Source organism: Sprattus sprattus (assembly GCF_963457725.1).
Source record: "Sprattus sprattus genome assembly, chromosome: 7".
NCBI classification, from domain to species: domain Eukaryota; kingdom Metazoa; phylum Chordata; class Actinopteri; order Clupeiformes; family Clupeidae; genus Sprattus; species Sprattus sprattus.
This window is the reverse complement of record NC_137926.1, coordinates 19200228-19272316: the sequence shown is the minus strand read 5'-3', so window position 1 is coordinate 19272316 and position 72089 is coordinate 19200228. Positions and strand designations below refer to the sequence as shown.

General features: G+C 42.8%; 3 protein-coding genes across 3 annotated transcripts in view; all 3 read left to right on the top strand.

The window, feature by feature from the left end:
• The window catches only part of roraa (RAR-related orphan receptor A, paralog a), a 69181-nt gene extending 62776 nt beyond the window's left edge, over nucleotides 1-6405 (top strand). Inside the window, exon 10 of the mRNA XM_080842467.1 lies at nucleotides 1-6405. This exon is cut by the window's left edge and continues 1092 nt beyond it. The gene's annotated coding sequence lies outside the window, so the exon portion shown is untranslated.
• Nucleotides 6406-11989: 5584 nt separating this feature from the next.
• ice2 (interactor of little elongator complex ELL subunit 2) lies at nucleotides 11990-31947 on the top strand (the record flags this gene model as incomplete). Its single annotated transcript, XM_080841740.1, has 15 exons — nucleotides 11990-12003; nucleotides 12650-12751; nucleotides 12932-13253; nucleotides 13394-13513; nucleotides 13726-13860; nucleotides 13958-14074; nucleotides 14556-14712; nucleotides 15222-15397; nucleotides 15855-16788; nucleotides 19020-19189; nucleotides 20553-20682; nucleotides 23749-23833; nucleotides 24379-24429; nucleotides 25583-25838; nucleotides 31825-31947. The coding sequence occupies 15 exons, from the start codon at nucleotides 11990-11992 to the stop codon at nucleotides 31945-31947; spliced, it is 2892 nt and encodes a 963-aa protein (XP_080697866.1).
• A 2363-nt stretch (nucleotides 31948-34310) lies between these two features.
• On the top strand, nucleotides 34311-40149 carry LOC308367719 (annexin A2-like). The gene is made up of 13 exons (XM_080841710.1): nucleotides 34311-34335; nucleotides 35462-35521; nucleotides 35641-35734; nucleotides 36555-36649; nucleotides 36838-36951; nucleotides 37317-37407; nucleotides 37571-37650; nucleotides 37743-37802; nucleotides 38080-38173; nucleotides 38386-38481; nucleotides 38743-38801; nucleotides 39051-39173; nucleotides 39601-40149. The coding sequence occupies exons 2-13, from the start codon at nucleotides 35474-35476 to the stop codon at nucleotides 39658-39660; spliced, it is 1014 nt and encodes a 337-aa protein (XP_080697836.1). The 5' UTR covers nucleotides 34311-34335; nucleotides 35462-35473; the 3' UTR covers nucleotides 39661-40149.
• Nucleotides 40150-72089: the final 31940 nt, after the last annotated feature.

Genomic DNA, 72089 nt, shown 5'->3' with positions numbered 1-72089 from the left:
GGCACCTTTTTATGGACAATCGTCAAAATCAAGAAAAAAAAAGTAGAATTCTGGTAATTCTAGTTTTAAAAGAAAAAAAATGCAATGACTTTAGCTGTCAACATGACTCCATTCACCATGGTTGCATAGATGATATCATGTAAGGCCATCTGCTATTAAACCTTCTCTGGACAGGAGCCTCACCAGTGATACTGAGGGCGCCATCAATGACAAGGGTCCATTCCACCAGTTTTCTAACGTGCTACAGGGTATACGCTCATAAGTACTTAATAAACAGAAAAAAGTAATGTTTATAGATTCTATTTTAAATATCATGTATGATATTCGTAGGTTAGACTATTCTGAACTGTTGAATTGATAAGGCACTTTTCTTTGCACCTTTCTTTAATTTAAGACTTGTATATTACCTAGTGATGTGTTGCATGTGCAAAAAGAATCACAAAACGTTGAAAAGCCACAGTGGCAGAGAGGCTGGATATGGGATTATAGCTGCGGGCTGCTGCTGTTCGGGATTGTTGTTTTGCTGTTGTTTTGCTGTGGCTGGGTGCTGTCTTGTTGGTGATGATGGCTGCTGGGTGTGTGTTTGTGTGTGTGTATGTGTGTGTGTGTGTGTGTGTGTGTGTGTGTGTGTGTGTGTGTGTGTGTGTGTGTGTGTGTGTGTGTGTGTTTGTGTGTGCGTCTGTGTGTGTGTGCGTGTGTGTGCGTGTGCCTGTGTTTATTTTTGTGTGTCCCTTCATTCAACCCCCATTGCTCTGCCACATGCGTTTTGGCTTCTTGAAGCTTTGGTTAAAGAGATTGACATCCCCCTCCAGAACCTGGGCCCAACAGTGCTGTGAGGTGTGAAGGAGCTTCATGCCACTGTTGTGGCTGGGCAGAAAGAGAGAGGTTTCTCTCTCTAACTCGCATTTTTTGGATTTGGGCTGATGAAGGCGTACACAGACTCCTCCCTTGGCAGCCCCCAAACAAAAACCATCAGACGACACACACACACACACACACACACACACACATACACTCAGAATCTAACGTGAGCCAAAGCACTCTGCCATACACCCACACACACTTTGAGTTGGCCTCTTCTGAGAGATCCATCAGCCCACAGTGTCCAATCAAAACAAAGACCAAAAAGAAAACATCCTCTTTCTCTCGTCTGCTGACAATGTCTTGTCTGTCAGCATGTGGTTGATTGGATGACTGAACTGAGGAGGGGGCGCTGTGTGCACTGAAGGAGGGCTCTAGCGCTACCGTAGCAACCCCTGTCCTCGCCCAACCAGACTGACACTCTACCTGCACCATCGCCCATACAATAGTTCCATCTAGTGGCTGCTGGAACAATAACTGCAGGCTTCAAGTCGAATTAAAACAGCATTTTATGGTTGGTAACAGTCATGTGTATGTATTTCTGTGTGTGTGTGTGTGTGTGTCTGTGTGTGTGTGTGCCTCAGTGCACTTCACCGATCCATCCATCATCTTTGTCGTTTCATTGCTGATGTTGTACCCTCATTCTAGGGGCTGTCAGTGTCTGTCTGTAAAGATGTCTGAGTGTGTGTGTGTGCGCGCGTGCCTGTGTGTGTGTGTGTGTGTGTGTGTGTGTGTGTGTGTGTGTGTGTGTGTGTGTGTGTGTGTGCATGCGTGTGTTTGTGGGCCTACCTGCCTCTCAGTGAAGGCCTCAGCTCAGCTGGTTATGACAGTTTGTTATGGGACAGCAAAGGAAAGAAGGGCAGTCAGATATTCAAAGCCTTGTCTGGTAGCAAAACTTCTATTTTTGTAACATGTACAGTACATAAGCTCATAAAAAACAGAGAGTGGGAGAGAGACAAAGAGAGAGAGGTGACACAAAAGCACTTATTTCTGCAATAATTACAATTGAAGTTTCTATCCTTTCAAGAAGAAAAAAGCTATTATTGGACAAAAGTGCTATTTTTGGAGTCTTTTGCTAATTGTTTTGTTCTAGCATGATCAAGCTTTTGGGAATCCAACACCTCCTTGATTGTGCCATATTTGCTGTCGCTTGTGTAGTCTGTGTCCACAACAGATTGTTTAGACATTCCAAGAAAAAAAAACGACAAAAAGCATGCAGAGTATTCTAGAAAATCCCAGCCAACTCCAGACATTTCTTGCAAATACCCTACCTGAAACAGATTTTAAAAAACACTCTTCTTATTCATGTTTACTGTGAGGGCAGTCATTCCTCCATTTCTCTGCATGTTTCTGCTTTATACCCCTAATGGGGAGGGGGAAGAGATGTCTAAAACGTTGATGGAGGAGCCACCATACCGAGATGCCAGCATCTGCACATCTCACCTAAAGAATCTTCTCTGTAACGTGTCATGTCCCATTCTCCTCAGCTGGTTCATCAGATGTAACATACTGCACACCAGTTGTCATTCACAGGCCCTGGATGAATGTTAATATCCCGTAGTCATCATTAGTAATAGTCCTGCAACTTTACCAGACAGAGACTTGCCTTTAACTCCAGACTTTAAAGAAAATTATTTCAGACTGTGAATGACAATCTAGGAGAATGCCCCTAAACACACACACACCACCCCCAACTGACCCCCACTTGCCCTCACCTGCCCTCATCTTCAAGACAGAGCAGAGAGCTGAATTTGATCATTCAGTTAAATCACTCAGGGAGATTTTTGTTACTCTAAGCTCTAAGTAGGAGGTGTTTATTAAAGGCAGGTGTGCGTCACACCTCACAAACGTCAGGTGGACCATGCATGTGTGTCTCTTTCCGGAATGTTCCCAAAGGCCTCTACACACAGAGAGCCAGACACAGAACTGAGGGCCAAATCCAGAGTCAACTAACATCTTGGCTTTGCAGCCTTATAGTAGCCAAATGCATATCCTCAATCCTAGCAACAACACAGCAATATTCATTTAACATTAGAGTTCATGTCTTGAAGAGGCAGACAGTCATGAACACATCTCTACCTAAACACAAAACACAAAGTAAAATATACTTGAATACAGTTTGTTTATATACAGATTTCTTAAATACATTATTTCATATTTTGTCTGTACATTCTACACAGAATGAATGCATGAGCCCCTGCAAATGCCTAAAATACTGTTTCAGGCTTTTTGAAACCTATTTCGGGGGCCTCTTTCCATTGGGATTGGCTACTATCACCCTCTCCTCCTAACCTCTGCCCATCTCCTGTAGCAGCATGCTGTGCTGTGGATATGATGTATGTCTGGAAGGCTGGGATTCTTCTAGAATAGTCACTCTGTTGTGATTCCACGTGCCAAATACCTCTCTGTGTTCTCTCACTAGCTGACTCCAGGCAGATAGTATTTTCAGACTTTACTGATACGGGTGTCCAAGGGGCTGCCTGTGTGGTCCTTGAGACGTTCTGATGTGCAGCAATGCCTAACCTTCAGTCTGATTCCCTGTCCCAGAAACCTCTGTCTCCCCACCAGTCAACCCCCAAAGCTATAGGAAGGAATACTATCACTCCTTGTGTGGTGTCTTGTATTAAAGTCCTGTCGATGTTGCATAGGCAAAAAAACTAAGCAATATAGTAGACTGAGGGGGGGAAAGAGACTTATTTGGCTTCTTTTTTTTTGGTGGTCAGAGGTACTTAGACATCTTTGGACCTGTGTAGTTTGAGGACGTGCCACTTAGGGAGACGCTTTGCTGCGGATATTAGAATTTGTACTTTGACTGGGTTCTGTGGTATTTGTTTGTCGTGTCTTTGAATCGGTCAGTGGTTTCTATCCAGTGTATCAACACATGTAAAAGCAATATTAGTATGTTTGTAGGTGTAAGTGTGTGTTTTTGAGAGGCAGTCTGTGTGTGAACACATAAGCACACATATTTGTGTGTGTTTGCTTTTCTGTGTCCATGTAAGTTACTCCAGTCGAATCCCAGACAAGGCTTTAATCGATGCGGAACAGCAGGGTAAGATGATCAGCTGTGTGTGTGTATGCGTGCAGTGTTACTTTCCCAGTTTAAGGTGATTTCTTTTGTTGTTGTTGTTGTTTTTTTCGGGTAGCAAAGAGCTCAAGCTCTCTCTCTCTCTTGCGAGGCTGCACAAGCATGCCGTAATGCACCTCATCTCTCCTGCCTATTCATCGCCTCCTTATGCAAACCAATCAGCGACCTTGTCACGACCTTGTCACGACCTGCGCAGGCACTGGCATTTTGTAACCCTCCCTTTGTGCTAGAATGCGTGGCGCCCATCTTGTGTTTGGACTGCCTGCTGAATTGTGACATCGTGCTCTTTTAGATATATAGTAATAAGACATGAAGTGTAACGTCACACTCGTGACAGTGTCCATATTCAGAAGGTGTGGAGGTATGACCCAGATCCCAGATCAGCCATTCTCCTTGCAGTTTTTATATATATAAAAAGTTACTGAAAGTCTGTTTTATCTTCTCCCAAAAGCACATCTGACACAGTAATTGAAAGTGAAATATGTTTCAGAATATAGAAATAAAAAAGATCATTAAAAAATAAATAAAAAATGAAAAATCTTTTAGCCATAATCGAATGTCAAGCAATAATATATATGGTGTATTATTATAATTATTAATTTTGTGCATAGGCTTTGAACATCTGCATGTAAATACACCTCTTATTTATCTTGGGTTATGTTTTAACTTTGTGTTTCTTTGTTTGTTTATTTTACCTTCTTTTTTGATTTTGTTTGTTTGTTTGTTTTTTGTCTGTATATTTGACTGGTTCTGTTCCCGGGTGGAGAACTAAGAACTTCATATGGCCTGTATGCTGTAAAGCTTCATTTCTCACTTTCTCTCTCCCTCACTCTCTGCTTTTTAATTCACAATATTTAATGTTATTATTGATCACATGTATAAAGTTAACTTTGTAACTTCTGTCTGTATAGGTAAGAAGAAAATACTGCTATTAAGGCCTACTCAGTGCAAATATTTATCTGTTTATTGAGTACACCATGCTGTAAGATATCTCTGTTTTTAGTATACTTCTCTCTTTTAGACTTAGTTTGATAGAGGTAGGGTGTGCACATTTAATTTGTGTTATTCAGACGTGTGGTGCTAGGTAAGTTACTTTTGTGAACAAAACAAATCTTGATTCATAGACTAGGCCACCCTTTTAGTCCACTCATTTCTCTGAGTATTGATGCATTATTGATATTAGGACTCAATAAATGATAATGATAATGATAACAATGGTAAAGAAACTGATAGTGGTTTTAAAATGACTTTAATACCCAGCGAGTACCTGTATCAGTGTGCTAGTCTTGGGATATGGCTATTTCCTTCACACTTTAAGATTTTTAGCAAAGAAAAAAAAACAGTATTGATTAATTCAAAAGGCTATTAAACTTGCATTTCTCATTTTTTATTTTTTATTGAAAACATGGAATGGGTTTGCTCATGCTTGTAAACTACAGTATTGTGTTTCTCCTAGTTCTGATTGTGAAAACCACTGGTTGGATATGTTGCTGGTTTGTTTTGCAAATACAAATACCTACAGCTGCGGGTTTTCAGTATCTACAGCTGGAAAGGACTTGAGTTCTTTAAACTGATACTGGAAATAACTGTACGGGTGATGCTTGATATAAGGCACATTTTTGCTCCCTTATTTAAAATTCAACCAGCTTCTTTTGATGGCAGTTTCCCGGTGACAACCGTCACAGATTCCTGTTTTACAAGCAACTTGTGTTCCTGCTCACCCTTACAAGAATTCATAACTCAAATGTACAAGAAAAAAAAACAGCTAAACAAAATCATTTGTTTATTTTGTTCCTCTCTGTAGCAGTCAGATAATACTCGCAATAATAAGCATTGAACTACACTGAGCGATCCTTAGTGTTACAGGATGCAGACATTATATTCAGCTGTTGCTATTGTTTTGTTTCTTTTGATTTTCAAACATGTACTCGAATGACAATGTATTTGCACATTTAGGTGACTTTTATCTATCTTGTGTGTCCAACTTTTTCATACGCTGTCTTTATAAGTAATTGGTGTTTTTCATGTTTGTTTAAGACCATAGAAACAGTTAGGTCCATCTATTGCAATGTGCTGTATATTTCAGTTGACAACCCATTTTTTGCAGTGCTCAGTATATCCACTCTTATCCATTTTCATTTTCTGTCAGCAACTCAGCTAAGACTGTTGAACCATTATAATGTAAGAGAGCATAATGGCCTGTGTGGTCTAACAGACATTGGGTAAAAAGACAACTGTGGCAGAATCAGGTTTAGATTTCTGTAGAAGAATGGACAGTTAGACAATCCACTTTTTTGTTCCACCCTCAGTTTTACAATGTTAAAACTTCAGTTTATTGTTGCAAACAAAAAAAATGACTAAAGCATTGTATTTTAAGTATTCACATGTGTATGTAAAAATATGCATACTACACATCTGGATCTGTTAACTGTTGTTTGTTTCATGTGAGCTTAAAGGGTTGGGAGACTGGGGGTGAGGCAGGGGTGAGGGTAGGGTGGGGGGGTTGGTTCGCTCCACGTTAAAGCAGCATAAAAAATGTGGGGGGAAAGCCGAGAACGGTTTGTGGTTTGTCACAAATTTTTATGTCACACGTTTGCTACTGATCTTAAAATGGGGGACAGATGATCATGTACCTTTTTACCCAGCTCTTTTAAACTCTATTTAGGAGGTAGTGTCTTCACAAGTAGTTTTGCTCCTTCTTGTCTGATTCCTAAATATGGAAAATAAGTATTTTGATTCATTTTGTAAATACAGCTGTAAAGAAAAATAAGAAATTTAATGTTGTCTTTTAAATACTTTTCATTCTAATATGAATGTTGTTATATTGTACTTAGAAAACTGTACCTTTAATATTACCTTTATTAAAAGTGCATTGGACACATCGATTTTAGATGTGCTTTATGTGCTGTTATCCCATAATAAAATTTACCGCTTGTAATGGGCTCTTATTTATTGTCTGTGTTATTTTTGTTTGGTAGATATAAGAATCACAAAAATGTTACCTGCTCTCTGTGTTAGGGGGCATGTCTTAAGCAGCTACTTTGAAATCCTTGACATCTGAGATCAATTAAAAATTAAGTTTTGACCATTAAGCAATAGCCTTTTAGAGATAAGTTAATTTGAGAACATTTTCATTCTTAATGCATCATTAGCCTTAGAAGAAGCACATAAGGCACGAATCCATCTTATTTTGTTACAGCCTAGCCCACAGATGCATACGCTCTATGATATAGAACTAGATAGTGCTGTCATTGTGTCTAGAAATATGCATTTATGCAAAATATAATTGATGCCAAACTAGACATTGTAGACAGGCCAAATTATAGCCTATCTATTTAAGTTATAATATGTGTGCTGGAACTTACTTAAATATAGGCTACTTACATCAGTTACATCAGTTAAAGTGTTTCTTTAAGTCTCTTCGGATAAAAGCGTCTGCTGAATACCTGACCTTGACCTGCCCGTGACCTTGACCTTGACCTTGACCTTTGGTTAGTCAAGAAATGGGCATATTCTCATAGGGCATTTAGGCTATAGCCTTAAGTTAGTTTACTAACAGATAACACAAATAATGCCTAGATAAGTAGGCTAAATAAAGCATACATCAAATATGCTTTAGAACTGTATCAATAGGCCTAAGTAATAACACTTTATGCCACTCACAGAAAACATCCTGACCTGAGAAGCTGTTCTCTATGCACTGCTTATTATGAACGGCTTCAATTGACAACTGCTTGTTCAACACAGGGAGGTATTACATAAATCTGGAAAGAGTGAGTGAGGAAATATCATCACCATTCATTTCAATGGCGATGCGATGCTTGCTACTTCAGTCTACGAAACACCAAATTGAATTTGATCGCAGACATCTCTAAAAATGTCGTCCTATGGGTGCTCAATGCCATGGCACGCGACAACGGGAACTAAAAAACTGTATGTCGTCTATGTGGATTGTTGAATGTTCCCCGCTTGATAACCACTATGACATGGACAAGTTAAAAGTAGGGTACAAGCCTCATCATGCATACAGTAGGTCTACATGTTGACAACATTTCTTTATTTCAGCATAGCAATAACGGGGACTGGCCTCTGAGATCTGTGTCAAGGCGAATGCCTTTTGGCCCACACTATTATATTAGCCTTATACAGACGTATGATAATTTCCATTATTTGTATTTATAAATTGTTGGGCATTTGGTTCAGCAACTTTTTGTCATATAAATAATACTTCATGGACAAAGTAATATTTCAGCAGTGAAATAAGGTTTTTTGGATAAACAGAAAATATGCCATATGCATCATAACAAAATAAGAGAGGTGCGTAAATTTGGCCAACCCAACAGAAAAATCAATCAATTTTTACGACAGCCTCCTTTTGTAAAAAAAAAAAAAAAAACTCTAGACGATTCCTATTGCCTCTGATGATTGTCTGGATTCTTGATGAAGGTATTTTGGACCATTCCTCCCTAAAAAAAATCTCCAGTTCAGTTAGGTTTGATGGCTGCCTAGCGTGGACAGCCTGCTTCAAGTCATCCCATAGATTTTCAATAATATTCAAGTCTGGGGACTAGGATGGCCATTCCAGGAGATTATACTTGTTCCTCTGCATAAATGCCTTGGTAAATTTGGAGAAATGTTTCAGGTCGTTGTCTTGCTGGAACACCCGACTCCTGTGTAACTTCAACTCTGTGACAGATTCTTGAACATTATTTTCAAGAATTAGCTGATATTGAGCTGAATCCATGCGACCCTCAACTTTAACAAGATTCCCAGTAACTGCACAAGCCTCACAGCCCCACAGCATGATGGACCCCCCACCACATTTTACTGTGGGCAGCAAGTATTTTCTTGGATCACTGTGTTCTTTTGCTGCCATGCATAACGCCTCTTGTTGTGACCAAATAGCTCAATCTTTGTCTCATCAGTCCACAGCACTTTGTTTCAAAATGAATCTGTCTCGTTCAAATGTGCTTTTGCATAGCTCAAGCGGGCTTGTTTGTGGCGTGTGTGCAGAAAAGGCTCACAGTGGAAACTGACAACTGAAACCTCTGGGATAACTTTTTGTAGCCTTCCCCTAAACCACAATGCTGAACAATCTTTGCTTTCAGAGGAGAATCAAAGAGAAGCACAACTTGCAATTGGCTACCTACTTAAATACTTTTTCTAATGATTGGATGCACCTTTCTATGGAATTGAAGGCTAAACTAGCTAATCATACTAATTATGTGTTGCAATTAATCAGTATTGAGTAGTTACAGGTATTCAAATCAACAAAATGATTAGGGTGCCCAAATATTTGCACAGCCTATTTTTTTTACCTTTGATTTAAATTAATTTATTTTTTGATTCAAACAACTACACTTCAACTGCTACACTAAATACATTTGTCTGGAAAACATCCAAGTAGTCTGTGTTAACTAGAAAATTAATAATATACCACTGTGATCTTTTTTTGGTGAATACAGAGTAAATTATTGTGCAGCCTCAGAGGGGTGCCTAAACTTTTTCATACAACTGTATATGGGCTATATGGGAAACAGTATAAAAAAAGACATAATTAAGGCCTTATATATTGGTAGGTTATGATTATGAATATGAATGAAGAGAGTATAAGTTTAACAGCACCTAGACTATTAATATAATTATTATGTTTAATATAATTGTTGTGTTCTGTACAATATAAATAAGTCTTGTTTTTTTTCTAGGCCTGGTTACTGCATTAAATACCTGCTTATAGTGGGCAAGATAGAATAGTCAGCAGTTTTATGTGCTTTATCTCTCCCTGAAATGACCGGCGAATTCTAAACAGTCTCTTGGACTGCCTTGAGGAAAAGTGTTGGATGGCACAACATTTCCTACAATCAAATGAAAATAACACTGAAGTTATATTATTCGGCCCCATTGACTCCATCAAACTGACCACCAGCGGCCTAGGCAATCTGTCTACTCTGGTCAAGCCCCAGGTCAAAAACCTTGGTGTGATATTCGATTCGGCCTTTAAATTTGACAAACAGGTCGATGCAGTAGTTATGCAGTGATGCAATTCCTTGTATACACGTCCCTGTCCCGCCTACAACTAGTCCAAAATGTCGCTGCCAGGCTCCTGACCGGTACCCTGAAAAGAGACCAAATTAGCCCTATCCTGGACAGTGCGGTTCAGGGTTGATTTTAAGGTGCTCCTGTTTGTTTTTAAAGCCCTGAATGGGCAGGCCCCTTTCTTTAGACCTCTTAACCCCTTATTCCACCACCAGGCCCCATCAGGTCGTATAACTTAGGGCTCCTGGCAGTTCCCCAATCAAAGCTTAAATCCAGGGGTGACCGCGTTTTTGCTGTTGAAGCCCCTAGACTGAGGAACAGCATCCCCCTATTGACTCCTTCAAGTCCAGGCTCAAAACCCACTTTTATTCTCAAGCATTTGGATCCTCCTGATCTAAGTTGATAATTTGTATATTTGCTTTCTTTGTATATAAATGCTCAGTGCATGGCCGCGTTTGGGCAATGGGCAGAAGGGGCTGCTGTCCCGGGCCCCGGCCACTAGGGGGCCCCGGCGCGGGGGATAAAAAAAAAAAAGATGATCATATTTTTATATTTTTGATGCATTTCCCCAGCCGTAGTGAAGTCCACGTTCTCTTAGCGTAACTTGTCGTTGCCGGTATCAAAGCATGTAAGACAACAATGGCTTCGCATGAAACGATAAGAAAAAACGAAAGTGGAGCTAAAAAACGAAAAATTAATCAGCTCTATTTCTTGCTCCGGTTTTCCCGACTGGACGCATCCGTCCGTGTGGAAGAGCATGAGAAAAGCCAGTCGCATAGAAACGCTGTCCTGGTCTGGCAGGAACTCAGGCCCGGGGAATTTACTGTGAATTAATCCACCAGTGAAAAGATGAGGAGAGCTATTTGTGACAGGTTCTTAAGCGAGTGGTTGAGGTGGTTTCTGTCAGAGCGCGGTCTTTCATTCCGTGGAAGTGAAGAGACTTTCGGATCACCACGTAATAGCAATTACCTTGGGATACTAGAGCTTCTCAGCAAGTTTGACCCTTTCTTAGCAGAACACACATTAAGAAATATGGGAACAAGCTGGGGAAGGGGACACCTCCTATCTCTCTAATACAATTAGTGAGTAGTTCATAGCGTTTGTAGGCTACTTGTTGTTGGTATGTTGGTACAATTGCTATGTATGTTTTAGGCTACAGTTCCACAAAATAAATGCAAATTTCTTTTTAAAAATATGTCTGTCATAATTTAATTACCAATCCCTCTCTCTCTCTCTCTAATATATATCAGTAAAAATAATAGCAGTAATAATACAATATTTTATATAATTAATATATATAGGCCTATTTTTAATCAAAAAAAAATGTGTGTGGGGGGGGGGGGGGGGGCTCGGGGAGGCTTCTGCCCCGGGCCCCAGATGACCTTAACCTGGCCCTGGCTCAGTGAAGTGTTTTGCTTCTGTTTTTCTATTTGATTTGATATTTTATTGTGATTTAATTGTACAGCACTTTGGTCAACATGAGTTGTATTTAAATGTGCTTTATAAATACATTTGCATTTGGCTTTGATAATTGACTATGCGAGATTGCGTTTATTCCAATGTTTTTGGAGTAGGCTAGATATTCTGTCCTATACCAGTTGAATTGCCGTCGTGCTTCGCTGTTAATTACACCAGTAACTCACTTGTGGTGTGCACTTCTTTCGGTAAATAGTTTTCTTTGAGTTGGCTTGATTTATAATTAGCTAGCCATTAGACGAATGACACGCAGCAAATGCGATACACTAACTGGGCGTAAAACACGTAAATACTTTAATTACTTATTGTTCTGTCCTGTAAAATGTATATGATATATACACATTTGTTGGTCTAATCCAGAAGATAGGGACACGGGACTATGTATGATCCAGCAGTAAACTGCTAATGAAGCCACGGAACCAATTTAGCTACCAGTTGAGTTCCAGTCGGCAGGTACATTGCGTTACACCAGTACGTGAAGCATGACAACAGCATCAATATTGGACTGGATATACTCATGTCAATGTACACATGGAGCTGACATGGTGAGACAACGTAGTGTTATTTTCCGCCTAGTAAAGCTAACATTTTGATAATAACGTAAATATAAAACAATATGTCTTAGGTTGTGAGCAAGTTTCCGAGCGAACATATGCTAGCTAATAATAGTATACAGTAGTAGTGTTTGAGTACTCATGTTTCATTATCGTTGTCATCTCTCTCTCGCTCTCTCTCTCTCTTTCTCTCTATCAATTAAATTCAAAGAAGCTTTATTGGCATGACCATAACGTTCTACTGTATTGCCAAAGCATTTGGATTGGGTGTATAATATGTGGTTATATACACAATACATCAACGAATGCACAAGATACATCCGAAGGGGAAAGGGGGAATGATAATCATTATCGGTAGGATATTAACAATAACAACAAACATGAACATACTTGAATTTAATGGATGTGTGGGCTGTCCCTCCGTTTATGGAAGGACGTCACATATTGTGCAGCGAGCATGAGGCATTCCTCATTTCCTCCAATGAGGTATGAAAGCCTCGCCTCACTGCTTGCCAGCAGGAAATCGTGGAAGACTTTTAAAAAATTGTCTGTGCCTACCCACCTCTATGACCAGGCTGTGTTCACTGAGTCTGTACTTTCTCTCTCTCTCACGCCATGCACCATCTTTCTTCTGAAGGAATGATTCCCCTGATACCAGCAGTGTTCTCTTCACTCGTGATGTTTATGACAAATTCTCTCTTGCACCCAATATTAAAGAACTATGGGGACTACTTCACAGGTACTTTTTTTTAAAATTATTGAAGCAATGTCTACTCTTACTAGCCTAACTAAATACTGTATTTACTGTATACTGTAAAGTACTAAATACTGTTTAGTTCATGACTAACGTCTACCGTTATGCAATGACAGAATGGATTATGCCAGGTGCAAAACAAAATATTTTCTGTTATCTGTCAAGTCCCCAGGTGAAAGCAGAATCACAGGAAACGGTGGGAAAAAATCGAGAGCACTTGCCTCCTGATCCACCGAAGCCTGGTGTCGGTGAAGATACTCCAGGGGTTGACAGTGACCATGATTCATATGAAAACCCTACTGAGATCCAAGTTAAAGAAACCGCTCCCAAGAAAGCGTCAGGAGGAGGCTTCGGTGTGAAGACTGTTGTCTCAAAGCAGACATTCCCTGAGCCTAGACTGCCCTATCCTTGTTTCAGCGCCATTAGCAAACAGGACCATAGCAAATATATGCACTGTTTACTGAACAGATCTCAAATTCCCCCACAGGTACCTGCCTTAGAAGTCTCCTTCATTGTATGCATGTTATGTGTACTTGTGCTAAAGTGTATTCATTCAATCCTTTTTCACTCTTTAAATCCCCTGGGTAATCTGCTATTTTCCTGGTGTCTGCCTCTGTTTTTCTGAAGTATGTAGTGCAGCGAATTAGGCAGGAGGTGACTGAGTTCATGAAATACCTGCAGGATGTCTCCAGAACCTGTGCGGAGGATTACAACTACATTTCCCAGGGTGCAGCTCAATATTGTGAGGTGGGACAGTCTTCCTGTACATGTTTTATTGACTGTTCACTGTTGTCTGAAATGAATCTTTCTCGTCATAGATCTATTCCTCGTTCATGTGAAAGTTAATGTTTTATTTGTCTCTGCCTGTCCTATGGCGAGGACGCGGTCAGGAAGCAGTGGGTCATTTCAAACACTTATCTCTTTCCCTCTCCTCTGGTGCTTACTTCCTTCTCTTGCAGGAGTATCTGAAAGCCTTTTCTGACCACATAAGGACCTATCCCCAGCTTTATCTCCTTCAAGAAACTACCAGCCTTCTGGGGACTGTATACATGCCAAATCTGTCATTACATTTGGAGAAACAACTTCTTGCAGTGGTATGGTATAAGGCATTGCTATTGTGTAGACACCTATATTGCAGAAGGTTATCCAGGCACTTGACTGATATCATTCTTTGTTTTGTTCTTTCTTCAGGGAGAGATTGATGTTGGGGCCCCGAGGATATTGACTAAAGATACTCAGCTCTCAGTTGATTATGACTGTGTGAACTCAGCAAACCCTCCATCTAAGAGAGCAAGTGAAACACACAAGGTATAATGTACTTGAATGTTTGCAGTAAGTTCTCCTTTGCGTAGAGACATGTAATTGTAGAATTTGTTGTTGTTACTTTTAGAAACCACTAGAGGGTGCAAAAACTCTGATTTATTTGAATGCTCTAGCAGCTTGTCATGCATTTTGAATTGGAAGTGGAATGTTTAAGCTAACTGTCAATAAAAACAAAAGCTCAAACCCAAGTATGTATTAGGCAAATTTAGAATAACTGAATAACTGCAAAAAAAAATTATCATAATTATGATAAGATGTGCATCAGTCCATTTTGTATGATACTTTACAAAGTAAGTCGTCTTTTACATACATTATATGACTTCAGGGGTTTACTTGCTTTACTTACATGCTCAGCTGAAACGTTTCCTATCTTTTAGTTAAGGCAGTTTTGTTTAAAGTTTTTGCGCCCAGCACCTGTAAATGGTGGACGTGTGACTGATGAGCCCTTGTCGTATATTTACCAAAGGCCATCAGTGGCGGTGACGCAGCAGAGAGGCTGAGCAGTAAGTACGAGCCCGACGTGTGTCTCGCCAAAGAGGCCCTGCTGCAGATCCTGGACCAGGGCTCGGAGTTCAGCGAGGACTGGGAGTTGCCGGTGTGGGTCAAGGTGAACTCTCTGACAGGTAGACAACGGATGGAGATCATTCTGTCTTACAGGCTCATCTCGCTCAGTGTTTGTTTGATGATCTACAAAAGAAGTAATCTTTTTTTATATGGGACTTTCTTCTGACATACTGTATAATTTACCAGAGGCCAGCAGTGCAGAAAATGACATGGCCACATAGAAACCGGAAAAATGACATTGGATGCATTTTCATTTACCCTTTGACTTATGTTACAATTTTTAAAATATGACATTAATTGGGATTTTTTTTTGGAGGGGGGGGGGTGTTTTTACATTTTTCTTTCATTGATAGCACAGTAAAGTCATATATTTTCGTAGTATAAGTATAACATCCAGTGACAGTGATTATGACATGGCTTTGTAGTCACTGGATTAAGACATACATTAAATTGAATAAACTAATTTAGCCCTTCTGTAGAGACCTATGTTATTATTTTGAAGTGCTATGTGATAATTTGTCCCTAGCTAATGTGAAGTGATCAGGCACTGATGTGTCCTCTGTTGCAGGCAAAAAGACAGTGTACATTGACCCTCCTCTGCTGAAGAAGGAGTTAACGATGAGAGAGAAGAATCATCTCTTTCATGAGGAGAGCATGAAGCTGGCATTTAACAAGAAGGACCCCAAACCCGTGTTCTTCCTCATGACTGGCCAACGCAGCCCAGAGAAGCAGCCTCAACCCAAGGTGGGAAATGTTGTGTGTGTGTTTGTTTGTGTGTGTGTGTTTGTTTGTGTGTGCTTGTGTGTGTATGAGAGAGAGAGACTTTCCATGCGGTCATAAGGCCCTGGTATAGTTCCAAATGTTTGCCTTCGCACAACTTGGGTGCGGAAGTGCATTTGGGTGCCTCAAAGTATCCTACTGTAAACTAGATGCCTCAGTCACTCGAGATAATACCTCTACATTGTGTCAATGTACAGAAAGCAATGGTGTTGATTTTTTTTTTTTTTTTTAAAAGGCCTTTATTTATATATAGTTGCTAAATTACCAATACTTCTCTACCTAAGTAGCACTACCTACATACCTACATCAAATGATATGCCATTATTGGGAACCTAATTAAGGTGTGATATAGACGCGTGAAAAAAAGCGAATGTTTCAATTTAGTTCAGTCTTCCAGCTTATTTGTTTGTTTGAACTCCAGGAGGGCCAGCTGAGGAGGCCCGTGGCGACAGGGAGCCCAGGCCTGGATTTTGAAGTGGATTACACCGAGCTGGAGTCTTTCGGAGAGTCTCTTCCCCTCAAGAAAAAGACCAGCCAGGGCGCTGCACAGAAGGCGGAGCTCCTCGGGAAACCCAGTGCGATGGAGGCCAAAATGGCTCCCAAAGTCCCAGAGCCTCCAGACACACCTCAGGCACTTGACACCAACACAGTGGGTTCAAAGGCAGAGGGCCCAGCTAAAGAAGATGCACTTGAAGCTGGCTCTAACAGCCATGAGGAGGACGGTGACGGGGACTCGTCGTGGGAAGACATCGAGGACGACTCCGCGGAGGAGGACGGGGACGCCAGCACAGACGTGCAGTCAGAGCAGGGACCGGTCCATGCGAGCGTAATAGGACAGGAAAAGGAAAGCTCACCACCCCAGCCAGAGTTCACCACCCCGGCCAAACGAACCCGCACCACCTCAGAGGCCTCCGCGGACTCAGACGAATCCATGCTCTACATTGCCGATATGTCTTCCCCTCAACCAGCAGACAAGAAACTCACCCATCCTCTGCCCAATATAACCTCTTCTGTAGCCACCCAACCTGCCCACACGGCACCCCACCCAAGCACCCCCCTCTCAGTCCAAGCCAGAGCAGGGAACAGGAGAGCGGGCAAGATGTCCCGGCTGGATGGGGCGGGGGACCAGCTTGGGCAGATCCTCCGCATGCAGAGCGCCATGCTCAAACCCAGCTCCAAGACCCAGGAAACCCCCAGGCCTGCGGAGTCCAGGCCAGCTTCAGGCCTAACACAGCCCTCTTGCCACAGCCTGGTGAAGCCCTCCGTCACCTCCTTCCTGGAGGGCAAGGAGAGAGAGGATGGTGTTACCAACACTGGCCCTACACTCACTCTGCATCTCAACACCCAGCAGAAATGTAAGTACCTGCACTTCCATGCTTAGACCAGCAGGTGGCAGATATGCCTCGGCGTAGAGAATATTCCAATTTCTTTTTTCTTGATTCAATCTAATGAATTCAGTCCTTTTAAATTCAGTGTCTTTTATCATTATGCAGCTGTCCTAAGGCTATATTGTAATTGTAATCATATCATCTGTATTGCACAAATGTTGCAGAATCCTGTTCAGTCGCATTTGCATGAGTGTATACATTGTAGCAAATTACCATTACTATGATAGACCATGGTGTAAGTTTGCCTTATACTTTTCCAATAAAAACATTACATTGTAGCATGCCTAATTTATAGTATTTGTCAGGTGCTTGCAGGAAAGTGTTGTATTCCTATGTGTGCTCTGTATACATCTACAGCCGCGGAAAAAATGAAGAGACCACTTCAAAATGATCAGTTTCTCTGGTTTTACTATTTATTGGTATGTGTTAAAGTAAAATGTACATTTTTGTTTTATTCTATAACCTACTGGCAACATTCCTACCAAATTTCAAATAAAAATATTGTCATTTAGATCATTTATTTGCAGAAAAATGACAATTGGTCAAAATAGCAAAAAAGATGCAGTGTCTTCAGATCTCGAATAATGCAAAGAAAACAAGCTCATATTCATTTTTAAACTACACAATACTAATGCTTTAACTTAGGAAGAGTTCAGAAATCAATATTTGGTGGAATAACCTTGATTTTAAAATCACAACTTTCATGTGTCTTGGCATGCTCTCCACCAGTCTTTCACATTGCCGTTGGGTGACTTTATGCTACTCCTGGCGCAAGAATTCAAGCAGCTCGGCTTCTTTCCATGGCTTGTGACCATCCATCTTCCTCTTGATCACATTTCAGAGTTTTTTTTATGGGATTCAGGTCTCGAAATTGGGCTGGCCATGACAGGGTCCTGATCTGGTGATACTCCATCCACACCTTTACTGGCCTGGCTGTGTGGCATGGATCATTGCCCTGCTGGAAAAAACACTTCTCAGAGTTGGGGAACATTGTCAGAGCAAAAGGAAGCAAGTTTTTCTTCCGGGACAACGTTGTACTTTGCCTGGCTGAGGTTTGTAAAAGACCATAAGGATTGAACCAAAGCCGACTGGAGGGTCTCCTAGTTCGTCTTCTCTGATGAGTCCAATTTCACAGTAGGTGCAAGACTCTGTGGCTTGTAGGCCTCTCCAGGTCTCCGTCTAACCATCAGACGACCATGTGTTGGGCAAAGCTGAAAATTGGACTCATCAGAGAAGACGAACTAGGAGACCCTCCAGTCCGCTTTGGTTCAATCCTTATGGTCTTTTACAAACCTCAGCCAGGCAAAGTACAACGTTGTCCCGGAAGAAAAACTTGCTTCCTTTTGCTCTGACAATGTTCCCCAACTCTGAGAAGTGTTTTTTCCAGCAGGGCAATGCTCCATGCCACACAGCCAGACCAGTAAAGGTGTGGATGGAGTATCACCAGATCAGGACCCTGTCATGGCCAGCCCAATTTCGAGACCTGAATCCCATAAAAAAAACTCTGAAATGTGATCAAGAGGAAGATGGATGGTCACAAGCCATGAAAAGAAGCCGAGCTGCTTGAATTCTTGCGCCAGGAGTAGCATAAAGTCACCCAACGGCAATGTGAAAGACTGGTGGAGAGCATGCCAATACACATGAAAGTTGTGATTTTAAATCAAGGTTATTCCACCAAATATTGATTTCTGAACTCTTCCTAAGTTAAAGCATTAGTATTGTGTAGTTTAAAAATGAATATGAGCTTGTTTTCTTTGCATTATTCGAGATCTGAAGACACTGCATCTTTTTTGCTATTTTGACCAATTGTCATTTTTCTGCAAATAAATGATCTAAATGACAATATTTTTATTTGAAATTTGGTAGGAATGTTGCCAGTAGGTTATAGAATAAAACAAAAATGTACATTTTACTTTAACACATACCAATAAATAGTAAAACCAGAGAAACTGATCATTTTGAAGTGGTCTCTTCATTTTTTCCGCGGCTGTATATGTCTAATGTGTGTAGGAGGGTAGCGGTGTAACTTGCAGGCCACCGTACTGATAGAACTGGCTGACAGCAAGGGGTAGTTCTGATGGGCATTTCTGATGCAGGGCATTTATTTTAGGAGACGGAAAGTACACACACATTCACACATACTCACTGAAATGAATATGTGTGTGTTGCATTTTGAACTTGTGTGTGTGTGTGTGCAGGTCTGCTTCGTGAGGATCTACAGAGTTCTGTAGAGGATGAGGTGGATTTTGATGCTCCACAGGAGGGGAACTTGCTCTTTAAGCTGTACAACCTCCACGACCTGCTGCTGTTGGTCCGATCCTCCATCTCGCTGTCCCACGCCAGGACCAGCCCCTCGGGCTCCTTCTGTGTAAGACCACAGCCTGCTGCACACCACATGCATAGAGAAAGACTCTACAGGAGTCACCATAGGGATACATCTTTCCATCTTGCCTGTCCCTCGGTCAGAGGCAGAACAAGGATCGGAACATTCACTTTTGAGGCGACATTACATTTTCCAGAATGATTGTACCCACAAATCCACAAAAAGCGAAACATTCTCTAGGAATGAAATTTGTTCATGGCTGAATGGAATATGTTCTGCATTGCTTCACATGCAATATGATTGCTGTATCCCATATGTCTTCTAGACCTTGCTCCATAGTTTTGCATCATCCATGAGTAGTGATGGAGATCATTTCCAAACACTGTTAATGACTTAAGAATATAATAATCAAGTGCCTTGTATTATTAATTACCTTATATGAATCATGTAATATGTAAGCAGGAACATGGCTTTTCTGTGTTTCTGCGTGTGTGTAACGTAGATAATTAGGTGCCACTTAGTCTGCATTTCTACAAGAGCATGTGAACTTCTGTCTATCTAAACCTTGTGCGATGTGTTTATCAGTGCTCAAGTGAGCCCTGATAAACACATCGCACAAGGTTTATATAGACAGAAGTTTAGCGTTTAAGCAGGGATGACCACGTGGTGGATCTCTGACGCCCGAGGCAAGGATGGAAGTTTTGCACAAGGTCGGAAGAACCTTTTCACCTCTGGTCTAAACATGGTCCTAAGTGGCTCCTAATAATCTAAGTTACACACTTGATTATTATATTCTTAAGTCATTAACAGTGTTTGGAAATTATCTCCATCAAGTAGTACCCCATAATGTGTCCATTATTTCCCATAGGTATATGTAGATTGTGTCTGTGGCCCCACATTAGGACAAGGCCACAAGGGCGTATTCTAAGTTTGAGGTTTAGTGACAAGTAGGTGTAAACCTCCTAATAGAAGAGCCGTTGGGCTTCGTTGTGCTAGGAGAAGAGAACCATCGGGCTCTTCTATTAGAAGGTTTGCCCCTTACTCTGAGTTGACTAAACCAGGAATACCGCCGAGGAGGGTGTTGTGTGTAAATAGGCGCCTTTCCTATCGTTCAGTTTGACCCAGATCCTGTTATGGGGCCGTAGTGTGTTTAAGCAGGGATCACTCTCTCTGCGTTCTACCTAAAAACAGGACCACTACTGCATCTCCGTCAAAGAGATTATTGGATGTGATTTCATCATCTGACTGCGGTTTTCATCAGGCAGTCATACTGCTTTTCTGTCTGTGTGTCTCTGTGTGGGTGTGTCTGTCTGTTTGTGTCTGTCTGTTTGTGTGTGTTTGTGTGTGTGTGGACATGCTATGGTGTGTTTATAATAATCATTATTATCTGTACTATGTGTGTGGACAGGTTGTGCCCGTATGTGTTTTGCCCAAGCTGGAGTATCAGCTGAGTTACGGGGCGGAGTGTGTGACCAGCAGTGAGGCCTGCCGACTGTGGGCTGACACCCTCCTCAACCCCAGCACTGTGTCTTACATAGGTGAGTAGTCTCTCTCGCTCTTTCTCTCTCTCTCTCTCTCTCTCTATCCCTCTCTCTCTCTCTCTGTCCCTCATTCTCTCTCTCTGTCCCTCTCCTCAACCTCAGCACTGTGTCTTACATAGGTGAGCAGTCTCTCTCTCTCTCTCTGTCCCTCTCTGTCTCTCTCCTCAACCCCAGCACTGTGTCATACATAGGTCTCTCTCTCTCTCTCTCTCTCTCTCTCTCTCACTCTCACTCTTTCACTCACTTTATCTCTCTCTCTCTCTCTGCCTCCTCTTTCTTTTTCTCTCTCCTCAACCCCAGCACTGTGTCATACATAGGTAAGCAGTCTCTCTCTCTCTCGCTCTGTCCCTCTCTCTCTCTCTCGCACTCCTTATCCCTCGCTCACTCTCTCTCTCACACACCCACATGCACACAGACACATAAACACAGTCTCACACACTGACCCAGAGAGTCAGATTTGTGTCCCATTCACTGTGACCTGTTGTTGACGTCATCCATCAGCTGCTGGCTCTCTCAGCAGTGCTGACGCCTGTGTAGATGTACCTCAGCAGAAGCCTAGACACATAATTAGAGGCTGGCGACATGAGCACGCCATAAAGAGGGGTTTGACCTTCCCTAGTCATCATACCAGTTCTTTTTTTCTTTCTATTTTTCACTGTTTCCATATAAAGGCATCTTGATCTGGCGGTCAGTTTGCATTCTTGCTGTTGATAAAGGCATTCCAACAGGCTTTCTATTAGTGCTCTAAGTCCAGAAGCAGAGGGTGGAGTGAGTCTCCTTTTCCTCCTCTCACTCCCCCCCCCACCCACACACACACACACACACACACACTCCACCTCCCACAACCCTAGAAATATCTCACTCATGACTCACTGGCCTGAGCTGGTGTTTGTCTTTGGAGTTGTCATGGCAACGTGTAGGCATGATCTCTTTTGTTTAGCGTTTAGTGGTTCCCTGAAATCAGAGACTGCATCTTTAAGAGCTGCTCAGTGAAAATAAGTGATTCTCACCGTGTATTTATCAGAGTTTGTAGAACAGTGATTTATGTCGAGAGATCTCCAGTAGGAGAGAGAGAACCCCTCCCTTGTTTTGAGCATACAAGGCCCAACCCAGTTGCACAACACCTCAGCAGATATGATAGCTTGCTGCGAGGATGTCTGCTGATAGGGACACCAAGACCCGTGTTCCTGCTGCTCTGGGATCAGTTTGCACACGCCTCACAGAGAGATCCCCCCCCCCCCTATCAGACTCCTGCAGGAGCGGTTATGGCCCATCTTCTCTGTGGGGGACTTTGCACCAGGAGAGGGTGTAGCACACAATGTTCTGTGAATGCTTCTCATGCTTGAGTCGATTACTGAAAGAATTCCGTCCTTGCCTGCTCTTGTCGTCTCTCAGACGCTGTGTGGATTTTGTGATGGAATCCGTCTCTTTTTCTTGGTGCCATGCCCAAGCCCTGCCCCCATATCGGCCTGTTTGGCAGGAACCGGTGTGCTCTGTGCCCCACTGCATGTTTTGGCATCAGTCGACATGGCCTGGTTGGCTTCTTTTGTTCTTCTGAAAGCCTTCATGTTGCCTTCATGTTGTGCCTTTTGTCTGAAGGGGTTAACTTATGGCAGGCTAATCTCAAACGCCAGACTTATACTCTTGACACTATGTCTGGTCCACATTGTGTGCTACCCTGGAAGACTTTTAACAGAAGCTCGAGCTGCCAGATGTAACAGAGAGGGCCTGTTGATTGACAAACAAAGCTTCAAATCATGGACAGCTTCCTGTGTGTGACAACAGAATAGAATAACAAGTCGTGTGTTCACTGCACAAAATGGTGATCCTTACAGAGGACATTCTGGCAGCCCAGAGGAATTACTCAGCAAGTTGAGCACGTTTCATCTGTTAAGCCTAGCTGCCCATTGGTTCTGTAAAAGTCATGACTCCTTTCAGGAAAGAAAACCTTGAACACCTTTATGGATAAGATGCATATTCTAAGATGGAAAAGTGATTGTGTTCCCCTATGTTCCCTATTCTGGTGGTGTGTTTGTTAAGAGCGCAGTGGGGTGAAAGTCATTCCTTTACTTGCAGAGTAATCGAATAGAATAGTTACCCTCTGCAAGTGTGTACAATGAGAGCAGACAAAGATAGATTCCTACAGCACTGACTGTATTCTCCATATCCTGGCTCCCTGTGAGCGGGCCACTGGGGCCGAGACCATGGCCTGGTTCTGTAGATAGGCATGCAGCCAGAGCACAGTGTGTCCATGGAGGGTCCCGGCAGCTGCAGTGGGTTACAGGAAACACATAGATTTCCCTCCCTCCCTCTATTTTAGCCCTCATCATTCCACTGCACTGAGTAACAGCCTCCTGTGCCTGTTGTTGTTAGCACTGGGCCGCCTCTCTGCGCTCCTCCTACCCAAAAGAGTTTTTGATATAAGCTACATGCAATGCTACAATACATGCAAAGTAAATGAGTAGTCAAACGTTAGCCTGGTTGTCATGGAATTGATCTGTCTTAGGACCTAAGCAGCATATCATGTAGAAAGGCCAACATACACTATCAACAGTTTGTACAAATGACATTTCTGAGTCTCTGGAACAGTGAGGTAGTTAAAGAGCTCAGGTTATCCTCTCTGGTGTGAGGCAACACTGCTGGGCGGGGCATGAGTGCGATGAGTGATGATGAAGATGATGAAAGTACAGCTGCGTCATGTCAGTGCTGTGATTCTCTCCCACCCTGATGATGCCATCACAGGCCCAGTGCAGGCAGTGACAGGCCCAGAGGCTGGTGGGGGGCTGGTGGGTGGAGGGGCTGTGTGAGGCCACAGCTCTGTTCTGTAGGGTCTGCCCATACATGTTTTACTGTTTCATGCCTAGTGAAAGCTTGCATAAACATTTTTATCATTATTATCTCACATTTTTTGACAAGTATTTCTGAGGGAGTACATTCAGAAAAGTCTGGGACAGACTTAATCCTTAACTCCCATAATGACTGTTTATGTGAATCTCTGACTTTCTCTCTCTGTCCCTCCCTCTCTTCTCCCTCTCTCCTCGTCTCTCCTTTGTGTTGGTCTAGCCCGCATCAATGCCCACACATCGAAACTGGTGGAGCTGCAAGAATTGCCGCCTGATTGGATGCAGAGTATTTCCTGTGACTTCCAGTGAGTGTCCCTTGAGCTGGTGTCCTCCCATGACCTCGCTAATGTGCTAGTCCAGCTTGTGTTTGTCACCTCATTCACATAACACATGACAACAGCCAGCCATACACAGACTGCCCAAACCAACACCAGACTTATCTGGTGTTCCATTGTCTGCATATGACTTTACTTTCTGACATGTCCTTTTTCCGATAATTAAAGGTAGGGTCCGTGATTCTAATCCATTTTTTGTCAGATTCCGTGAATTGCTCCTAGCTGTCTGTTCTGTGTGCGCCCAAAAAAGACTCCAGTCCGTATGGCTCTGTACATGGGAATCAAACAAAGTGGCTAGCAGAGCCATATACTATTCTGGCTAATCAATACATTGCTTCAGGAGCACGCAACAGAGAGGTGTGATTTGATTATCTATTGAGCTCAAATATCAACAACCTCTCGCCAAAATCTATCTTTAATGGGGATGTCATTTGAGGTGATATTTATGTGGTATGAAAGGTTTCATGACATTGATGTTCTGACATTGATTTGTGTTTGTGTTTGATCTATATCAGTCCAGCCCGATCCCTCAACATCCTCCACCACGTCCTGAAAAAGGTCACTGGGTAAGTTCCTTCTTTTCTCCACTAGTTTCAGATCACTAATGTCTGAGGTGTTGTAACTGACATACGTCTTGGGGAACTCCTGAGTGACCTGTGTATCTCGTTGCCTGGAGACAAGCTTCGTTGACTGGAGTGCATGAGAACCTTTGTGTCGCCGCTCAACTGCTGTAGGCTGGGTGTGGCTTACCCCCCTCTCCTCTGGGTGTGAGTACATGTGTGTTGTGGGTGGGGGTGTCCGGAATCAGTGGGACAAAAAAAAAGACATGCTCTCCATGCCAGAACAGGCATCCAGGCAGTGGTTGTGTCAAAGATGCCGGTTTCGCAATCGCCTGCTGCCCTTGCGCTCAGAATGCATCACCCATCTGTCACCCCTCTTTCACAAGACTGCACTGCGTGACATTCCTCCCTCTCTCATGAAAAAACAGCCACTCCAGCAGCAGCAGCAGCATTGGAAACCTTACGCAACTGCATGGCATAAAGAAGAGTCTATTACATGTCAATGCTGATATATCCCTTCCTGCACTGAAGAACCCCACACACCCCTCTCCACTGGGTGTGAGTACATGTGTGTGTGGGGGGGGGGGGGGTGTGTGTGTGTGTGTGTGTGGTGTGTGTGTGGACCTCTTCAAAACCTCTTCCTACTACAAGCAGCTTACAACATCACGGCTGTGGGATGGGAAAACTCATTACATTACTGTGTGCTGGTATGTTAAAAAGTGAACCACTGTACAGTCAAAACACGTCAGGGTATGCACCCCTTGAGGTTTTGAATTCATCACCTGGGGGACGCTTCTTGCTCTTCCAGTTGATCCAAGTGAAGGCATTAGGTTCCATTTTCTTGATCAGTTCTTTAATGTGTTTATCCTCTTCAGATGTGACTATTTATAGAGCATGGACCTTAGGGGAAATTGCCTTGGTTGAAACGTTTCCACCAATAGGTGACTCAAGATTGTGTGTCATTGCAAACACCATCACCACAATGATGATCTTCAACACAGTGTATTAAGTGTTCTATAGTGTCTATAGTGTCAATGCAAGTAGTGTCTTGAGTAGAAATGTCTAAATACAATGCAGTGATACAGTGTAACATCACTGGATGATGGATTTGACTTCAATTGAATATTTATGTGGAATTTCCCTGTTCCCACCACTCTAGACTGGCAGAGGGGAGATACCTGATGAGCCACAAAGCCCGTATGCCCTATTTCACCATACTGAAGGCCTGTGACAAGATGGCTGCCGGACGCCACACCTACGACCTGCAGTCATCCTACGGCCAGCCTCCCCCCGCCAGGACCCCTGACGCTGTCCCCTGGGTCCCCGTGGACCCCAACCACCTGCTGCCCTTCCACAAGCAGTACCGCAGGGTGCCCTGCACGTTCCCCCCGCAAAACCCCACGAAGCCACAGCAGGTACGACACCCTGGCCGTTCACCGGTTTCTATACACACACACACACACACATACACACACACACACACACACACACACACACAGCCCTCCAACACCTAATTGTTTACACCGCAGCCTAGATTGACAGCTGCGATACTGCTAACATTATTAATAGGATCTGTTTATACAGCATTTTTATTTATAGATCATCCAACCATTTTTTTAAGATGAATTTCGCTCAGGGTTTCTTCCTGTGAAAGGGCGTTTTGCCAGATCACTGCTGCTGTGGGTTTGCTCCGGGAGAGGGTGCAAGCCTCAGGCTCCTCAGACAGCTTTGAGCAGTGACTTACTCTCGCTAACGGTGCTAGATCAGTACATGAAATTGGAAGTGTTGAATTGACATTCCCGGTGTGAAGGTCCCAAACCGAAGACAATATATAGCAAAAACAACCCTAAATTCAGACTCCTAGCTGAAGCTGAGCCTGGTGTTATGTCTTTAACACAGTCTTACAGGCTTAACAAGGAGTCCTTACCTATTTTACTACATTTGACTGCCTGTTTGAAAATCCTGTTTGCAAACCAAACCAGTGGCATTCATCTTTGGCATTTCTCAACGCATGAGCCCATAAAGTCTCAGTAGCACAGCAGTTCATCTTTAAAACAAACCTAGTTGTTGGTTGAGTGTGTTGGTCCAAGCCCAGGTGTGACTTCATCTAGTGTTTGTTAGGTTGCCAGCCATTAAGGAATGCCGAAACAGAGTTAGAATGTGTGAGACACACCCTTTCCACGTACACACACTGTCACTCACCTGTAACCTAAGCATTCAACTCACTCCCCATACACCCACACACTTACTGTGCTCTTACTCCCCAATTTTCTTTCTTCCCATACCTACACACATTTTCACACACACATATTCACAAACACACACACATATTCACACACACACACACACACACACGCACACACACACACATATTCACACACACACACACATATTCACACACATATTCACACACACACACACACACACACACACACACACACACACACACAGGGGACCTCCATGTTAAGCCTTTCCTCATCAAAGCTGTCCAGCACTAACATGGTGAACCCAATGAGAAGAAGTGGAGCAGGAGCCCACCTGCTGCTGTAGGGTTTCACTCCGGCTGTGTGAGGACCAGCAGCACAATGAGTGTTAGTCAGGGCCAAACGTAGTAGTCATTACTCATGAGTCGTCAGCGGCAACTCAGTGTTTTCTTTTTGTGTGTGACTGGCGTGATGACGTGAAAGGATTAGAGGTTATGTCTCTCCATACTTCCTCTGTTATTGTAGGATTGATTTGTAATCTCCATTTTAATGCTCATCAGACAGTTGCATTGAAAACTCTTAACAGCATGGCGTCGTGTTCTTGTTATCACCCCAGGGCCTTCTAGCAACTAAACCTATGACCTCACCACTGGTGTGCCATGTGAACCACATGGGCTTATTTGTAGCCACACTTTCCCCTTGTAGATTTAACACCTCATATTTTCACTTATTTGGGTTAGTGGTTTAAAGGCCTTTGCCTAGGTAGGTGAGGCAAGCTTTGTTTGAACAGAGTCTGTGGTGAAGTTTCAGGTATGCAGAGAGTGTGGGCTGAGGACTGAGGCACTCACTGTGTGATAGCCACTGCCCCTGAGTGAAGTCCATGGGTGTGTGCTGGCAGGAATCCAGAACATTTTTCACGTCACTTTACAGTCTGAGACACTGTCAGGGTCTCTTCTGCAGCTTGCCTTCAGGACAGCTGACAAACAACACACCCAACCCTCCATTGTTCTGTAGCTCGAATGTTTTTAGCTGTCGCTGGCGGGTCAGCCACCCCCACCCCCAACACACACACACGCACATACATACTTAATTGCATCTCCGGTGACACACTAACTCACTAATGAATTCACTTCACTCACTAATGTGCTCAAACACCTACACTCCTACAGAGTTCTACGTGTTTAATGGGGATTCTCATAAAGCTTAGAACCACCTGGCAACAATCCTGTTTTCGTAGGGATAGGCGCGCTCTACTTCAAAACAAATATATAAATGCGTTTTCGGGTGCGAGTAAAAGAATGTAAACTATTGGTCGAATGAAAACCGCACTCTCAAGCTTTTCTCTTTTAACAATAAGACCAGTTTATTATAGTACAGACGCGTTTCGGCCTTACGCCATCGTCAGTGTGAGCTGTTTAGCAGCTGCCTGTTGATCATAGGGGTGGGGGGAAAAAATCGATTAATCAATTTTTCTCGATTCTCTCTAAAACGATTCTGTCTCGAATCGTGAGGTGCCAAGAGATTCCCACCCCTAGTTGATCAGATCTGACACAGCACCTGGGAATCAGCTGCTCTCTGCGCTGTTTCCCTCACTGTTCCCCTCACTGCTCCCCTCACTGTTCCCCTCACTGCTCCCCTCACTGTTCCCCTGACTGTTCCCCTGACTGTTACCCTCGCTGTTCCCCTCACTGCTTCCCTCACTGCTCCCCTCACTGTTCCCCTCACTGCCATCTCCTTTGAGTTCTCACAATACTGACAGGGAAGTCATGCATGGCTTCACGCAGCCAGAAAGGGTTTCTTTCTTGAAGAGATCTACTGAATATTCCCTCACAAGACTGATACACAGAGCAGGAACATCTTAAAAGCCTTGCTGTCTAATAGGTAGGGATGAGAACCTTTACGATTTTAACGATTCCGGTTCCTTATCGATTCCTGCTTATCGATTCGATTCCTTATCGATTCTTATTGGGTAAGGGGTGAAAAAAGAGCACAAACGGGTTTTTTACATTAATGTTCTTTTATATACATTTCTAGAATGCTGCACACACCATAAACAGAATGTTTACATAAATAACCAAAAACTTTTATTAAAAAACAGACATTCTTGCCACTAAATATAAAACAACAATATTTAAATGCATATGTGGTGAGAGTGTCAACTCTAAAGCTACATTGACATTGCAGAGCACTGTTGATTGCTATTTCACTCATCTATACTGTATAGATGAGTGTATGAGTGAAATAGCAAACAACCCCTATACAACCCTTCCTCTGCTACCTACTGATCTTTCTTTTCCAGAGCAGATATACCTCAGGAAATGTCTCATAATTGTTGGAACATTACGCATCCAGGTTTAGTTTAAGTTAGTCCAATCTAAACCCCTCCCTCATTGCACTCTTGAGATAAACTAAATCTGGCAATAAAATGGCACTAACAAAATCGTTGAATTTTCTGATCTGACATGAAGCCCTTGTTATTAAGTAAACTAAAGGACTGTATATTTTCTTGTAGGTTGCTTGGTTGTATGGCTAATTGCGAACAATTATGCTTAACGCTTCTAATAGCAATGTAGAACCCACTACAAACACAATAACGTACTGAAACATACTTACTTGTATCATGCACACAATGCCTCACATACGTATTTGAACAAAGATGATTCGCAAACTAGGCACTCAGTATATTTAAAACTTAACTACTGGAAGAGAGAGAAAGAAATGGAGGGAGAGAAAAGGAGAGAAAGAAAGGAAGAGAGAGAAAGGGAGAGAAAGTCAGGGATGAAGCGCAAAAGACTCCGTTAATAATGGCGTTGCCTAGCTCCCTAGATATGGAAAGAGAAACGAGTCTTTTGCGCTTCATCCCTGACTTACCAAGGTAAAGTCCTCAAAATGTTTTATCATAACGGTGTTACTCGTGTGTTATCAGCAAACTTTCTAGACCCAACAGAGGGGAGGCAAGCACTGCCTCTGCCTCAAGCCAACGGCTGAAAATAGAAGATTCTACAGCTAAGCTAGCCTACGTTATATGACAATGTCCAACATCGCCCATTCTGTTAAGCAATTAAATGCTAAGTTTAGTTATGGGTAACACGACAACGCAAACGTTTGCTGATAACACACGAGTAACACCGTTATGAAAAAACATTTTGAGGAGTTTACCTTGGTAAGTTAGGGATGAAGCGCCGTCGTTAGTTGAGCTGCTGCAGGCATCAAAAACATGACAATCTTGTAATTTAATACCATGTTGTGTGCTCAAGTGCTTATTCATAGTAGATGTACCTCCTCCCTTTGACGAAATACATGTTTTACAGACGTTACAAGTGACCATGTTTGCATTTGTTCGAGTGAAATAAAGCCACACTTTAGATCGCTTCATGCATCAAGTCATAATTATGAGATAAAAAGTCATAATTATGAGATAGAAAGTCATAATTATGAGATAAAAAGTCATAATTATGAGATAAAAAGTCATAATTATGAGATAGAAAGTCATAATAATGAGAAACAAAGTAAGCATGCTTCACTTTGGCTTGAGTCTGATACAAAAATGGAGTACATTGAGGACTACTTTAAACGTGGCTTTACCACAAATGAAATGCTTGATTTGCTTGCTATTTCGCATGGAGTATGGCGACGGAAAAATAAAACCGATGTGGCTGAGGTGGCAGCATTCATTGATCAGCCACCAGCGTTCAATTCGCTGGTTTGCAGTACTAGGACCTAAGGTTACGCTGTCTGTATCTGAGAGGAAGCTCTGCATATCAGCTACATGCCCATTTTCTGTCCCCAAATCAAGTCTAATTCTGGAAGGGCATCCACCAGCGTGGATCACAGCATCCATAAAGTATTCAGCGATGACCTTCGGATCATTGTTTGTTTTATAGGCTTCAACCCATATCATCTTTCTTGAAAATCTGTCTATGCATCCGCTGATTGCAATTCCAAATGGTTTAAGCTTATCGTAGCCATCAATGTGCCAGACGTAGTTTGGACCACAGCTGTGGTAAACACGCCGTCGTAGTCTGTTTCTTGATCTCAGATCAACACCTTCACCATCTAGTCATCGTAACAATATTCGAACAGTCTCTCTGTCCGTCACAATTCCATTTAACCAACACTTTTGGTGCATCCATCGGTACCCATGACACTGACCAGATGTTTGCAGCTGCTGTTCAATGAATGCTGCCACCTCAGCCACATCGGTTTTATTTTTCCGTCGCCATAACTTCTTCTTGCTTAAAAACCTCTCAAGAGTACGCTTGCTTAATACAACTCCATGCGAAACAGCAAGCAAATCAAGCATTTCATTTGTGGTAAAGCCACGTTTAAAGTAGTCCTCAATGTACTCCATTTTTGTATCAGACTCAAGCCAAAGTGATTTTGACTGGTCTTATCTAGGCATGCTTACTTTGTTTCTCATTATTATGACTTTCTATCTCATAATTTTGACTTTTTATCTCATAATTATGACTTTCCTATCTCATAATTATGACTTTTTATCTCATAATTATGACTTTTTATCTCATAATTTTGACTTTCTATCTCATAATTATGACTTTCTATCTCATAATTATGACTTTTTATCTCATAATTTTGACTTTCTATCTCATAATTATGACTTTTTATCTCATAATTATGACTTTTTATCTCATAATTATGACTTTCTATCTCATAATTATGACTTTTTGTGACCACCTTTTTTTTCTTTTACTGGCGGAAATGGGCTTCCATAAGTTGCCATTTGTGCTGCGGTCTGATTTTTTAAAGGAAGAGTTCGCGCATGCGCAAACGGCACAGAGGTCCGTTTACAGACCCGGTTTTGAATTTGGCTGACGATTCCAAAGATTCGGCTCATTAGGAACCGGTTCTAAACAAGAACCGGGTTTCGGTTCCCATCCCTACTAATAGGCATGTACTTTCAGTGAGACTAAATGTTTTGCGGACGAACTACGATTCTACTCAGCAGGCTCTGGATGGAACACCTTGGGATATCTTACAAACAAACCTCTTTTGAGCTTTCAGTAGAAACTTGAACAGTCAAGCAGAACATTAATTAACTTTTCTCACAAAACGTGCTTTAGGTTATCGCGGTTGGAATGGTCTTGCAGAAGCAGTGTAGGCCTCGTTATCATAAATGACTCTGTACTCCATACTCAGCCATCCACCATCGTGCTGTTTTTGTGTTGTTCCTCTTTAGGGGTCGGCTGACCACAGGCAACCCTCCAAAGAGCTTTCCAAGGCCCAGAAGAAAAAAAGGAACAAAAAGGCCAAAAAGCAGGCTCTCCAGGAGCAGAAGAAGAAGAAGATGATGCATGAATAAGGATGGTCAACGGGAGGATGACCAAGACAGCCAGAGCCCAGACCAGGAGGAAGAAGACAGAGCAAAACTGAGCTGTCTACTCCACTATCTCATAGCTTGCACTTCAAACAGGCACTTGTAATATACTGTATAAACAGATGCATTGAGTACAAAAAAGTATATTTTTTAATTTATATATTTGGAAAAAAAACAGGCTACATGTATTGTATTTTGATACAGATGTCAGTAATAATAAAGTATGTTTTCATCTCACCACTTAGATCAGTAAACTTGGATTGGATTTGCTGTGTGATTAGCAATCTGAACCCAAATGACTCCTCTTTTCTTCAAACTGATGAGGGACCACAAACCAAAAAAGATAGCCTGTGAAATCCCCTCAGTGTGCAGACATGCTACCACCAGTCTGCCTTAAATCTGTGGGATCATAGAAGATTATAGCTTTGATTGATTACATTAGGGTCCCTCCTGAGCCAATCATGAATCATCCTGGAATTTGAGTAAATCAATCTGTTAGCTGTTTAGACAAAGGCGGGGACCAAATACCTACACAGCTTCTAACTATTTCCATACTTCATGAACATTTCTGTGTTGATGTGAGGATTTAAGAGAAAGGAAACCCAGAGTAACTAAATGCACATATAAAACCCTTACCTCAGACTGAACTAAGTGCAGCTAAAACAATGCATCACCAAGATATAAATTCAGTGTTCAAATTCTACTTGTGTCTAGTGTCCATTTTTGACCACTTGTAACTTATGAAGTGATGCTTGACTTATCCCTGAGTGAAGTGCACAGCAGTAGTCCAGTCTGTAAGATATAAAAGCAAGGACCACCTTCTCACAATCTCTTTGGGACAGTATTCACCTTCGCAATTGAAATCAGATGGTAAAATGAAGCACAAACTGAACTTATCTGCCTATCAAATTTTTAATCTGAATAAAAAAAAAAAGATTCTTTACTACAGGTAAACCAAGCACACTACTGATGTCAGAGGAACCTAAAATATAACTTTTGTCTTATTTTTATTGAGTGTGAAAAAGCTCACATGATTACACAACAGGGTTAAATGTCTTCAAGACATTCAAAAAGGTTGTACATTGTCTTGACCAGAATTAAGAGGAAGATGTATGTGTGTATCATCAGCGTAGCAGCGACAGGAGATCCCATGGTTCTGAATATCTGGCCGAGAGGCGATATATAAAGTGAGAAGAGAAGGCCAAGTATTGAACCTTGTGGGACTCCACATGAGAGGGGTGCAACATTTTAAAATATGACAGCCGTGTTGACCATAAATGTCCTGTTAGACAAATAAGGTCCACTATTGCCTTCTGTGTTGTGTAAGAGTATAAGACAGTCTGCCTTCTGTGTTGTGTTCGACTGTTAGAGTATAAGAGCCCTTGTGTGTGTTCTCTGGCACTCCCGGGTTCATGCCGTGTATGGGACACAAGAGTTGCACTAATAAAGCAATATTTCCTGGGGTCGTGTGGTGTACGGAGCACGGGACTTTCCTTTAAACCCTAGATTGTTGTGCCCGCCTCCATTGTATTGTATAGCTACTATAGTTGTCCACCATGGGCCGTCAGAATAAATTGCTACCATAGATTTGTGTCAAAGATAAAAAATCAATCATTTGAGAAACTGTCTAGTTCAAGGCCTCAGCATCGTTTAAGCCCACCCCCTTCCACCCTTGAGTAGTATAGGCAGTACTAGGTTAATTTGCCGTTTCAGACACCACAGTAATGCGGACTGAAGGAGATGAAAGACAGGTGAATGTTTGTAAATGGACAACAGCCTTGTAAAGCATATCAGCACAACCCATGGTTATCAGATGCTAATGTTTTGGCAACGGAAGCCGCACCCTCTATCTAAGCTGCTAATCAGTAAGGTTGCATAGGCCGTTAACTTTCCCCCTCTCACCCAGGTATCGATACAAAGGAAAATGCGGAGAGATCAATTCACTGGAAGGTCCATGCCATTGTTTCTGAAGTTAGAAAAGTTTCATTATGCATCTTGAAACCTTTAAATCCATCCCTAATTCAAAATAACTTTGAGGGTATCCATTCCTTGAATGTGTTCAGAAGCTGTAAGTTTGGGTGAAGAATACAAGTTGGTGCAAATTAAATCCATCCAGAGGCTGTAAGTTTGACTTTTGAATGAATGAAGAACCAGATTCATATACCACTCTTTCTGGCCTGGGGTGGAATCAGAGGGTGGGGTTTGTGTGTGTGTGTGTGTGTGTGGGAGGCACATGGGTGTGTCCCTGAGAGGAGGTGCTGCCCTTCGAAGGTTGTGGCTGGCAGGGTCCTCCTCTGCTATTTAATCACCACACCCATCCCTCTTCTCACTGCTGGACGTGCTTTCAACTCTCTCCACACACTTCACACTCAGGTAAGCCCCAAACTCACATGCTAACACTTCTTACTTCTGTTCTTTGGAACTCTTCTCTACTCTGTTGCTCTAAGTGCTGACAGAAAAGTTGGTATGTAAGTGTGTGTGTGTGTGTGTGTGTGTTTGGAAGAACCACAAGATTGCACATGACTGTGAAATGTTGCAGTATCATTTTTTCCCGAGGCTGGGTTTACAGTGTGGTTATTGGGTGGATTAAACTCTCTTCTGCGGATACCCAAATCCACTTTCAGCAAGCACATTACCCCTTAAAAGTCTTTTTGAAAAGTTAAATTTTCAGATTTTTTTCTCTGTAAAAAAAAAAAAGAGAAGAGAGGAAATGGAAAACTCTGCCCTTAGGTGTGAGTGCACTCGTCATACAAAAGAGTTGCTCTCACACATGCTTCTAAAAAGTTCCCAGAAGTCTTTTTTCTCTCTCCACTCTTCTCCTCCTGGGTGTGTCTGCGCCTGTGGATCACCCTTAGCGATAGTCTGATAAATGTGTGTACTTAAGATTTGCTTCGCATGTGTCACTGCTAGGTCACTGTGTGATGCAATCACTCCTGAAAGATGAAGTCCATTTACCTGCCTTGAATCACAGTCAGGTTGAGAACTGTACATAGAGCTGTGCAGCGTATTTCAGCATGTTGCATGTCATCATCTAAAAGATTACTCATCTTTTCCAGTAGGGGGAAAGAATGTGTCTGAAAGAAACGGGGATTTAAGTAACTGGAGTGATTTTTTTTTTTTTTAGTACTTTTCCCAAAAACGAATGCTACACATTCTCCTTTTAAAGTCTAGTTTTACTCTTGTGAATTTTCAAGAGTGCAGACACATGACATGTGACTCATGGAATCCCAAACTGTTGTTAGACAATGTCAATTCATGGTTGCCTAGCACACACACTGCCTCAAGGAGCTCGTACGAGGCCCTCTACCACCCCCTCACAGAACTAACGGGACCTTTGCTTCCTTAAACCTAATTGCATAACAGTCTTGCTGTGAGTGAGGCGTCATGGGACCTAGCGGAGCGGTGCATGATACATTGCCCCTTCAGACTGAAGAAATGTGAAAAGTGGTTATGTCTTGGTAGTGAACTTCTCTCTCTGCCACCTTCCCCTGTCTTTCAGAAACTTAACAACATGGCCTTGGTATCGGAATTCCTGGGACAGCTCACCCTGAACGTTGGGGTAAGTACCAATGTGTCTCTGTATTTAGCCACATCCTGTAATTGTATTCAAATGAAAAAGAAAAAAACGTATGAATTCTGAAAAACTCAAAGCTGACTGTCTGCTCTCTGCACATGCAGGCTGCTGAGCCGACCTACCCCACGGTGGTCCCTGCTTGTGACTTCGACCCTGACAAGGATGCTGCCAGAATTGAGACAGCTATCAAAACAAAGGGTAAGAAGAAAAGCAGTGTCCACTCAGCACATCCGCTAGCCGCTCAAAGATCCCATGAAGCAAACCAGCAAGGCTGACCTTCTTCAAGCACTTTTCAGATGCTTTAAAAAAAAAATCAGTTCCTCAGGATAAAATGTAGGCTTTGGGGCTGCTTTTTTAATAGCCGGGTGTATCCTATGCTGAGTTGAATGTTTGTCTGAGTAAAGTTTTCACTGGGCTGATTTCATAGCGCTGGTACAAGTGAGTCACTTTTCCTGTCTGGAAGCTGTCAGACCACAGTGGGCATGCTGCCTGGGCCCACGCCTTAATGACTGGCTGCACTTCCATCCTCCCTCTCTGCTGCTGCTGTTGCTGGAATATTCCATTGGTCAGGGCCCTGCTGTGGTCACGTACTGTGCATCTGTGCACACCAAACATGGCCGACTTGGTGAAGCCTCAAGCCTCGTGAATTGATTTGATCATGTTCTGGTGTGCTTTATCAAAGCTGCTTGAAATATAGTGAAACACACTTGAATTACTTGAGATCTTTCACTTGCAGGACAAAAATCAAAGCTGCAATGATGTAGTCATTCAAAATAAAAGTGCACAGATCCTAAATGCATATGGTTATGGTTAAGGTATTGAGCAGATGCTTTTGTTCTGACTGGATTACACACAAAAAAAAATCCATATGATAATAACAATAATTGTAATAATTCATATGTATGTGTTTTATGCATATGATGTATTTTGTTAATGAAGACGGGGTCCTGGAGCAATCTAATGCCAGTCTTTTTAGATATTGTACTTTAGACATCATTCAGTGTGTTCTGTGTTTCAGGGGTGGACGAGCAGACCATCACAGACATCCTCACCCGACGCACATACAACCAACGGCGAGAGATTGCCTTTGCTTATGAAAAGAGGGCCAAGAAGGTACAGTGAGATGGCGGAAACTGAATTTGAATCACCCTCACCCTTAATATGGATATTTTTTGCATTGCTTAGCATGTTTTAATAGTCCCTTAGAGTCCTATGATGAAACCCTCACCATCGTCTTTGCAAGCTGCCTCTCCTAGACTTCCTTACCTTTGCATGATGTGTGTATGTGTGTGTGTGTGCAGGATATGATCACTGCCCTGAAGGCGGCGCTGTCTGGTTCTCTGGAGGCAGTGGTCCTGGGTCTGATGAAGAGCACAACGCAGTATGACGCCTCTGAGATCAAAGGATCCATTAAGGTGAGGAGTAACGACAACGCCATGACCCATTTACAGCTCTGGACACTACCTGGAATCTTGATCAGTAAATATACAGACAGAGAAGCTCCCGTAGATAAGCTGTGGCATGGACTTTGTAAGTCTGTCAATCAGTAAGGATGTAAGCACAGAACTAATAGTGTATGATATCTGGGTTTCTTCACGTGCCGTCACTGTACTTTGAGTGACTCTGGGTGATATCTGATTAGTAATTCAGGTCCGTGTGTGACATGTCTGTTCCTTCACAGTCATTGTAGATGATGATAGAACATGATCACTGCCACTGTTCGCTGCATGGCCGCCATGTGAGAGAGTGTGAATTATGTGATTTTAATGTGTCCTGACAGGGCCTGGGAACTGATGAGGAGACACTGATTGAGCTTGTCTGCTCCCGTAGCAGCACAGAGCTGATGGAGATCAAGAAAGTCTACAAAGAGCGTAAGGCTGTGGATTCATACGGTCCTCAATGATTACGCAACTATCATTATCAGTGCACAATACACATCCACAACATGGCGCAAATCTGCCAGTGTATGAAAGACAGACAAACAATGATTTTTTTGACAATAACACTCAAGTCCTGTCAATCAAACCTCCACAGTTTTCAAGAAGGACCTGGAGAAGGACGTGGCTGGAGACACGTCGGGGGATTTCAAGGCTCTCCTTCTGGCCCTAGTGGAGGTAGGAGACGCCAGACTTGTCTCTTTCTTGAAGCTGACATGATGATCTGCTGTTTAGACCTGTCTAACAGCATCTGCTCTATTTCCAAACAGACCAAGAGGGACGAGCCAAGCAATGTGGTAGACTACGAGAAGATCGACGAAGACGCCAGAGTAAGTGAAATATCAGCGTGATGTCTGTTTCACAGGACTTTGCCTCATGCTCAGCCAACATGCTTTTCATGAACACCATGAAGTTCAATATAATCAATTTAAGACAATTAAACATGTCCACGCTAACATAATGTCATTATGTAAGATAGACTTTAGAGTGTAATAATAAAATACCACATGTGCATGTCACTTTACTAACTTTAGTACACTGCAGTGCAGTAACTCTCTCTATATAGTGAGATCTACATTCATTGAATTCCGGGCTTGTTATTTGCAGGCTCTTTACGAGGCTGGAGTGAAGAGAAAAGGCACTGATGTGAAGACCTGGGTCTCCATTATGTCTGAGAGGAGTGTTCCTCACCTGCAGAAAGGTAGCACCGGCAGCTGAAAGCATTCACTACTTTGTGGAATCTAGAAAATTAATTTTTGGGCTGACAAATTTGAATTCTGTTTAGCAGAGTTGTTCATCTGAGTCATCATATCTGATAGCATTCTCTAATCTGTGTGTGTGTGTGTGTGTGTGTGTGTGTGTGTGTGTGTGTGTGTGTGTGTGTGTGTGTGTGTGTGTGTGTGTGTGTGACAGTGTTTGACAGGTACAGGAGCTACAGCCCGTATGACATGCAGGAGAGCATCAGAAAGGAGGTGAAGGGAGACCTGGAGAAGTCCTTCCTCACTCTGGGTAGGTCTGCAGTTTAGCTGAGAAGAGACAGACTCTGAGCCCTCTTAATGTACTCCTTTAACAGAAAACAGAAATGTATAACAGCATTGAGACAATGGGTGATTGTGTTATGATATAATTCTTCAGTATGTTTGAGACCCCTTAGCTTTCTTGACTATGAGATATGCTTTTAAGGTTGCATGGATACATTTGATTCACGTATAGCTACTTAACACCTCTTGTGGAAGGTACATCCTAATGTCTTCTCAATGTCTTCCCCAGTCCAGTGCTTCGAAAACAAACAGCTATACTTTGCCAACAGACTTAGCGAAGCCATGAAGGTAAGTCAACTCTGTGCACTTTTTAAGAACAAACGTAGCCCTTTTCCGCTCCATGAAACTTTATTCTTTTTTATCCCAAGTTTGAGAGAACCAACATAAAAGCACAGTTCCCCCTCTTTGAATAATATTGCTGCTTACGGTGCAGATGGCTTACACTGCGGTTGCATCATGCAGCGCTGGAGTTGTTCATGAAGCCGTTTCTCGCTCTTTTTCACACTCCTTCCTCTTCCTCTCCTTATCTCGTCTCAGGGCAAATCGGCCAAGGACAAAGTCGTGACCAGGATCATGGTCTCCAGGTGCGAAGTGGACCTCATGAAGATCCGCACCGAGTTCAAGAGGCAGCACGGCAAGTCTCTGTACCAGACCATCACTGTAAGTTGCCTCCCAGTCATTAAAAAAGTACATCTATCAATAAAGCTTTTAATCAGTCAGCTAGTCGGTGCGTTAGAGCCCTAGCTTTTAGTGAGTTGGGTTCCAGTTACAAAGCATAAATAAAAACTACATCAGTGTAGATCTAATTTGAATGAAGAACAGAATACATACCACAATACAGGTTTACTAATTACATAATCAAAACCTTACTTCAGTCAAGACCAAAATAGAGTAAGATAGTATTCGTAGTAAAATAGTATATGATAAACTATTAATCCTCTCACTGTTCATCACACTATCATATATACTTCAGTTACTTAACATGTCTGCTTGTGTTGTAAATGCATCTTTATGCCATCAGTGTTTGTGTTAAGATACCATCTGCGCCAGCTGTATTAGCTAACCTACTCTCACTGCCCCCCTCCAGGAAACCACTAAGGGTGACTACCAGACGGCCATGCTGAGTTTGTGTGGAGGAGATGACTAGAGTAGAGCAGTCCTCCAGTATCCCAGCAGCCTATCTTGTGTGGTGGTCTTGTGTCTACAGTGAGGGCACCACAGAAGAAGACATAAACGCGGGCCTTGGTATCCCACCTCCAGCAGTTTTCTGGGGTCATGTTTCTACCCCCAGTTTCTACCCTCCATCTCTGAACTCTTCTCTTTAGGTATACAGGAAACATGTTTTCAAATACATGCTTTGAAATGTATTAGGAGGATGCTCAACCATAGCACAATCTACAGTTCAGAAACACTGGCAAAATTAGGATGATCAAATCCATACCGTTCATCATTAACAGTTTGGTAGTATCAAATAAGGAGACTGGATGGAATGATCTTGCACACAATTTCCCTGGCGACTGGTGAGAATGTCCAACACTCAACATGGCATTGGAAATACCAAGTTGACGATTGTGTTATCGTTTGTTTTCTCTTTTTTAATGTGCTTTTGTTTTGAAAATAAACTATGTTAAATATTCTCACAGCGTGTTGTAAGGTTTGTTCCCTGCTGCACATAGCAACCTTCAGGGCGTCAAGCAATGACTTTATAGTGATAGTGGAGAAGTGGTATGATAACTGTAACTGTACGGGGTACTAAGGACCACTAGAGGGCGCAAGAGCATCACGGGCTCAGTTTCACTGTTTGCCGCTCATGGCGAGAGCCCAGCTGCCTGCTGTGACTGCTCTGATCTTCCCGATTGTTTTTTCTCCCTTCACACAGCGAAATATTTGATCAAACCTTATCCTCTAATTAAGGGTGTAATAACAGTTTCTTATTATTTTCCCCTCAACAACATTAAATTATGACTTTCCCTTGTTTCCACCATAGCAGTAGCAGATTCCTTTCAAGTAACATTTGTGTTCTTACAAAATAATAAACTTTGCTTTACACAGAGAGTAATTAAAGTGAATACTAATATTTATCTTAATTCCTGTGATAGTTCAAAATAATGCCTCATTGTTTCAATAAATATAGCTGATTCTAGTAAAGCAAATCCAAGACATTATTCACATGTAATTGTTCAGCTCAACTGCATACTTTTGTGCCAATAAGCACTCATTCGGAACAGCCTGTTAAATTACCTTTTAAGGAGGAAACCACAAAAAAACAACAATAAGGAAGTTTCCCCCCTTATGTTGCCACCTATCTCCAGTGAAGAGGCTTTATTTAGATGTTTTAATCATTAGTGTGTTTTGCTGTGTTTGTTTGGTGCTAATTTTTTAATTAAAAATGTTAATTTAACCTCCAGCAAGGATCATTTGCATACTAGAAACAGGCTTTTCTATACTGTGTACTTGTGCTGTTTAGTTTGTGGTCTCTCAGGAAGAGGAATCCGCCAAATCGTTGACAATGCAGTTCTCAGTGTGCAGGAGCTCACAGAATCATCCCCAAAAGGCCCTCTTCTTCTCGCAGAGAGAAAACGACACAATGGAAGAAGAAGAAGAAGAAGAAGAAGAGAGAAGGGAGACAACCGTGCCACCTGAGAGTGTTTTACTGACACGACCCTGAACACTCTCACCCCTCTTTCTCCATCTGTTCTCTCTCATCCCTCTCTCATTTAGAAGTCCTAGTGTCACACAACAGTGTCAGAGTTTCAAAACAAGTAAGACACTGCAGTCAATGCAATGCCAGGGGACTGAAGCCAGTCTGAGAGAATGGGAATAGTAAGCAGCAGTTAAGCAACTCACTGCTCACTCTTGCACTTTCTTCATCTTACCTCCACACACTGGAGGTCGTGCTGGGAGTGCTAGGACTATTTTTATTCCAAATACATACATCACCGCTGGTCACACACACACATGCACACACAAACACACACACACACACACACACACACACACACACACACACACACACACACACACACACACACACACTCATACAACAGTTTCAAATCAGCCCTCAGATGCACTGCGCCTCTTCACGGTTGCCTGGGAGGAAATCCCTCAAAAGTTTATAAGCCTTCAAATTTATTATCATTTTGTAATAATATTGATGAGAACATTACCCCTTTGTGATGTTTAATGTTTATTGCCAATAAAAGATAAAATATAGCGTAAAGGAGGGTAAAACAGTATTTTGCAAAGCAGGGGTGAGATTTATGCCTAGGTGCGGTGACACATTAATCTCTGCGTCATAAAGAGAAGAGTACCTCCCATATTTTTCCTTTTTATGTGGATGTACAACATGCTGTTCTGCTCAAGGCGAGCCCATGGGGACCTCCACCAAACCCAAGGGGAACTCTCTCCTCAATTGAAATGATGCAATTTGCCACCGCAAACGCCAGCACTTAATCACCTCGATGGGTCGGCAACCGCATGAATGTCAGTGGCGGTGGCACCGGACAAGGGGGGGGGGGATGAAGGAAACGTGCCGTAAACAGGAGGGACCCAGAGAGTGAGTGATTGGCGTTTTTAAAATGCCAAACGGTCAAGGATATCCAAATAAGACCACTAATACCACTTCATCACAGAGGAGAGGGATTTGTGACTTCCAATTCAATTCAACCAATTGGAGAGAAGAGTGACTCAATCAGCTGAAAGTATGGATCACTGATTAACTTGGATTAATTAATGTAATGACACAACAGGGTGGACGGGGCATGGAGGCTCATAAATAAGATGACGCGGAAGAGACGGGCGGTGTTTGGCCCTAATCTCTGTCAGATTTAGTCCACTGTGAGAAGCAATATCGGTGGACAGGAGAGCCAAGTTAGTCCATGGAGCGATTCCCATGTGCTGGTGCTGGAGCTACAGATCCAGAAGCAGGGTGAGCTCCCACTACACATACTCACACCAGATTAAAAATGAAATGTGCAGCTGTGCGATGCCACTTGCATTAGAAAATAAATTGATAGGGAGAGAGTAAGAGAGAGAGAGAGAGTGAGAGAGAAGGATAAGACAACAAGAAAGGGGTTAAAAATTCTAGTTGCAAGGATTGACAGATTTTTTGCCTTTTCTTTCATGTTCTGTCTCTTTTCTGCCTACTCTGCCAGTGCCAGAGGCCTGCCTGGCTGCCAGTGAGCACTGTGCCACCGGGTGTTTAATTATACACCAGGCCAGGAAGGTCCTGCCTGGGACTGCAGCGAGGAGTGTGTGTGTGTGTGTGTGTGAGCTTCGTCCTGCGGCCCTGTGCTGGAAATGAAAGTTCCTACAGGCTAGCCTGCAAGTGCTACCCCCCTTCTCCTCCACAGGACTGAGTGAGGAGAACAGAGGAAGAGAGAGGAATGCCAGAGCTGGGTTCATAATTCTTTAATTATTATTTCATATTTACCAAATGAATCCTCAGCAAGTGCTTTCTCTCTCTCTCTGTATTACTCTCTCTCTCCCTTTATTTCTGTGTGTGTGTGTGTGTGTGTGTGTGTGTGTCTGTGCTGAATATTGGGGCTCATTAGGGCCGTTGGTGTGTATGGTTGGTGTGTATGGTAAATACTGGCCCCCTGCTTCTCCTCACAGCCCTGGGGCCGTACTGGCACCGCGCTGAAGGACAGCTCGTCTCCACGCCTAGCACTCTCTCTGGGGCGCTACCCCGCCCTGGCGAGGGGATGGCAGGAGCGGGGGATGCTGCCGTCTCCAGGCCTTTGGTGTTGTCAGGGCGCGTATCCTTTTATGAGGCTCAACGCCACGGCAACATACCACAGACGAGACGAATCACTTGCCTCCGCTCACCGCCCCGGCTTCCAGTCTGTCACCTTTGTAGGGTCCAGACAGAAGCACGGCGGCGAGGGAAAAAAGACAGAAATCACAACAGTAAGCTCCACCTATGGCAACACTCCCTCTATCCGACAAGGAATACCCCACCCCATCCACTGCCATCACACAGGGTAGAGGAACACTCCCCACCCCATTCCATCCACTGCCATCACACAGGGTAGAGGAACACTCCCCACCCCATTCCATCCACGGCCATCACACAGGGTAGACATGTGGGGGTGAGAATTCGTCATTACAGCAAATAACAAACAAAAACCCCAAAAAACATAGTTGCTGGTAATTTATTTTGTATACTTTTGTGTAACTATAACAAGCAGTATCACAAGAAACCCATATAATTTGTTCTCTGAATTATCTTGTTCACATCAGGCCTTAAAATGACTACGAGCTTCAGTAGCTTTAAATAATGTCTGATGGATGCTACACTATTACGGCTATCAAACAATTACTTTTGCCTCTTGGATTTTCTTCCCAGTGGTGCATTTCATTGTGTAAATATCTAAACTAGTTTGTGTTTAGTGCAAATAACAAACAACCTGATGTGTGCTCTTTTTTTTCTTTCTACACAAAGAGAGAGCGAAAGACGGAAACGAGGGAAAGAGAGTTTCCTGTTAATTAGACAGATCAGCGTTATTTGTTGCTTTGGGCTGGTCTCTGATTGCTCTCTCTATCTCTCCCTCTCTCTCTCTGCTGGAAGCTGCACCTTCATCTTCATGGACTGAGGCAACACTAGACGTGCTCCCCGTGGCAGGGCCTCTATCCCTCCCTCCTCCGCCCCTCCGTCCCATCGCTAGAGGTCCTCCAGCAGACCTGCCCCTCACCCACACCTCTCTCCCCTCTCTAGGAATGAAAGTAGAAGACTACCTAGGTACCGTAGTAGACTGGAAGACATCTGATCTTTGAAAGCAAATGAAACTCCGTTCAGACTGCCATGCCAAGGTCTGTGTTGGATCACATGCACAACATCGATTAGCTGCTACATGTATGTGTCTGTGAAATGGTATGTGAGGGTAGAGTTTGAAGTTTCTCTACCCTTCAAAAGGGTTGTGTGGCATGGATAAATCGGTCACTTGTGTGGAATTGTTGTGATACTGCCACAGAATGCTCTACTGACTTGGAACCAAACTATACTCTTGATATAAACTTCATTTAAACATACACTACGCTACTGATAGCTCTTCTGCCTTGGAACCAAACTATACTCTTGATATAGACTTCATTTAAACATACACTACGCTACTGATAGCTCTTCTGCCTTGGAACCAAACTATACTCTTGATATAGACTTCATTTAAACATACACTACGCTACTGATAGCTCTTCTGCCTTGGAACCAAACTATACTCTTGATATAGACTTCATTTAAACATACACTACGCTACTGATAGCTCTTCTGCCTTGGAACCAAACTATACTCTTGATATAGACTTCATTTAAACATACACTACGCTACTGATAGCTCTTCTGCCTTGGAACCAAACTATACTCTTGATATAGACTTCATTTAAACATACACTACGCTACTGATAGCTCTTCTGCCTTGGAACCAAACTATACTCTTGATATAGACTTCATTTAAACATACACTACGCTACTGATAGCTCTTCCACTGACTTCAATGATCAATTCCTGAATTGGTCTGTTATATAATCACAATTTCCCTCATAGTAATTAGACTATCCTCTACCTCTACCCCCCTGTTAATGAATCTGTCTGTATTCATCTACAGTGGTATCATTGGTTCTGGTTATGACTGGACTGATAATTGGAACGCAGATATGAATAAATAATTGCTCGTTTTGCCAATAACAAGCACAAGAGGAACTGTTGCCAAATCATAAGACAGGTGGTATTGTGAGAAGGTTCAATATTCAAATTCTTTCAAAGTCCAAGGTAGTGGCAATATAATTAAAAAAGTAGTGGCGAGACACTTTTAAAAGTTTACAAAAACAAACAAGCAAAACAAATAAATACATAAATTAATAAATAGGTGAATAAATGAATAGATTAAAAATAGACAAGTAAACAAATTTAATAATGTAGTAAAATACTATTACGCACAGAAAAATATTTCACAGTCACAGATAATAAAAATATAATTATATAATGAAATGTAACAATAAACGTCTACAATACACAATTAATACTGTAAACAGTACATTCAAATAAAGTAACCAAGTAATCAAGTAATCTCATCAAACAGTGGTTGTAGGTGTTCGTGTCTGATCCCTGAGCTCCTACACAGGCCGAGTGCTCCTGTAGTCCTCCTCCTCACACTGTGGTGTGTGGCTGCTGCTGTCTCCCGAGCACGGCTGCATCAGCTCGGGACCCTCTGCACGGCTGCGTGCGGAGCCGGCCGCGGTGGCTCCACGCCAACCACACTAATCATGATTGGCCGTGAAGTGGTGCTAATCATCTGGTACGGGCGCTGCTGACTCCCTGCTTGTTTGCACAAGTCAGCGGCTCGCCGGGTGGCACGTGGTGGTGTGTGCGTCGTTTATTTGTAATCGTAATTTTCTGAGAACTGGTTAAGTCAAACACTACAGGAGGATGCATATTAATGCCTGTGTGTGAGAGTGCTCTATAAAACACACCAGGTTAATGAGAAGGCCTGTTTCCTCTGTGTGTGTCTGTGTGTGTGTGTGTGTGTTTGTGTGTGTGTGTGTGAATTAGCACTAAGCTGGTGCAAACAGCCTTGAGTTGGGAGTCCTCATAGTTCTGCAACTGATGAGATGCGCGTGGCAGGTGTTGGTGTGTGCAGGAAAGGGAGAGGGAGTGAGAAGACCAACACACCATGTTTACTGCGTCAGTCAATAGCCTATGTCCTGTTGACTTGCTTGTATCAGCAGAAGGTGAGGTTACTGCTTCGCTTTGGTTCCTGTAAACTTGTGTGCTACAGGGTCAGTACACAGAGACATTGAACATACAGATCATCAACACTACTGCAAGTTCATATGGCTCTCCACTCAGATTATACTGCTCTTTCATAACTTCATATTTGACATGTTAATGCAACTTCTGCAGTATGTGAATGTATGACCTTAAATGTATTTCCTGCTGAGCCTTTTAGATCGGTATTTTCAATTTTTAGGTCCAGTTTGAGAGGGAAAATGCACACAATCCAATCATAAAACATGGTTAACAAAAAAAAAAACTTTATATCTAAAATCTAAACATGCTAAAAAGGCCATGCTAAAAATCTTTTGGAAAAGACGAAATAAGGAGAGCAAAGAATGTGCCTGTCCACTTTCACTGAAACTTGTAAGGACCCCCGTCATGGCTGAAATGTGCCCTCATGCCTATGCATGTGTGGATGGGAGCGTTTGGCATTGAACCCTAACCTGTGAATGCGCCGGGATTGGACTGAAAGTGCCTTTAATCCACAATTGTCACGCCACCTTAATCCGTTCTCCCAGAGGCAGCCCCTAGAGCTGGTGTCCTTGTCAGCCACTGTTCTGGACTTCCTTTAGCCTTCCTTTTGTGGAGACACACACACACACACACACACACACACACAGAAGGAGAGAGAGCCTCACCTTCATGCAAGAGATGGAAATCAGGCGGGCAGGCACTCAAGCATGAACCAAATGTCAGCCAGAAGCCAGACAGAGAGAAGAGTGTCCCTGTATTAATTAAAGTGCAGAAAAACCATTCCGTTTCTACCTGTGTGACATGCAATCGAGGCTGTCGCTGGATCACAGGTGATCCCCTACATTTTTAAAAAGGGATATATATCCAAGAGGCTAACAAAGTGCTTAACAAATGAATTTCTTCTGACGTGGGTTATGTGTGTGTGTGTGAAGAAGAAAGACAAATTGCCACGAATGCTCTGTGTTTGTGTACTGCAGCTATTTCTTATGAGAGTTATCTTACAGCGGATGTGCTACGAGATGTATGTTGTCTTTTGTTCTTGCGCTGTGAAAAGTTTGCCATCATGAAATTGTTCAGATCTGGCAGAAAACAACACGCCCATCGAGAAACGTGCTTGTTACGCTCCCTCAATGTCATGCAGTGAAATGTAAAGGTTTGAACCCCAAAATGTGAAATCTTTCCCCTTTTTGACAATGAAAACACAAAGTTTTGAGAAGGTATCAGTGAATTCACTTTTTTTTCTTGTATGGAGCGGCGGATGCTCTTTCATTAGTCTTTGAAAAGGAAAGAAGAAGAAGAAACAGAAGAGAAAGGAAAAAAACTATTGCTGACAACACGTTTCCCTTGTGACACTTAACCTTTGGAGATTTCCTATTCTCTCTGATCATTCAGTGTTTGGCGCATGTTAATTAACCCTAGGGCACAGTAGAGTGTTCCAGGCTTTGAAGAAGGAAATATCAGACAGAGGGAAAGAGAGGGAGAGCGGTACAAAAAAAGAATCTGTGTTGTCTCCCAGTTTTCATCAGTCCTTTCTTCTGACTGTATCTGAGTGAGTGTGGTTGTTTTGGGGGGAGAGGCTGGAGGCAGTGAGGGGACATTTTTGAGGTGCGGGGTGGACCGTGCTGTCTCTTCACGTCCTCCTGGGTCAGTCCACCCTCTGGGGAAAGTTGGCCAGAGTAGGCTGACCTCCCTACGGTGGTATGGGAGGTATGGAAATGAGACAGAAATAGCACACACAACTCTTGTGCGTAGCCTACAGCTCTCGTACGAAGAAGGAAAAGATTTGTCTTTTTCTTTCACTCTTTCCCTTTCCCTCCACAAATGCCGCCGGATATGGTCTTCTCTGTTCTTGTTCGACAAACACAAAGCAAAAAAAAAAAAAAACTTTCTTTAAAAAAGTGCCACTGGTGGCAAGCAGAGCTCGATCGCCTGAGCACATGGTAGCAGTTCTTCCAGTGCAATTATTTTCTTAACCAGTGCACTTCTAGTGCTGTCGTTCCACCGGTTACAAGTGCCAAAAGGCACAGAGAAACAGGCTCTGCCAAACTACAGTGTGAACCCCTGCCATCTCCTTCCACTCACTACAAACACTTACAGCATCAGAGCTGAACACAAAACATGACCCTCCAATTTAAATGACCAAGATGCCCGTCTCCGCCATCTCACTACATTCTATTAATCTTCAAGGTCCAGCGAGCACCAAAAGGTATTTTCCCTCTGACAAAGCCATTAGTGTTTGTCCCCGCTTGCTTAATTCTAAAATTCATTTCCGTAGCTCACATGCTGCACAGAAAAGCTGACTGAAGATTTAGAAATGATTTGTTAGTTTACTCGTTCTTTATTTTTCGCAGAGAGAACAAGTTGTTCAGTGGCTCTCGAGTGCCACGGTCTGCTCCAAAGCACATAGGGCACCTCAGACAGCAGGGCTGATTAGCCTCTGAAACTGGGCGAGAGCCACTAGCTCCAGGATAAGTCTCGAGGTGGGACTGATCAAAGCTGTGCCCAGGGACACGTGGAGACTGCAAGACCCAAGCAGCATATTTTGTTCAGTGGCTGCGGATCTGTGCATCCCTCTCTCTCTCTCTCTCTCTCTGTCTCTCTGTCTCAAAGCCAGCCGGGCAGAGAGGAGGCTTAAAACACGTTTTCCTTTTGGAGTCTCCAGAAGACAGATGTCAAGATGAAGGGAACTCAGGAAAGGAAAGAAACTCCACTCTAAATCTCAGCAGTCCATGAAAATGGCAAAATGCATGATGAATACACTTTTTAATAATAATATATGACCACACCACATATTTGTATTGAATAAATGTATATATCACTTTGTCATTTGTTATCCCCATTTAAATAGCTGAGTTCAGTCTACCTTGAATCCTCAGAGTCAGGCCGGAACTAGAGGAAATTGTGAAAATATGCCGCAGAACCAGGGCAGGGCAAAAAGCTGGCATCCTCTTCAGTTTTGTTTCCTTTATCCTTGAGCGGTATACACAGCTAAACTACTTTATCTGTCAGCATTACAAATACAACTACAACAGGGATTTTTAAAAGCATGTTAATTAATACCCTTTGTAAATAATAACACACTACACTAAGATACCCTGAACACACACCCACACGCATAACCAACACACTCTCTCTCTCTCTCTCTCTCTCTCTCTCTAACACACACATAAACACACACACTCTCATGAACACACTCGTTATATTGCTCCTGTTTTTAAACAACAACAACAGTAACCTTGCGTTCCTGACTTCATTCAGTCAACTGATTTGCATTTTTTGTTGATTCTGTTTGTGTTTACCTGGAGGGCTTCTTTTCACGTGCAGGCAGGAAGCCATTAAAGCGATGTGTGGCTGCTCTTCCTGTGGTATAGATATTTCCTGTCAGATTGTTTGGGGGCACACAGTGTAGATCTGACATTTGTGTAGGTTACTCTGCGCTGTGTTCGCAAGATCCCCGCGTTGTCAATCACAAATTGCATTTGAATCACACTCTCCTCATTGTGTCTCCTCGTTTGCTGATTTCATGTGTTAACACCTACAGAATGTCTAAAACAACTTGATATTAAATATAAGCAAAGCCCCGTCAATTCAACTGTTACCTGATATAACTGGCATGGCCATTAAAAATCATGTTGAAGCGCAGACAAGAGAAGAAATGGTAATTTCAGAATACCACCTCAATTACCTTTGATGGCGATCACTCCAACTCTCCCTCTCTCCTTCTCTCATCTTACCTCTTTCTTCTTTCTCTTCTCTCTTTTTTTTTGGATGACAATGCAAATGACACTCCGGGAATGTCAGGCCTGGCCTTTTTAAAAAATCTCCTTTTTGCCTGTTCTCACCTGCTGTGATCCCTATCCTATGTTTAATCATAGGCCTTGTACTGACTCTTCTCGTCTTGGGGAATATGCAAACTTTAGCGGCCGCCCTTTCATGTGGCGCGGGGGCACGCTGCTGGAGCAGGAGAGGGGAGAATCAGGTGCATTTAGTGCTAGCCCCGGGCTGCAGGTCAGAAAAGGCAGGGCCACGCCTGGTAATTGACAAGGACATACTCCTCATGAAGGCCCTCCTTCATTACAATATTATGTTCCAAAGAAGAGCAGGAGAGGGGTGGAGGGCCCTGGGTAGACACGCGCGGGACAAGGCATATCAAAAAGACGGCTTTGATATCACAGGCCTCAGCAGTTATGCTCATAATAATGATGGCTATGGTGACAGTTCCCTCGCTTGACTGTCTCCTTTTTTTTCTGAGGAAAGTTTCTACAATTAGCATCAATATTTAATCTTTCCAGCTAAGAAGTGAGGGTGAAGAATAAGTAGATGGAGGTCTTGCATGCACTGGGCATGCAGATACAGAAGGCTTTCTTCTGCTAGGGCTTGACAGAGTTGCACTACAGGCCATGACATTTATAAACATCTCCCCCTCATGCTGTGTCTTAGAAATATGTTGTATGTTGATGCACATCTGGAACAACGTGTATAGTGGAGAAAAATCACAAACAGGAAAGGAATTTTAGTATGCAATATGCATGATTTGGTTTCATTAGGAAAACAGTTCATCAGTTAAAAGTCCATACAGTCTGATTCTGCGCTCAACAGCCAATTCAATTATACCCTTCCCTTCCATGTTCTTGACGTGACTTGACGAGTCTGAGCCACTATGATTGTTTCCCATTTAGAAATCTAGGACTGTGTATGAACACTGAAGTTTAGAATAGACAGCTACGACTGTGAGGAGCCATCCATGAATTAGACTAAATGTAATGAACGAAAGATCATAATCAAATATCCCTAATAGGGTAATGAAGAAGTACATTACTCCAAATATAACATAATTCACAGTCATCTAAAATACCATAAACATATTTAAGTACCATATTGAGGCACAAATCAAAGTTGTCATTCTATGTAAAAAAGTATGTTTAAAAGAATTAGTGTCCCTTAACTAAAACCCCCTAGTGATACTCAGTTCAGATCAGTTCATTGACAGACACAAGAAATGGTAACATAAATTTGACAGTCAACTGAAGACATATATTTTCAAAACACTTGACCAGTCTTTGCATTTCAACTTGTTTGGAGAACACCCTACATTCCAGAAGCATCCATGCAGCAGTTAATTCAAGAGCAAAAATGTGTATTTCTACCCAGGCCCTCAATCCTTTAAACTATAAAAATAAATATATGCTCACATTTTATTTCAAAGACCCAGCGCTGAAACCCTGGGCTTGGAGAAACTTAACTGTAGGACGGGAAGCACATCATTAAGACTAGGGGAAAGAGATTTAACAAGGATATGAAAGCGCAAGGATCGTCTTCGCCCGTGGCTACTACAGGTTCCTTCAGAAAAACATCAGCACACACGCTGCCGCCTCGCTCACTCACTCACTCCAAGACCTACACTCTCCCTTGCCAGTTCAATTTGCTCACTGGCTCAACTTGTGATTTAGGCAAGAATATTCATTTGAAATGATCAATCATACATGTTGAGGTTTGCAGGGGAACTTTTTACACTGAGGTGGAAAAAAGGACATATTTAAGAGAGACACGAAGACTGAAGAGTCCTGCGCCATGTTACATCTGTCCCATCTGACTTACACCAGAGCAGGGCCAGCTCTCCTCACATCTGCCTGACAGGATGAATTTCATCCACTTCTTTCTTTCATTCTATCTATCTATCTATATATACATCTCTCTATCTATCTATCTATCTATCTATCCTACCTACATCCTCTCGCCTGACAGCAGACACATAGGATTCCATTCTTACGTAATATAGGCCTACATTAGAAAACATTAACATAATTTGGTGAGCATGGAAATGAATGTCTTCAATGTCATTAAGAAATTACCAACATAATGATTTGAATGACAACATTATATTTTCCATCTGCAGAAGGGGAGAGAGGAGACAGAAAGAGAGAGGTAGAGAGATGATGATGTCGCCAGATCTGGCCCACAAGACAAGCCATCAGGGAGACTGCCATTCCACGGATGGACCAAACAAAACATGCGTGCAGACCACAGTAGTGCACCCATACCCCCCCCCCCCCCCCCCCCCCCACACACACACACACACACCTCCCCTCCCCAGTATGCTGAGCATATGCAAACCATATGCAGGTCTTTTGGTGTTCAAACCAGCTCATTTGTGTATCTCGGAGGCATGTCGGACAATTACAGCTCTGTGTCACTTATGTCCTCTGAGGGAGAAAAGCTCCTAGCTAATGTAGTCGCCGTGAGGTCTCTGGAACTGAGGTGTGCACATCACTTTCACCCAGTCAAACAAATTCCACGTTATCTTTGCATTAGCATAGACTTCTGCGTGGCAGCATAATCAGATTTGTGAAGACCGGGGCCAACATGGAACATCTAAGGATGAAAAGGACTGGACTTTGTCACTAATGTATGACATGCCAAAGATGAGCAAGTTTAAATTATTCATAGGCCTGGAAAAAGATGGTGTAGTGCAAAAGCATACAGCAAGCACTGTTCTTACTTCACCCTCGCCTGTTTATTTTTATTTACCAGGACGTTCAATTTTAAACAAACTGCAGATATTTTAGTGTGTTTTGCAGTTGCAAAACAGCTGCAGGGAGCAGCTTATGCTGTGGTACTACGACTCAAGTTAAAAAAAAACCTGGTAGTTCAAGTCACCTGAAATGTGGAGACGCTGACAGACAAAACTCTGTGACTTTTGAACAGAAAGCCTCTAAAGGAAGGGAAACTAAACAGACACAATGCAGAATATATATTGGTTAATGTTCTTTAACGACATGAATGACTAGCTATCTGAAGACATGTTGGAGAGGAAAATAAATCTTGTAATTACCTATGCCTGCCAATTATTCGGTATTGCTGTTAGATCTCAGAGTTCCTTTAATATTCTGAGAGTAAATGTGTGTGTTTACTTCAAATGAAGCCTTTTTTCAAGACACTGTATTTACCGCCCTTTTGAAGTGGAAAAGGAGGTGTTGCACAAAGAATCCCTCATCTCTCACAAAGAAAAAAAAAACATTTTTTTTTCTGCCAAACATACACAGACTGACTTTTCTTTCCCAGGAAAGAAAAGAAAAATAAGACAAGATGAAAGAACAAAACAGTGGTAGAAGTAGAAGTTTTACTTTTAAATTATGTAAACCCCCTCCTGCCACACGTCAGTAGGGACAACCTGTCTCCCGCTCGATCCTTACTTTCTGGTCTCATACTCCTTTTAATTGAATGTCTGAGGATTTGGTTCACTGGTTGTCCAAAGATGCCAACGGTGGAGTTCTTTAGGGAGAAAGAAAAAAAAAAAAAAAAACGATCACAACTCTCGTGTGGCCGACTCACCATATCTACCCCAACGCTGATCACGTGATGTCCCTTAATGTAGTCCAAACCTGGCAGAAACTCCTGCACACAGAAGTCCCTCACTGGGAGGAGACACTGAGAAGCCTTTTATCAATGTTGACCACCTGATTTAGCGGTGTCTCCAACACTGAGTCGATGGGGAACTAGTCCACACCCTATTCTTTGTAGTCCTGGGTCACCAGATATGTTCCTAATGTACCCTGAGAATACCGGCAAAGTAAAATGCTCTGAAGGTGTGTACATGTTTTCAGGGATGAGTACAATTCCAGGCCCTGTGAGATATCAACCTTTTCTTTCTCTGAGAACCTGACGGTGGAGGGAATATGTGGCGGCGTGAGACAGAACAGTGCTGTGTACTGTTGGTTTGCCTTCGGTGCAAAGTCTTACACCATCCCTTTCACCTCGTATCGAAATCCCTACTTGAATAGGGTGCATTAAAAAAAAACTGACCCTGAGGTAAGTTTCTAAGGAAATGGCTTTGTTACTAACTGGGCTACTTAGCGTCTCACTGCGGTCCTAAACAGCTTGAGTTTAAAAGCAGCGAAGCATAAAGCTTCAAATGCCACTCACTCCTGTATGGCCTTCTTTTCCACACCACTGAACAGAGTCCGGCAAACCCACAACCCACTCACATAAGCAACAGCTACGGCTGTATTAAATGTTCCTTTATTTTACTGAGGTGTGGATAAAATGTCACTCTGCCATCAATCCGTGAAACCTTTGCCTCGAGGTGTTAGGGTACTGGAAATACAAAACAATAGGTATTGGAAATTGGGACCCAATACTTTATTGTCTGGTCTCTTAACATGTGAAAATGTAACTCATATTGTAATAATATATGTAAGACCACAACTTTTGTTTAACTGACTAGTAATAACATTGTTATAATCCTATGGGAGGTCCTTGGAATAATTAACATGATAGAGACAACACCTTTCTTTATGCGTCGGCCACTTTGCTAATTAGCAGGATCAAAAAGGTGCTTAGGAGAGGGAGGGAGAGAGCGGCTGCTCATGTTTGAGCACATGCTTGCTGGAGTAGACAGTGAAATGCCAATTACCCCCACAGGGAGCCTGTTCATTTGGAATCATTAAAAAATTATGCAACCCGATTACACCAGAAGAAAGCCTTCGCATTGGTTTCCTCTACGTTGTTTTGCCCAGTTTGTCACGGCTGCAACACGCCCTGTTCACAGAGCAGCGTACTGAATGTGAATGCAGTCTACTGTATTCTGAGTAGGAGAGGCCTCTTGGTATCACCATTCGCCACGGTAATAGATGGCCATATATAATTCATAGAGCGGCTAGTCCCCAAGTTAATTTTGCCCGGGGCTCTGTTTATTTCTGCTTTGTACTTTGTTTAAAGTCAGTTGTTGACAACTCTTGAGCATGTCAAACTATCACCGCTAATAATTGCTTAAGGAGATGGAACTTTCGCAAATGTTGGTTCCAGCACGAAAATACATTCTCCTCGCCTTATCTAGAACTCTTTCTGATGAATTTTTGATTCCTCCCCCTCTCGCTTCTTAACAAAGATTCCTCTGTAATTCAAAGCAATAGCTGTGAGTGAAAGAATGAAAAAGAATAATGTAGCGCGCTCCTCAGAACACCGCTGTTTTTAATGTGCGGTGGGAAATTTGTCAAGCGTGGCTCTTTTCACCGCCTCTCAGAGTTTCTCTCCCTCTCCCCCGCTCCCTCTCTCTCTCTCTCGCTCTCTGTTCTTCTGCTTTCTTGTTATTGACCAAAGAGGAGCTGCTGCAGCAGTTGAATTTAAAATGCTGTGCGCTTGTGTGTGTGTGAGAGAGTGTGTGATGGAGCGGTGTCGGAGAAGCCTACGGCAGTACCTATTTCGGTGGGTCAACGCCACTTGTCTTTCTGATCGCGACAGTCATTCAGCGCAACCCACTGCTTGATTAGTCCCAATTAGACAGCCTGTCACTTTCCCCCTGCTCGATCTAGACGGCCAGGGACCTACCCAGTCCTCTCTGCTTCCCGTCTGGAGCAACGGACGACGTGTGCTAAAGAGTCTGCCGTGATTGCTACTAGCTTGGGGGATTATTTTGAAAGAAAGAGAGAAGGAGAGGGAGAGAGCAAGAGAGAGAGAGAGGGAAAGAGAAAAAACACAAAGGAAGTGTAAGGAAGATGAGCTCAGACTTGACAACATGATCTCTCACACTTCCGGGGGAGTAGAGAGGGGAATGTCATTCCAAATGCTGAGATCCATGTCTCCTCGGGGCTCCTACTCCGTGTCTACTCCATCCATACAAACAGCTTTCCCATGTCACCCAGCATCTCTGCCAACTGTCACCACCACAGCCACCATCATAAACCTCTTCAGTAGCTTATGTCTGGTAAGGGCTGAGGCACACACCAGGCTTTTTCAGTGTGAATCAAATGTTGAATAGTTCATCTTCAGACATAGATAAACAAACTAAATGAACACATTCAAATAAACATGCCTTTTACCTGAAAGTAGCTTGAGATAAGATAAACTGCAACAATTTACAGATAAAAAGTAATTGATGAAACAACTTTTCATTCACCTTTATTGTACATTATAAACAAGTTCAGAAAGTGTAGTAGAGCTGCTGTATTTGTGTTTACTCAAACGGATGAATTTACATCATTTTTTTACACCGAAGAAAACACACCTGTGTTTATTCTAAACCCTTGCCTTTTCGAAAGTAGCAGATGTTTTTTTTTGTCTCGGCTGTGTTGTAGAGCGGACTCAAAAGCATCTGTTTTTTAATTTTTTTTTTTATTTTCTTCTCTGGGAAGCAAGGGTTAGCTTTCATGCCTCTATCTGCAGGGGTGCAAACAGGAGTTGTGTACTCGCACAAACAACTCGGAAGAATCTTTAAATTTAACGGCATTAAATATTCATGACTTTTTTATTGTGTGTGTGATATGTCAAAGGGTGTTTGTCTATTAACTACAAGACTGCAACAGAAAGCATACAATTGTGAGCCTTAAACATGTTGAACGGTTAATCCCCCTATGTATAATGCATAGAAAATAGGCCTATACAATTCATGCCTCTATGATTCATGTTTTCTATATGATGTTTTTTATAACTAAGTAGTTTTCGGGTAAAGCTGTTCACTCTAAATGTGGGCTACTGTAGGTCTCTTTATGAATAAGCTGTAATAGCCATAGTATTACATTTTAATTACATACTTTACATAGTGAAGTGAATAGGCATTTCTCAGATTTAACATGATCAATTGTAACCTCTGACTATAAACATCGGAGGCCTTATCTGAGAACTAAGGGCCGAGCAATATGTATTTGATCTTAAATAATGAAATAACATCTTGTTTTCGCTTAATGCTGAGAGTAATTAAATATCCACATGGCTTGTTTTGTTTCTCGGCAGCCAGTGCATATACTTCTGTGTGCTCGGCAGCAGTTTTTCTGGAGGGCATCTCTTTCACCCAGTTCAAAGCCGGGGTGGCTGCTGTGTCATGTGCCCCCTGATGCCCCCGTTTCCCTGCCACCACCACCATCCCCCCAGGGGAACGAGTCACATTGTGCCGGAAAGGCGGGCAGCCAGCCTAGGCTCTGTAATTGCCATCTCCAAAATACATGTATGGCAGCACTGGTGTGCTTCGTGATTACATCAAAAAAAAAAAAAAGCTGCATCCAAGTTTTACCTTGGAGGCAAAACAGCACGCTCCTCGGGGACATCCTCGTCGCATTTCTCTTTGCACCCTGTGATCTCACACGAGGAAGACCCACTTCTTCCTCCCTCTCTCTCTCTCTCTCTCCCTCTAAAACTCCAAAAAGCTAAATATCAATACTTCTGGCTATGCTGGACTAAGCGCCTTCTCAAACAACGCTAACTCTAACATTAGCATAACAGTTCTGGGTGCCAGTCAGTATGTCTTGCTTCAAATATTTGAAAATCTGTTCAACTGACTGCAGGCTACTAAACATCATCAATACTTTATGGAGAAGATGGACAGAAACCAAGAGTCCTTCTATTTGATATGGTTAAGACCATCCTTCATAATGAACAATTTAATCAAATAACATATATTAAATGAAACATAAATTATATTATTAAATTAAATATTTAATAATACAAATTCAACTGAGTCAATATCAACTGTTAAACAAAGTCTTCTATATGACAAGGTCACTGTTTGTATAATTCACTCCAGTCAAATGAATCCAAACAAAGCCAATCACCTACCTAAGAAATTGACCCATTCTTCTATCTAGCCAGCAGAGGCACGGACTGCTGAATTGCCCTGGAAAACATAAACATGTACAGCGGGCCCATTACGCTTTGAGTTACTGGCTATGCTAATACCACACACCAGCACAGCACTATTTGCGAATTAACATGTCACACCAAGGCCCATTTCCTGTAGCAAGCCCAGGTTAGCGGTGCTATCAGCAGATTAATACCTCGGCTGAAGAGTAGCTCTGCGATCTAGCCACGGGTTAATTAAACATTTACATACAAACACCCAACAATCTTTTGTCCTCTGTAATTTATACCATCAATATGCACTTTAATCAGAAACAAAGGGAGGGGCATATGTTTGCTTGAAACATACTAATTGGCACCATGCTGGCGTGTAGCAGCAGTGTTTTGGTGGGGCAGCATTGGGGGGAACGTAATTCGCAGCAGCGGTTCATAAACTGAGAACATGACATGAGTTACTCCTACCGAGGCAGGGAGGGAGGAAGTGGAGGGAAGGCCAGCGTTCAGTGCTCGTGACAGAACCGCAGGTCCAACACGCCTCATCACGTTTATTAGAGACGAGTTCTGCCTCCACCCCAAACACCGGGCTGCTAATCACCATCTCTCTCCTTCTCTCCAACCCCCCCTCTCTCTGTCTCTCTCTTCCCTCCTCTTTCCTCTAAGCACCACACAACATGCCAGCCAGGCTTCAGTCCACAAGAGACGTTTAAAGAGGCGGCAAGCTGACGCTCAGTGAAACCCACCTCTCTTCCTCCAAATGAAACCTCCTTTATTCTTTTCATGCAAAATGCCCTTGGGGCCATTGAAGGAAATTGGGAGGGGTGATGCACACAGACACACACACACAAAGATTTTCTCTCACTCTCCAGCTCACACACACATACACACTTATTCTTTTTATTGTTTTTCAATAATTTTCAGTTGAGAGTGTAAAGTGGGAATTTGGCCAGTGGCAAAAAGAACAACTAAATCTTTTATCTTCTCTCCACTGACTTGGAGTGTCTGGTGAGAATGCTGTTCTGATCAAACATAATGTAGTGAGTCAATCACCTTTTAGTTCTGCACAAATTTCGAAGCCGCATATCCTGGTTTGAGAGAGACCGTTGATCTTTCGTACTTTAATCCTGTGGGGGCTATCATGGCAACGCACAGAGGTTGTTTGCAGTACAAACACGGTCCGCTAGGGGGACTCCTGCCTTGCAAGCATTATGTTTAGACATGCCGAGTGGGCCTGGTTATATGATCAGCACTGACACTGACGCTAACACACTGGCTCGTAGCGGCGCACAATGCAATGAAATGCTGGTAATTAGTTGTTGTGGTGTTGTGTGTTTAATGTCTCCGGCAGTTAAAAAAAGAAAGGAAAAAAAATTGGGACGATGTCCAGCTGTCCAGTTCTCTCTGTGAGATATGAACCTCCGTGGCCCCCTGTTGTGCTGAGTACACAAGGGCTGGCTGATGGTGTTGGCTGCAGATGTTTGCCTGCCTGCTGTCAGAGCAAAGAGCTTGCTAATTACAAGTTGTAGATTTATCTGTAATATGAGATTAATTGTAAAAACAAGCGTTTAATAATGATGTAAACTGAATACCTACTTGTTATGGGTGGACTAAAATTCAGACTCAGTGAACACTTAAATCACCTTTTCCTACAATATAGTTATTGGTATTAGTTATTGTTAGTTAAATACATTGAACTGTGTTTATTTGGATGTATTTACACTTTTTAAAATGTACAATGTTAATATGTACTATTATTTATTGTTGTTGTTGTTTCATTTGAGTTACCAGGAAGACTGATGATGCAAAACTCAAATAAACCTAGCGCAGTTTGTAGACTGAATGAATGTATTCATTGACACAAAGCTACAACTTGTATGGAAACTAGAGTGTAGACTTTTCCCCATCTTAGCTGGTTAAATAATTGAATGTCTGCAGTGAGTCGGATGAGGGAGAACAGGTGTTGGTACGGAGGGGAAAGAGACATATTTGCAGAATTGATTAATTTCCCACATCGTTTGATGAGGCGTGTCTCATTATGCATGTAAGACAGCATTCTGGAAAGATGGTCCTCTTTCAGCTGGGACCCCAAAACACCCCCAGCTATTATGGACTGGCACACACACAAACACATACAGAATCATGAGCCCGCAAACACACACACAGCATGTCACAAACAACAGACTTGCACACACACATAAATACCCCCCCCCCCCCTCAGCATTCACATACCATATCAACCCCCCTTCACACACACACACACACACACACACACACACACACACACACACACACGTACACACACACAAATACACACACACGCACACACACACACACACAGTCATAAGACTTACATATCATTGCCAAGTGCTTCAGCCTTGGGTGAGATTTACTCCTTTTCATCAATTCCTGAAGGGTTCCAATTGTGTACCAACAGCAGTCAATGTCCCTCAAACATGTGGCATTGGTAAACAACATGTTTAGGCCTAAAACAATGTCAGTCCCCGATGACCGAAATTATTTATGAAATCAAACAGAATGCGGCTGTTTGCCATGCGGGATGTCCTAACAGATCACTCGGCTCATTCTCACTGATTGCTCCCCATCAACAGCACCTTTGTTTGATTCTTGACTGGAGATACGAGTAGAGTTGTTGTGGGGCCTTGAAACTGTGCAGCAGACTTTGCACTGTCTGACCCATATTCACGTAGGCCAAAAGCAGGTTGGTCCACAAGTATGTTGGAAGACAAGAGAGGTGACCCTGGAAAAGGCATCTGACCTACACCCTCGTTCTGATCTTTCATCCATCCATTGCACTGTTTTGCATCAACTGCTGATTATTTCGTAATATGAGTATGAAAGCATTCTAATCATGCAGAAAGAAACTTTCTGAAAAACAAATGAAATAAAACAAGACCATTCACTCGATTCTTTCATTGAGACCACAAGAGATTCGATCTTTAGTCATGTTACGGGTAATATCTGCAGCCTTTACAGGTCTGAATCACAACAGATGGGGCCCTCTTTGATAGATTTCAGACAGGAAATATACTTCGGGGCAACCTGGCAAGCACCCCATAAAGGGACGTGGCCACGAAAAGGAAGGAAGTCATCCACTTTGTCGAACACCGGCACACCTAATCAGAACATGTGTGCTTGCTGACGTCCGGGGGTCTGGGACGCTGAGCCTCAGAGAGACACGATGGCGCACGGATTCCTCGAAATTTAAAAAGGTGTCTAAATAATTTAACCTGTGGGAATTTGTATGCTGCCAACTCTTCGCAACACAACTTAGCGCGAAAAAATGCCTGTGTCACTTTAGTATGTTCAGCTCTCAGAGTTTGAGCCAGAAACTGCCTTTGTCAAAGCAGAACAAGTCCCTTTTTCTGTTGAGATTCCAGCCAGGGCAGACTTCAGGGAATGACAGTGACAGGAGAACTCACTATCTGGGGCATTGATCTCTACACTATTTACATTTTTGCTCTCTTGAACCTTTCCACTTTGAAGAGGAGTCAAGGTCATCTAATGGTGGGCCCTGCGCCTTCTTGAAGTAAGCCATCCATCAGGCCTATTCGGCCAGCAGGGCTCATCTCATCAGCGCAGGTGTGAACAGGCTCTCCCCGAAAGCAGATCTCTCTCAGCTCTTATCTTTGTTAGGGAACGCGCCCATGGTCATTCATGTGCATAACCCCGAGCTTGGGTTTGTGTGTTGTCACTTTTCCTTGTATTGATGAATTACACCAACTGGTACAGGTGTTAACAAGCTCCTCCACGTCCCCTGAGCTTTCATGTTTGTGGGGGCAGCACTGGCTCTACACGCACCCATAACCATAACAGCTTGTTTTGCGAATGTATCGACATTTCCCCCCCCCCAATAAATACTCTAGCACAAAGGATTGAAATCATGCAAATGCTTTCTTAGAACTCTGGACGGTGAGGTGGCGAGGTGACATACAACACACAGTCAATCTCTGAGTGTTAGATTCTGGGCAGCGCTTTACTGTGATGCTGGCCTATTTTGTCATGTTGGCAATTTTTCAGAGCTCGCTGAAAAATGTGTTTACTTTTTATTATTTGTACACTCCTCCCTGCTGTCTGCTTACAGTGAAGGGGGGGGATAATAATTTAATTGATTACTGTCCATGCCCTCATTTGTTAAATGAGCAATCTCTCCCATGGGTCAGCTCATTGCATGTAGTGCATTTTAATACGATCATGTTAAGATTCACATGCACCGTATGTGCAGGAGGTCCTGCAGGCGTCTCCTGATATTTCTAAACAAGCCTGGGCCAGCTGCTAGACAAGCAAACCAAGCAGGAACAGAGAGGAGTCTTTCATGTGCTCCACATTTTATTCAGCTTGTGTGTATTTATTTTGTGTTCACGTGTGTGTGTGTGTGTGTGTGTGTGTGTGAGTGTGTGTGTGTGTATGTGTGTTCAAAGGTGTGTGTATTTATTGTGTATGTGAGAGAGTTTGGATATATTCACAGGTATATATGAGGATGTGTACAAATATGACGTGTGTGTGTGTTTTGTGGGTTTGTCTATACCATTGTGTATGTGTCTAAACGTGTGTGCATGTATGTATGCCAAATATATGATTGTGTGTGCATATGAGCTCACAAGTGTGTGCAATGTGTGTGCTTGGTTAGACTTTGACAATGAAGATTAATAGGATTTAAAGGCACATCATCGGCTTTGTTATCCTTGCGTTGTTTACTGTGTCTATCAGCTTTGTGGAGACGGGTTGCGATACTGCAGTTCTCCCAAGAGAACGCGTCATTGGGTAACCAAGCACTAACAAATTCATCTTCCCCCTCAACAAAGACTGTAGCTTAAACATGCCCACAAATAAATTCAACAACAAAAAAATAGTCAAAAAAGACTCCAAAAGACAGCCTTTGAGAACATTCATCTTGGATGAGCGGATGAAACAGCATCCAAACAAACTGCAGAGCTATGCAGCAGTATTTAGCGATCAAATGTATGAGCTGATTGCTTTCCACCATTGCTAATTAATGTTGCATGTTATTGTCCTTGTATCATGGACTAATATTTTCTTCCTTCATTGTAATAGACTGTGTTTGCTCTGGCTCTTTTTAAGACCATCTTGGGTGTAGTGGTCCATAGACGATGGGCACAAAGGTGCAGCATATGGAAAAATTTACATGCTAAACGAGGGGAATAAAGTGGGTCATTATTTTGTTAATGGACCTGATACATATCAACCCACTCTGTGTGTGAGAACAATGTCATTGTTGGTCCACTCAGCTTATGAATGAGGACACAAGGTCAATATTAGAGAAGCGAAAAATAAACCATGTTTAAACTCTCGCCCAGAACCCAGGGGAGAGGGAGAGCAGACAGAACGTTTCCGAGCCGGGGCTCACGACGAGGGAGCTCTCCTCTGTGACAACGCCCAGCGCCCAGATGCAAACTCCATAAATCATCGCAGGAAGATAAATATAGGAGGCTAGCTAAATTAAATGGTATTTAGCCTCGTGAAACACACTCTAATAGATCTGGAGAGGAGGCTTACGGGAGTGCGGGGGAGCCGGGTGAGCGTCTCCGAGGCCTCGTGCTCCAGAACAGCAGGGGGTCAGGATCCTCCATGATCTCCTCTAATACTGGGGCACTGCTGTGGGCTGGCACCACATGTGAATACATATTCACCCATCACATTACGCCATTATGCGCCTTCTTTCCCTTTGTCTTGCTCGTGTCTTGCGCGGTGCGGGTCACCGCTGATCTGGGGGGCTGTGCGAATGCTAGCGGTGCAGTCTGGCGGCCCGGGTGGAGGCGAGGCGGTAATTCCACCCGGGCCTGGAGGAATGAAGGCTGAGGCAGGGGGTCTCTAAGCTCCTGTCACACCCCGCCTAATTATGATTAATTACACACCTGGTAGGATCACTCCTTTGAGTTTACGACGGAGATGCGTTTTGCAAAATATTATCACTAAGGAGGCTCCTGGGGGGGTGGGGGGAGGCAGGTTGTGTGCTCGTGGCAGAACTGGAGCTGGTTGAGGGACCAAGTAAAGTGATGGGCCTCTCGGGTGGGAAGAAGGGGTCTCAACATCTTATCAGCGAGAGGAACCAGTAAAGGTTCTAATGGCACCAAGAAACACACACACACACTGAGAGTGAAAAAAATGCTGTACAAATATATACAAATACGTTAAGCAAACAGCCATGTTAAGGTACTTTCCATTAGATTAGACATTCCCACTAAAAGGATTAAAGTCATTTCTCATTAATTAATTTAGCAAACACTGCTGACAGAGCTTTTCTTATAAGAATCACTATGAATAATGTGTGAGAGGCCTTTCATAAATCAATAAATCCCCATAACAATGACAATAAAAAAACAACCCATAATCATGTTTTTTTTCGTTCTCTTGTCCTCCCTCTATGCTTCTTTATCCATTGCATCCATTGCAACTATCTATCTATCACTGCTTTTTATTGTCTTTTTTTCAAACTGGCTTTTATTAAGAGGGAAAACACAAGGAATGGAGACGCTTCATTTAATCTTGGGGAGGCTAACCTTAGCAGAGCTTCTGAGCAGCTCAATCCAACTGGATCCATCTCTACATGTTAGAAGGACCCCCCCCCCCCCCCCCTCCCCTCTCTCTTTCGCTTCCCCAGGCTAGATTGTTATAAATGCTGTTTATGATCCTGCTATGACAACTGTGAAGGGCAGGGACAGCAGTGGATGCAGGCGCAGATTACTTCACCCGGGTGTCTGAATATGTTATGGGATTGTAAATGACCTCGCCGCCATAATGGAGGGTATCACTGCCAGTGCTGAGGCTGTAATCAAGAGCCCCGCTCTAGCGTTCAGTACATTCATAATTCTACATTCCCTCTACAAAGCGTTATTTAAACAACTGGGCCTCGCGTGGTCCGCAGTAGAGGAAATGACAATGTGCTAGATGATCACGAATTTCTGAAGACATAATTTAGATGGGAGTCGTGTGGTAGAGTTGGGAAATGGGGCAACTGTGTGGGATGCAGGGGGTAATTACCACAGTTATTATATTTGTTTGCTTTATTTATCAATTTATCAATGAAATGTTTTAAAGATTACATTTGCAGACAGGTTAAATGCACCACTGATTCATTTTTTTTCCTCAGTTTTTCCAGTTATGATATTGTATCTCATTTAAATGTAAAATTTTGTAAGTCATGCCCAAAAATGTGATATCTTTTTGGTTTGATCCTTGGAAATCATATTTTAAAATTGTATTTTAATGTTTTCTATTATCTTAGATGAGTTCCCAGAGCGAAAGAGTGAGAAGTGCGAACGGTACTTTTAATGATAAGCCACAGTAACAGTAATACATGCAGCGGTTTTGAATGTCATGGAGGGTTTATAAGTTTTGATAGTTTCTTCTACGGTACCTTCACAGAGCGTACCTGCAAGTTATTACAAAGGGCTTCAGAGCATCATAGATTTCCCTCCCAAAGAGAACAATAACGCCAGAGACACCGCCTCTGTTCAGACCGACTCGCCCTTCTGCTCATGCGGGCATATGTTTTATAGCCCACAATAAAATATTTTAGTGCAAAATAAATTGGGATCGTATTGAAATGCTGGCCCTATATATGTCAGCTAAGACATACAGTTATTTTTTAGCCACGCCGAGGCATAGTTTATCATCGTGTGAGTGGCGCGGATGAGCCTGGTCCACATCATTGGCTCTTCTTGCTTAGTTAGATTGTGAAGGTCAGAGTTCCTTCGGCTTTTATGGCTGTTTAACTTTGGAGAATTATCGCGTGTGAGGAGCACTGCTGATTTACGGCCCTGACTGGAAGAGCTGGGTGGGGGGATGGTGTGGGAGAGTAGGAAGTTGGCCACAGAATTAGGCTGGGTAAACATCTTGTTGTGAACTCCATGCACACTGCACAAAAGTACAGCAATGCTATATAACGGCTGTGGAGAAAGTGGATGGTCCGCTCCTCGACAGTCAGAAATGTGTGTAGATTAGCATATTAAAAGCATATAAATGACTCATTCCTCATTAAATATTTCAAATCACAGAAGTCATGGAAAAGGGAAAAAAAAACATGTGCAAAATAATACATCATGACATTTAAAAATGCTTTCCCCTACACATTTTCCTGCAACAGCAAACAATAAACTCTGGCTCAAATGAGTTTCCTTCATAATAGAAATCTCTCAGGTGTTTAAATCTTCGCACTATAAAAGCCAGTGGTCCCATCCCTCTCAAATGGCAAGGTGACATTCTATTTCCATTTGTTAATTGGTGTTTTGCTGATTGTAGCACATTTTTTCGCTGATGGTGCCGAGGCTCCGGCTCTGTTTCTGTGGGGCTATCAGATGGCTGAGTGGGACTGCTGCAGAGTTCCAAGGCTAGACTCAATGTGGCTGAACCCCAATAGATGGCGAGAGAGCTTGCACAAACAAATACAAACACAAACACACAAACAAATCTAAAACACACACACACACACACACACACACACACACACACACGGATAAACCTACACATGTATGCACAAACCCATGTACACACAAACACCCACTTCCTCTCTCCTCTCCCATCTATTAAAATGCACCACAGTGGAACTTTCAGCTGAATAGCCAGAGGTGCTGTACTTTGGGCAGTGACATGCTGTATGCTATCTATGTCAGTCCACAAAACTGTGCTGAGCCAAAAAGGAGAGGAGAGGGGATGGGGGGAGGGGAGAAAATGAGAGGAGAGCAGAGGAGAGGAAAGGAGAGATCTCACTACAGCAACGGTGGCTGAAATGTAAAAAAAAAAAAAAAAAAAAAAGATGAACTTGAAAGGGACCAAAACAGTACAATGATTCAAGTCAAACAGAACATAATTTAAGAAAAACATGATTTAATTATGGAAATGTTCAATTGATTATGTGCCAAGAGAAGCAGTCCTTTCATACGCCTCCTACAGAAGTCTCTCTTGTCGCCATAATCAACACAATCTGCATAATTTACATTAGTTACTTTAAAATGCTATGTTCAGTCTACACTAAAAAGTAAAGAAGTTTGTTTTTTCATGTTTGTGCCTATTAGCCACAAATTAATTAATCCGCTCTCCAGAACCCAATTAAGCCACAAGCTATATTAATACATAACAGTTTTCCCAGTATGGAAATGAAGAACACGGGGAAGTCCTATTATTTTCACAAACATATCCATATTTGTAGCAGTGTTTCTTCGCACTGCAGAGTAGCAGAATATTTCTGTTTTGCAATAGTCAATATACATATATATATATATATATATAGAGAGAGAGAGAGAGAGAGAGAGAGAGAGAGAGAGAGAGGGGGGGGAGAGAGAGAGAGAGAGAGAGAGATAGATAGATAGATAGATAGATAGATAGATGTTCAATATTTTGAAGGTATTTTATTTCCACAGACTTTAAAAAATTGAATTGAAAACTCTACCACTCTTGAACTCTGGACCACCATAAACCAAGCCACCAGGACACCATCAGATTCACCCAGACGGAAGGACCCTCGTGCACTGGAGCGTGTCGGCAAGGACCCCACACTGCTGGTGCATGGTGTGATTCCCACCAGTAGGGGGAGAGAGTAATGCTTTGCGGCTGGCACCGCGCTGCAAAGTCCTGAGAGAGGACCGGCTGGCTATGCGGGGCAACGGCTTGTGTAGGGGGCTTGGCTCAGTGCTCTGAGACACGCATCCATTCTCTGTCCCACTCTTTCACAAAAACAATGAGCTCTCCTAAACAGTCATATCACATTGATGGAGTCCAGATCAGTTCCATAAAGGACGCCTCCCTAAGATGCATCTCATGGGTAAACTCTGCTCTTTTTTCTCTCTTTCTCTCCCTCACTCCCTCTTTCTGTCTCTCTCTCTCCCCCTCCTCTCAGCCATGGGCTTTTTCTCCTCTTTTCTTTTTTTTAATGATACGCATTTTGGTTTTCTCAATCAATCATGATGCTTGAAAATACTTGAGCTCTTTCATTGCAGATTGTTTGTTTTGTTGTTTGTCAACATGACGGAAGAGATGTGCTTTTCTAAAGCCCTATGTTAAAGAGGCACCCCCGAAGAAGAATATACACAAGGTTGCCATGGATCCCATTGATGTGCAAATGTCTTCATTTAAATATTTTTAAGAGGATCAGTTCAGATTACGCCAAAGTTTGACAGAGATAATTCGATGGCTTGTGTAACGGCTTTGTTCCTGAAGACGATCATTCATGGCACGTCAAAACCACCTCAACAACCCACATATTTAATTAAGTTTACTTTGAGAAATGGGGACCTATGAGAGTTTCCAGAATAGGGTCCACTTTTCTCTTGGGGTAGAAAAAAAAAGGACGCTCACAGACAAACACACAGAGACACACATTTGTCTGTGTGTCACAGTAAATGACATCAGAAGACCTCAACCACACAAAATCTCAACTTATATTTCCCCACTTGAGACTGTACCGGGCCACATATGTAGTCCGTGGTATACATTTGCATAACATAACACTGTAAAAACACAGTTGGCCATATGAAAATAACCTTGGAATGATCCAACGTTATTAGTAAATATAAAACATAACAACATAAAACACTTTGCAGAAATAAAGTCAACACTCTGAGTGCAAAGCCTCTGAGCAAGTGGCAGCACACACATTCATATTTTCTCTCCAGCTGCCATAACATATAAATGTACCATGAAGACCCCCTAGTATTTGGGACAAGGAAGGAGTGCTTAAATATTTATGCCTAAGCCTCTTGAGGCCTGCTATTAGGCCTGAGATGTTTCACTCTCTGGGCCTGTCAGTCTGCTCTGGCGACCGCTAACAACAGGCCTGACAGAGACCTCTGGGTCAAACATTTTGATGGCGACAAAAGGCCCTGATGGAATCACTCACTGCGCCCCCTAAATTACTTCTGTGTCATTGCTGAACAATATTTCCCCCCAAAAGCATTCCTCCCTGTGTAAGCGGCGTGACCCGCGCCACTGCATATGGAAATGATTGTTTGTATATTGCACTGGGTTGGGGCTGGGGGGTGGAGATGGCAAGTGTTGTGGGGGGGGTCGGCGGACAATGTTTCTGGCAGTGTCAGCTCCCTCGGGGAAAGACTGCTGCCCTCCCTCTTTCTGTTGCGCTTTGTGAGAAAAGTTGATAAAAACAGGTTGTAAATGAAGATGGGGAGTTGGGAATGGACATGTTAGGGTGGAGCACTGAAGCGGCAAACGCAAATATACAAGACCCCATAGAGGAATAGCCTGCAATACACACAGCAGCAACAACAACAACAACAACAACAACACCAATACCAAGATGCACAGCATGGTGTCCATAAACAGGGTGCATAGTACAATCCAGCGTGTTACACACAGAATTCTAGTTTGACTTAATTACGCTGTAATACTAAACACTTAGTTCACAAGTTTCAAGAACTAAATATAACTCCGAAATGAGCTTTTCCTCGTATAGGGGCTATGCCAGTCGATCAAATCTTCAAGTTTCACCACAATCCGTTTTAACCATTCAGCTACGATTATGATAACCCAACACCATAAGCGTTCTGTCTTTCTATGTTTAACTTGACACTTGACATCATCCGACTAACTATGGACTATGTCCAATAATCCTTCAGCATCACCTTACATACATGGAAATACACACACACACAGCTTCAGATAAATAAGTAAATAAATAAATGAAAACGAGTCTGACAGTGCCAGCTTAGCCACGCCACACAGAGGAATAATGGCCGAGGGAGGCACAATTGGATGAACGGCAAACAGTGCTGAAAGAGGAGCGCTAAAGCGCTACACAGGCCGGGAGGCTCCAAATCCCCTCTCAGGCCTGAGTGGGTGGTCCTTTCAACTGTGGAGCAACCGAACAGTCAGCAGGCATTCGGAGAAGGGCGGAGGAGGGGGTCTGGGGTTCAGAAGCACTCCCTCTCCACACTGAACATTCACCCGGCCTGGGCATTACATCCACAGAATGATATTCACGCAACGCTGGTTTTATTTAAAGCCCAGAGTGCTGGCACCGGCCGATCAAATGACAGCCAGCCAGAGATTTTTTTTTTTCAGCCTCCTAGGGATTAAATTGATTCAAGGGGAGAAGAGGGGGACTGACTGGGAATGATTCAGAGAGAAAGACACAGAGAGAGGGAGAGAGAGAGAGAACTTTTTTAAATTCTGTTGAGGATTTAGCTAAAAAAAAAAGAACAGGTTGTGGCATTCTAAATGAAGAGACTGTTCACACAGATGTTTAAGCGTCATGCACTACTGAACTATTTCTACTGTCCAAAAATCAGCGTTTGAATGAAAAGTCAGCCATGTGACACTCACTCACGCACTAAACTGCTTTCAGCACCGTGTCTCATAATATTTTCACAACCCCTTTAAAAAATATTGTCACATTGGCCTTTGCTTGCACTTATACGCATGACTCATTCTCACAAATCTTTGTCTGTGGAATTCCCGGACAGTCCGGAGTGAAGTTTCACAAGATTTTGAAACACTGTCACATCCTTCGCCGGCAGGCACTGGGATGGAAGCGCACCGGCTGCCGGAGTGCAGTACAAAAAGCCTGTCAGGCTTGCAGCTCTACGCCACTGTCAGCCATGCCCTACTCTGGAAAAAAGCATTGGAAGCCGAAGACATGTCGACATTGAAGTTCAGACAAGCAAAGGATCCTTTTTGTGCATTTCATTTTATTTCTTTTTTGTGAGGGAATGAGAAAGGCTGAGAAACTCTAGACTTCTCTCAAGGCTTCTGCTCAAATTCAAACACTATGGTTGCACTTACAAATGTGGATTATATTGTTAACATGCTGCAAAACCTTGCATATTTATGTCTTTGTTCTATTTTTAGAAGCATATTGGCAACATGAGAAAATATGGGTGAATTTTAAATGATGTGAATGCTGCTAAAGTCACAGATTAAACGTGTGTGGGACGGTTCAGTGGGAGAAAGTATTTCTGTAGATCAGTATTTCATTGTATCCCTACAACAGTTGTAACTGTATGAGTCACAAAGGTGCACTCTCACTGCTGAATATGGGTTGGAAAAATATACATTCAGGAGTATGTGCATATCATATCAGTCATAAAAGTGTTTATTATTTGTCCATCTCATTAACTACATTTCCATAAATAGTAACACAAAATCCAAGGTATTACCGTGAAATGTCTTATGGTTAAATGCTTTGTAATACTTTTTTTTATTCCATCTCATTTTCTTGGTCTGAAAGGTCTTTCTAGAGACAACAGAGAGATTACACTGCCAAAACTAAGCCCTGTAAGTCTTTTTCCCTTACTTTTTTGTGTATAAGACAGATTACCAAGACTCCTTCAAAATGCCTAAGCGTCAGAATCAAGAAGAAAAGAGGGCCAGTGGCTACCAGTAAAGCACATTAGGACTGTTTAAGTTGGCCCCACAAGTCACACATTTCAATTATTTCAAAGCAGGGTCCAATTAAAAGCTGCAAACACGCCTTTTGAATGCAAACTAACACAATTAAAAGTGTTTCACGAGTGCATTAGAGGAATCAGTTCTGAATTAGTACTTTGAATACACAAGGCTCCTGTTTTTTTTGTGTCCTTTTTCATCTCCTGCTCCTTTCACTCTTTCCGAGCACTGAGAGAGAGGGGTCCTTTTTGAAGTCGGTGGGGACTTTCTTTCCCCCAGCTTCTGCCCCCCACCCCACCATTTCTCCCTCTGTCTCTCTCTCTCTCCCTCTGTGGAGAGAAGATTGAGTCAGCCCTAATCTGCTACTTGTACATTTGAATGTCTTGTGTAGGGAGATGATCCAGGCCGACTGATAAAGGCCCAGGTGCAAGGACAGTGGCCGTGCCTAACTTGTTCTCGGTGGGGGCCGTATATCATAGCGGGAGGCCCTCCCTTTGAAGATGCATGCCTGTTTTCAGGGGGGTGATTTGTGGCCACTAAGGCAAGCGCTTTACAGCCCTATGGGCTGGGAGCGCCACCCCCACCGCCACTGCTCCCGTCCCCACCCCTAACGCAGCCTTACGGGGGGCCTGCCCAAACCCTCTGGTGTGTGCTCAAGGGTCACTCACCAATTCACACCATTGCATCCTCTCCCGGGACTGTCGGATGAGGTCAGGACTTTTGGCTTCAAACTTCGAAGAGTAGTGAAAACCTATGCACTCTTAACAAAACTCAGATCTCAAAACTCCTCCTCACCCACATGGAGGCATCTTTTTTTTTTACAGAAAAAAGTGTAAAAATAAATAGCCAGCTAGATAGTGTAACAGTGTGATACAGTGCCACAGTGTGACAAGA

What these genes read in the sequence shown, in the direction of transcription:
- LOC308367719 (XM_080841710.1), top strand. Translation starts at nt 35,474, where the DNA reads ATGGCCTTGGTATCGGAATTCCTGGGACAGCTCACCCTGAACGTTGGG. An exon ending in GACAGCTATCAAAACAAAGG is followed by an intron (nt 35,735 to 36,554) that starts GTAAGAAGAAAA and finishes TCTGTGTTTCAG; the next exon opens with GGGTGGACGAGCAGACCATC. An exon ending in AGATCGACGAAGACGCCAGA is followed by an intron (nt 37,803 to 38,079) that starts GTAAGTGAAATA and finishes TGTTATTTGCAG; the next exon opens with GCTCTTTACGAGGCTGGAGT.